Source organism: Mus musculus, chromosome 1, assembly GCF_000001635.26.
Source record: "Mus musculus strain C57BL/6J chromosome 1, GRCm38.p6 C57BL/6J".
NCBI classification, from domain to species: domain Eukaryota; kingdom Metazoa; phylum Chordata; class Mammalia; order Rodentia; family Muridae; genus Mus; species Mus musculus.
This window is the reverse complement of record NC_000067.6, coordinates 171,981,167-172,032,743: the sequence shown is the minus strand read 5'-3', so window position 1 is coordinate 172,032,743 and position 51,577 is coordinate 171,981,167. Positions and strand designations below refer to the sequence as shown.

Below are 51,577 nucleotides of genomic sequence, written 5' to 3'. Positions count from 1 at the left end.
TAGAGGATCTGGATTTGATTCTAGCATTCACACGGTGGTTGGCAACCATTTGTAACTCCAGTTCTCGGGTATTTGGTGGGTTCTTCTGACTTCTTCAAATACTGGCCACAAATGAGGTGTACAGACATATACACATGCAAAACACTCACATACATAAACATTTTTTAGGACAGCTCTCAGCCACTAAGACAACTAGTGTATATAGAAATAATCGATCCCTTCTCACCTTTGGAATTTTAATTAAGGGCTTTGCACACGTTATGCAAGTACTCTTCTACCACTGATCTATATCCCCAGCCCCCCTTTGTCATTGTGTGTGATGTCTGAACATGTGTGTCCTGCTCCTTCTTATTTTTTATTTTGAGGCAAGCTTTTACTAAGTTGCTCATCCTGGCTTTGAAAGCACTCTGTAGACTAGGCAGGTCTTGGACACACGATCCTTCTGTCCAACCTCCAGAATAGTTAAGATAATGAATGGGCTTGCACCAACTAGCCTGGCCAGATTTGGTTTTCTTTATTGTCTTCATAAAATGGGCTAGGAACTATTTCTCCCACTTTGTTTTATAGAGAGGGTCTAGAGAGCTGGCTCCTGGTTTAAGAGCACTTGCTGGGCTGGAGAGATGGCTCAGTGGTTAAGAACACGGACTGCGCTTCTAAAGGTCCCGAGTTCAAATCCCAGCAACCACATGGTGGCTCACAACCATCCATAATAAGATCTGACGCCCTCTTCTGGTGTATCTGAAGACAGCTCTAGTGTACTTAGATATACTAACAAATTAAAATAAAAATCTTAAAAAAAAAAAAGAGCACTTGCTGCTCTTCCAGAACACCACAGTTTGGTTCTCAGCATCCACATTGGGCAGCTTACAACTGCCCGTGTTTGAACACTTGGCCCATCATAAGGAGTAGCACTATTAAGAGGCGTGGCTTTGTTGGGATAGGTGTGGATTTGTTGAAGGAAGTGTGTCACGAAGAGGTGGGCTTTGAGGTCTCAAAAAACTCAAACTAGTTCTTTGCCTGCTGCCTTTGGATCCAGAAGTAGAACTCTCAGCTCCTTCTCCAACATCATGTCTGCCTACCAAGACGATAATGGACGATGCTTTTCCTGTATGAGAGCTGCCGTAGTCAAGCTGGCTCTTCACAGTAAAGAAAAGAAAAGAAGAGAAAAGAAAAGAAAAGAAAACAAAAAACCCGCAAAAAGGGGCTGGTGAGATAGCTCAGTGGGTAAGAGCACCCGACTGCTCTTCCGAAGTTCCAGAGTTCAAATCCCAGCAACCACATGGTGGCTCACAACCACCCGTAATGAGATCTGATGCCCTCTTCTGGTGCATCTGAAGACAGCTACAGTGTACTTACATATAATAAATAAATAAGTAAATAAATAAATAAATCTTAAAAAAAAAAAAAACCTAGACAAGAAACTACTCTCACTTCTAGAGCTTGTTAAGTCTTCTCTGATAGACACAGCCTGTGGGAAACCTCTGGGATGTGTGCCTGGCCATCCTTGCTGTCCAAGTCCATGAAGTGGTGAGGAGTTAAACAAGCCTTTACTGAAGGCCTTGATACTAGGAGTCTCCCTCCCCGAACAAGATTCCCGAAAAAACAAAACAAAACAAAACAAAACAAAACAAAACAAAACAAAACAAAACAAAACAAAACAAAACACCAAAAAAACCCCCAGAGGTGCTGAGGCATGGAACAGGGAGGGGCAGGAAGTTTGACTAGAAATTTACTGGGGCACTGTGTTTCTGTGGAGGGATTTCTGTTACCTCATTACTAACTTTTGCGTGAATAGAATTAAGGTTTGAAGAAATAAGTGTCTATGCATTCAACATCCAAGAATGGTAAGCCAGACACGGTGGTATTTGGGAAGCTAAGACAGGAGGCTTTTACTTTTTTTTTTTTTTTTTTAAAGATTTATTTACTTGATGCATGTGAGTACATTGTTGCTCTCCTCAGACACACCAGAAGAGGGCATCGGATCCCATTCCAGATGGATGTGAGTCACCATGTAGTTGTTGGGAATTGGAACTCAGGATCTTTGGAAGAACAGTCAGTGCTCTTAACTGCTGAGCCATCTCTCCAGCTTGGGGTTTTACTTTTAAAAAATTTTATTTTTTATTTTACCTATTCAATTTACATCCCGCTCACTGCCCCTCCCACAATCCTTCCCATACCTCACCCTCCCCTTTTCCTCTCAGCAGGTGAGGGTCCTCCTGGTATTCCCCTACCCTGGCACTTCAAGTCTCTGTGAGGCTAGGTGCATTCTTTCCCACTGAGTCCAGACAAGGCAGTCCAGCTGGAAAAACATATCCCAGGTACAGGCAACAGCTTTTGGGATAGCCCCATTCTGGTTGTTCAGGACTCACATGAAGACCAAGCTGCACATCTATTACATATGTGCAGGGAGGCCTAGGCTCAGCCTGTGTATGCTCTTATGTTGGTAGTTCAGTTTCTGAGAGCTCCAGTGGTCCAGCTTAGTTGACTGTTGGTCTTCCTGTGGAGTTCCTATCCTCTCTGGGGCCTGAAATCCTTCTTCCTGCTCTTCCATAAGAGTCCCTTAAGCTCCATCCACTGTTTGGCTGTGGTTGTCTGCATCTGTCTGAGTCAGCTGCTGGGTGGAGTCTCTCAGGGGACAACCATGGTAAACTCCTGTCTGCAAACATAACAGAGTCTCACTAATAGTATCAGGGATTGGTGCTTGGCCCTGGGATGGGTCTCTGGTTGGGCCGGTTATTGGTTGGCCGTTCCCTCAGTTTCTGCTCCATGCCCTGTCCCTGCATTTCTTGTAGACAGGATAAATTTTGGGTCAAAAGTTTTGTGTGTGTGTGGGGGGGGGGTTGGTGTCTGTATTGTTCCACTAGGGTTCCTGCCTGGCTACAGGAGGTGGCCTCTTCATGTTCCATATCCCCAGTGCTGTGACTCACAACTAAGGACACCCCCATTGAATCTTGGGTGCCTCCCTTATCCCAGATCTCTGTCTCCTCCTGGATATGCCCCCTACCTCCTCACCCCCATCAGTTGCAGATTTCCATTCATTCTCATGGCCATCTGGCCATCCCTGACAGGAGGGTTTTAAATTCTAAACTAGCCTTACTACCAGAAGAGATCTGGACTATGGAATGAAACAAATAAACCCCCAAAGTCCAATTTGTCCCCCTATGTATTCCTTCAGGTTCCTGGCCTCCCTAGTTTCCAACCTCCCTCTGACTCTGCAGGTTTTCCTCAAAGGGAAAATTGTGGTTAGATGCCACCTACCTGGGTGCTCTTCTTCTTCCTAAAGAATTAGGCTAAGTCCTTCAGATCCTGAATGCCTGACCCTTGTCTTTGGGTCTTGGCTTCACTACTCTCTGAGATTTGAAGATGTGTGAAATTCATTCTAAGGGCGAGAGTGGAGGCTTGTTCAGAGAGTTGTTGGATAGGAAGCACTAGAATGATTACATTTAATGTCAGACACCTGTTTAAGGCAGTACTCTCCTTGCAGATGTAACTTCTCAATTACATCTGGTTCTGGGAGGAGAGGAAGAACTGAGTGTATTCCCGTTTCACACTTAACAGACATCAATCCTGAAGTCTCCCGTACGTACGTTCGTGACATCTTGACTTACATCTCAAACTTCAGCTGGGGCCCGCTCTACAAAGTCATTTGTAATTCTGACGTCAGAAACTCATTTCCAATTCTTTGGGGCCTGTCTCCGGGTCTGGGAAACAAGCTGGCAGAATGTGAATATAATTTACACTAAACATAAAAGAGATCCTGCCCGCAACGTAATGTGGCAGTTCTAACACTGTCAAGTTATAGACTAGTGCTCAACACTGGAGGTGTGCTTTGGACAGGTAAGGGGACTCTGAGGTCTTTCTGTCTCCTTTTACTGTCTTCCACTGTTCTGCTCTTTCCTTGCATTCCTGGTGTGGTTACAGGACCCCCAGAGCAGTCCAGTGCCTGGCACATGACAGACGTAGGTGAAGGAAGGTCATTGTGTTTGCAGAGACTGTGGTACTTGAAACTATGACTGTATTTCATTCACGTCGTCTTAACGCTAAGTTCTTTGCTAATATGCGGGAACAGTGGCTGGAGAGAAACAAGGGTTTGGGCAGAGCTGAAGGGAAGCAGCGTTTGTTTAGCTTCTTCACCTTTGAACAGCCATATGCGGACAAAGACAATCTGTCCTCATTTGGGGACTGGTTCGAATGTATAACAGAGATGTGCCTGAGTTTTAGGGAAGACTCCATTAGAGAAAGGAACAGAGACTGGGAGTCGCCTTCTCTGGGATTTCTTAATCACAGGGTTGGGAGGGGCAGGTATCAGAATTGGAAGGTGGAGATGGTGGGGGTGTGGAAACGTGTTCGAAGATGCTTTTGAAGCGGCACTGTTCTAGGTAAGTGGCAGGTTACAAGGTAAATAGTACTAGCAGCAATGTAATAATGTAATAATACTTTTGCTTTCATTCACTCCGAGGGCAACCTGGCCTTCCCACAGCTACTTTATGGTGGGCTCGTCCCTGTTGGGTTCCTAGGCACTTTAGCAACTCTAACTGGTTTGTTTCTTAGTGTGCTCTGAACTGGAAATGCCCTAAATGTGCCAGATATTTTATTCTAGCCTACATTCCCTGGGTCCTACCTGCAAAGCTAAATTAGCCAAAAGTTTTGGAGTTCCGCATCCACCCGGGTTTTTTTTTTTTTTTCCTCTCTCTCTAGGCTTCCTGGGAGAAGGCCCCCCTCTCCTCTGGTGCCCCAAGTCGCGGGCCCTCGTCTTCTCCCCCTCCCCCTCTCCCCTAGGGCAGGATTCCCTTTGTAATTAATCCCAACACTCAAACCAGAGGGGAGGAAAACGTGTTAATGAGTGAGCGTCCCAGTCTGACTAGGCGGTCTTCGCTCACAGCTAGAACACCGAGTAATTAAATTATTTTTGGAAGAAGGAGGGGTATGGTGTCAGGGAAATACCGTATACATGGGAGAGGGGCCTGTCTCTTGTCACTAATTAATATCAGGGATGACCCTTTTCGCAGTTCTAGGCCGGAGGGGACCAATCTTCCCCACGTCTCAGATTCCACTGGAGTTTGTGAGACCAGGTTTGTGGTTCTAAAGAAGAGAATATGGCCAACATCAGGGCCTAGGGGAAAGGTTTTCAATCGGGGGTCGAAGAAGACAGCTCCAAGAGGGGCTGCGGGCTGGACCAAAGCCAAGAGCCGAGGCAGCTTCGAGCACACCTTCCTGGCCAGGTCTGGAAGCCAGGAGCGGATTCCCAGGATCCAGAGGGCGCAGGGCATGGCCAGGCGCAGGGCTGGGGGTGCCGCGACTCGGGGAAGAGCCGGGCCGCAGACAATGGACGCAGCAGCGGGAGGGGCGGCGGCTGCGGGAACAGCCGGGAGGCGGCACCTGGGAGCTCTCTCCCCGCCCCCTGCCCCCTTCTGGTCCCCTCCCCCTCTGGTCCCCTCCCCCTCCGCCGCCGGCTCCAGATCTGATTCCTGATCCCCGATTGCTTGGTTCTGGGTCCCGCCATGGGAGCCTGAGTGCCCTGCAGTCCCCTCCGGCCCCCTGCCCCCGGGGCCTCGAGGGGGAAACAGGCGAGTGGTCTGGGACGGAGCCGGGGTGAGCGACCTCAGGAGCCCCCCTCGTCAACCCCCATCGCCCGCGCTGCCGGTTCTGGAGCGCGGAGTTCGGAAAGACCGGGTGCGCTGCGGATACAAAGGCGCGGAGCGGAGTGGGGCGTGCGCCCAGTCCACCGGGCTGTTCGCAGTGGCGGGTGAGTGGCGGGCCGCGGGGGCGCGGGCAAAGTTTGCGGAAAAAAAAAAGGAAAGAAAGAAAGAAAGCAACAGAAAAAAGAAGGAAACCATGCAAAAGACCAGGGAGCGCCCGGCCCTGGAGAAAGCAGGATGGCTTCTGGGGGAAGGGGGGCTTGAGGCACCCCCTTCCGGTCTGTCCTCCACTGCACAGCGGAGTAACCCCAACTTTGGGGAGGGGAAGGGGCGTATGGGGAAGGGGCGGAGCCCAGGCCTTAAGAGCCGGGGACTTTCCTGGGCCGGGGGGCCCAGGGCGGGCGCCTGAACGATCCCAAGGGAACCCATTGAAGCCGGGGATTGGGTAGCGTGTGTTGGAGGTGGTGGGAGAGGCCGTGGAAGGATCGGAGGCTGGAGGTATTGGAAGCTGAAGGTATGTAGGGATGCATACACACCTTTGGAGTGTGGGGAGGAAGGGGCAGGTATGTGTTTAGGGGGTAGAGTGGATCCTTGAGAGATGGCCCCGCACAGCAGTGTGTGTGTGTAGCCCAAGGATGGGACTTGCGGCGATACTGGTGAATGTGTGTTGGGGTGTGTGTGGGGAACCAACGACATCATATTTGTCCCTTGTCCTATTTACTCATCGAAGGTCCTAAGCACTGCATTAGTGAGTTTTAAAGGGTTGGTTGGGGGATCAGTATGCATGATTCTTTGTTTTGTGTGTGTATGTGTGTGTGTGTGTGTGTGTGTGTGTGTGTGTGTGTGTGCATATACGCTTTGACGTACTGCGTGTTCCTGCAGGTGGGCCCTGGGTTTGGATGTGTAGATGTTTCTCTCTCTCTCTCTCTCTCTCTCTCTCTCTCTCTCTCTCTCTCTCTCTCTGTGTGTGTGTGAGAGAGAGAGAGAGAGAGAGAGAGCTGACCACACACATCTGCTGTGTATTTGGGTATGTATTTGTGTGTATACTCAAGGGAAGGGGTGTGTGTCTGTGTGTGTATGTGCTGAGAGAGGGGCTTATGGGAAAGAGATGGGCAGGTATTAGAGAAGGTGGGTTTATAAAAGCTGAATGGGTGGTAGGCATATATGGGGTAGGTGTGTATGCACCTGTGTGGTGGGAAGGGGTGTGAGTGTGTGTGTGTGAATCTGTGCTCTTGTGAGTAACCTGTACTGATGGATAGCTGTGGATATGTGCTCGTCTTTGCTAGTGTGTATTTTGAGTGTGTATTGGGGGTACCTCTTGTCTCTGCAGGCAGATTTTCCTGGCAGAAAGCCCACAGGGAAGGCTGTCTGCAGGATTTGAATGGCCCTGCCTAGATTCAAGGGTAGTGTCTTGAGTGTGTGAGACCCCTGTGAGGATTGTGCATTGGGGGGGGGGTAGTGAGTAGTGAGTTGTCTTAGGTGATGTTTATTTGGGGAGATGGACTTTTCTGGGAGCTGGTGTGTGTTGTGGGGGCTGGGGAGGTGGAGGAGCCCAGTCGTCTTAAAGGAATTTTGGGGTTCAGGAGTCAAGGACATAATAGTGGCCTTCCTCGCTGTCACAGGCTGGGCTTTAGTGCCCTTTGAGGCCATACGCTTGGCTTCTCTGACCCAGTTACTCTCTTTGAGGCCACGGCTCTCTTGGAAAGCCATCTTGAAGGTGGCTACTTCAGAGCCCTCCAACTCTGCCTTGCCTCTAGGATCCTGAGGGGTGTGGGCTGGAGGCTAGAAGCGGCATACACCAAGGCATGAGGCCTGGCAGGGAGCGGTAGGGTCGATAAAGTGACATGGGGTGCTTCTCTGGGAGTTTCTGCAAGTGGGTCCAAGTAGTTTATCCTGCAGTTTTTTTAAAAATTAGAAGCACACTCTGGATGGAGTGTTTGTGTGTGTGAATATGTGTGTGTATATGTGTGCATGCATGTATGTGTGTCTGAGAGTGTGTGTGTGCACACGCGTTCAAGTGTGTGCATATGAGTGTGTTTCTGTGTAAATGTGTGTCCGTTTATGTTTGTTGGAGTTGAGCTTTCAAGAGGGCAGACGTCCACTTGGTGGGAAAAGGGTCTGTATTCATCCTCGTGAGAGCGGGTGAAAGTCAGACTGGGGGATAGACATCTCTTCCTCCCTGAGAGGTAGCAGCTACCTCCTTTCCCTTTGCTCTTGTTCCTTCCTTTTTGGGGTGACGGGAAGACAGGGGTTCTCATTTCCTCTGGGACCCAAGCCTTCTTCCCAGCTGCACATTCTCAACTCTTCTTCTTGCTGCCAGAGGCTAGTTAGGCGGAGACACTGGTTTTAAGACGGGGGCTGGAGTTGCACATGCCCATTAGGGTCCTGGGTAATTGCCACTGGAATGTTGGTCTCTAATGGGCATGTGCAGTTGGAATGTTCCATCTTTAGCCCTCAGAGATCCCTACCCTCCATAAAGCCTGGGGAGAAGAGGGGGAGAGGGCTAGAAAACATTGGGGCAGGAAGAGGCAGCTATGAAAACTCTGTCCCCGCCCAGTGTCCCATCTCTTCAAGCCAGGCACCTATCAGATGGTTTTTCCCAGGGCCTGCAAGGTGCCCCTGTCCGAGGCAAGTGGCCTGGCTTTCTGCATACCTTGTTCGCCCAGTGTATGCTCCCTACCAGTAGGAGTTGTCCTCCAAGGAGGAGGAATTGTGGTCAGACAATGGGAAGTGCCATTTCAAAGAGTGTTTCCCGACTGGGAGCCAATGGCCACACTGGCCCCTCCTTCGCCATTGTCTTGGTCCTGTTTTGTACTTTCTCTAATTCCCCCCTGCAGAGCTGCCTTCTCTGGTGTCTGCTCCCTCACCTTCCTGGAGGTCTTGGAGGAGGAAGATCTTTCTTTTTCCCTGGTCCTTCATTCCCTTGAGGCTCAGGGACTCCGCTTTTCTCCTTTGCTGGTTCCTACATTATGAGGCCCAAAGGAAGAGGCAGCCAGTTTCACTTAGGGCTAAGAGCAGTGTGACCTGGTGCATGTAATTAAAGCTTCATGCCCTAGCCTCCTGGGAGGTTTAAGACACCATACTCCAAGGAATCCCAAGTCCCCACCCTGCACTGAGACCTCTCTCCTTTGATGACAGTTTGCTCTGAACTTCTAGCTTCGCTGCATCCCCATTCTGTGACCCGAGATAAAACAGCTAAGTTTTGGAAGCCTCACCTGTGACATGAGGTTGGTGATAGGTTCCTCCTGGTAGGTTTATGACGACCAAGTGAGCTAACCTGGGGAGAGTGTGTTCCTCAGCGTCTGACACAGCGGAATGACTTAGTAAGTCCTGGCTGCCATGGCTTGGATGGTGATCCATGGATGGAGTAGGTGAGGGAGTGAGGCTATGTGTTGTCTTTTCTCTCCTCTGGCAGACCATATTCAGCACAGTCCACTCTCTGCCAGGTGCTGTGTGAAACCCGGGGGATGGAGTGGGGAAGAGACACTGTTCACAGGGGAAACACGCTTGGACACGTCAATCCCCGGATCCCCCCCCCCCCCCGCCCCTTAGTGCCGTATGGAGGTGTATTCTGGAGGCCTTTGCAGCATAGAGTTTGGTTCTGTCTGAGGTGCAGTATTGGGCAAGGTTCCTGAGGGAGATGTGTTGGCCACTATTAAAAGTTAACATGAAATGCACTTCTTTCAAGAGAATGGAATTCAGTGCACAAACAGTATGATCCAACCATCTCTGTCCAGCTGTGGAACATGCTCACTAGCTCTGAAAGAACTGCGGACATACATACAGTTGATCCCGTGCCCTCTTGTTTAGTCTTTGACTACCCCCAAACTACCTTCTGTCTCTGTGGAGTTGCCTGTTCTGGCTTTTTTCTCTAAATTTCATCATTTTATGTCTGGCATCCTCTTCTCAGAATGTTTGCAAGGCTCACTCATATGTATGTATGTATGTATGTATGTATGTACATCATAGTATATGTAATGCTTTTTATGGCTTAGTAATATTCTACTACACAGGATATTCCTTAGCTTATCCCATTTATTTATTTACTTATTTATTTGTTTATTTATTTATTTATTTATTTTTGAGGCAAAGTCTTTTTTTTTTTTTCCATCTTTGGCTGACCTGGAACTCGCTATGTAGACTAAATTGGCCTGGAACTTGTAGAGACCTGCCTTCCTTTCTGGCTCCTGAGTGCAGGTATTAAAGCCCTGTTCCACGACGCCTGGCTGTTCTTAACCACTTTTTAAAGGCTAGGAAGATAGGGAGAGAACTGGTGGGCTTGTTGGTTGAGGCTGAGCTGTGAGCAAGGATGTCTGTGGGGTGTTTGGTACTGCTGGATCTTGACGTGCAAAGTGGCGATTTGGCCTCAGTTTCCCTAGCTATAAAACAAAACTAATGATCCCTTTCCTTTCGTCCCGTCCCGTCCTGTGGTGGTTGTCGGTGGAGGAGGAGGCATCAGGGAGAGGAGAGGCTGGGGCAGTATTGTCAGACTATTTTTTTCCTCCTCTTTCCTGGCAGCTCCCACCTGTGTGCTTCTGCTCTTCTCCCTGTGGGATTCAACTTCCAGCTTTGCCTCTGATCAACTTCCTCCCTCTCTGAGTTGACCTGAAAGCCCCCGCCCTCTGCAGGTGGGTGGCCCTGTGCTCCATGTGATTTTGATAGCGGACGGACTGACTCTCTCTACCCTGTTTGGCCTTTGACAGCCCTTTGTCACCTTCTCTGTTGAGATCTGGTGAGACCTGCAGTGTGCCAGGCAGGATCTTTGCATCTCTTCTCCCCACCCCCTACCCCTGCTCAGTACAGAGTGGGAGGCAGAGGCTTAAATGGTGGGGCTCTTTAGAAATGAGCTGTTGCGGTGCCAGTCTTATGCCCCTGGCAAGGTTGGTAATTACAGACAAGACAGCTGGGAATGGGTTTGGGAAAAGCAAACTTGGAATCAGCAATACTGGGGCTATCCTGGTAATCAGGGTGGGGCCCTGAGAGGGGAGAGTGGCAGTGTCTGGGGGCTGGGGTGGGGCAGGAGGTTTGGGGCCTCCTTCCCTGCCCATCGATGCATAGCTAGGATGAGGGTCTGGAAAAGAATGGGAAGCCAGTGGATCCTAGGCCTGACCTCTCTGAGGAAGAGGGAGGAGAAGAGTGAGGATCTGGGGGACCAGAGAGCTCCTGAGACATGGGATGGATCCGCACGCGATTAGTTCCTGGCCCACGTTCCTGTTGGGGAGGAGCCGTCTCTGCATCCAAAGTTGATTCTTCCTTATGAGTGGAATCTACTTCTCATAATGAGGCAATAAGGAAAAGAAGCAGAAGGCTTGGCTATGCAGTACCTAAAAGCTGGGGACCAACCTTTTACTATCAGTTATAAAAAATAATTTATTAATTTGTATTATTTATGTACATTGGCGTTTTGCCTGCATGTATGTCTGTGTGAGGGTGTTAGATTCCCTGGGACAAGAGTTACTAACAGTTATGAGCTGCCTTGTGGGTTCTGGGTATTGAAGTTGGGTCCTCTGGAAGAGCAGCCAGTGCTCTTAACTGCTGAGCCATCTCTCCAGCCCTGAGCATCAGTTTCTAATCTATCCATCTATTTATCTCTTTACCTACTTACTTTTTCTTTTCCTTCCTTCCTTCCTTCCTTCCTTCCTTCCTTCCTTCCTTCCTTCCTTCCTTCCTTCCTTCCTTCCTTCCTTCCTTCCTCCCTCCCTCCCTCCCTCCCTCCCTCCCTCCCTCCCTCCCTCCCTCCCTCCCTCCCTCCCTCCCTCCCTCCTTTCTTCCTTCTTTCCTTTTTACGGCAGGGTCTCACTGTGTAGCCCTGACTGGCCCGAAACTTCCTTTGTAGACCAGATTGGCCTCAAACTCAGAGATCAGCTTGTCTCTCTGCCTCTCAAGTGCTGGGATCGCAAAGGCATGTGGCCAACACACCTGGCCTTATTGAGCGCTTTGTGTTTTAGCTTCTGTGATTTACTGGGTACATTATTATATAGAAAACCATTGTCCCCATTTTACAGACAGGAACATGAGCTTGGAGAAAGCAGGAAAGTCTTCAGAGATGATGTAGCTCCTAACTGCTGTTCTTGGTCTCTGTGATTTCTTTGCTCTCTGGGCTTCCTTTTCTCAAAGTCTCTTTGTGTTCCCATGATGCCATCCCTGTTCTGATTGCTCAGTGTTGGCTTCAGTCTTGAACGTGACTAATCCCTCTTTCCCCTCGAAAAGCTAACACAAGTCCAGGTAGCCTGCCGAGTAGAGACCTCTAAGGATGATACCCTATGGGGTCTTAGGGAGGAGCCCAGCCTTTTCCTTGGAGGAACGCCTCACCGTCTAAGTCACTGCAGGTTCCTGTGGGAGCGGAAGCGCTTTCTACCTGTGTGGAGCTGTAGCCTGACTCTGCAAAGAGACTTAAGCTTCACCTCCATAGCTCAAGGAGTCTGTGGAAAGGGATATGGCTGTCATTGTTGTAGAGAGGGACATGGCTGTCACTGTCCTGTGGTTTTTCTCACAGTCGTAACCGTAGGACTTCAAGTTCTGCTCTCAGCAGTGCCCTGGCTCCCCCAGCCTGGACAGAAGGCAAGAGGGGGTTTGTGAATGGGGGAATCTGGTTTTATTAGGGTGAGGGAGGAGGTCGGACAGAAACAGGCGCTGAGCCTGAGGTCTGATGTGGTAACTCAAAAGCCAGCCAAGTGTGAACAGAAACACATATCTTGTCACCTGCTCTACCCCAGGAATGGAAGTGGCACATAGAAAGATGGGGGAGTTGCTAATCTTCAGGAAGAGTGAGAAGCTCGCTCTGTGAGGGAGGCGGGTGTTGTTAGGAGGGTGGAGGCTGGTTGCAACTCTTTTGGCCTTCTCAGTGTTCCTCGATATGAGTGGCCCTGGGCTGAGGTAGGTGGAGGTTTTATGGAGAAACCCAGGCCTGGCAATCCTCCCCCCCGCACCCCTGCCCCTCCCTCCATTGGGTCTCACACCTTGAGGCTCACTCTACTGCTTCCCCATACAATCCGACCGTCACCCATGGCATCCCATATGTCTTTCTTCCACACACTCCTTCCCCACGTCTCAGCTCTCCTGGTCCACATTGCCAGCCTGAGGTTGGCTGACTTCCTAACTAACTCTTCCTGCCTTGAGGCAGGGGCTGGGTGAGCAGGCTTTGAGGTCTCTTGGGGCCAGGGGCAGTTGAGGCCTATGTAGGACTGAAAGGCTGGGTGGCATTTTGTTTGACTGTGCGTGTGTAGGAAGTGGGCCTGTGGGTCAGCAGAGCTCGCTTACTTCCTATTGCCCTTTTTCCAGTTTCCGGAAAAAAAGTTACTCTTTCCACACCTCACCTGGTATGTGGGGAGGGGCCTCTTCTGCCACAGCCTGGGAGGCAGCAGCTCAAACCCCTGTGGGTGGGGGAAATTAAATAGAGCATCCTGGCATTTTAGTCCTGGTTGCCTCTGTCCTCTCTCTCCCTATAGCCTCAGCCTGGGAAAGTTGTCAAAGGGAATATTCATCCCTCAACATCCTGCCCAAGATTGACCAGGGATGGGAATCTAGGGGATGGGATGCTATGGGGGTGTGCTTGTGTTTGTGTGTGAGCGTATGTGTGAGTGCTGGGTTGGGCCAGGGACTCTGAGAGTTGCATGGGGGGTAGGGGTGCCAGGGAGAGCGGAACAGGTCTCTACAGAACCTGCCTGGCCAGGGTGGGTGGAGCTGGGTGGGGCAGGCAGGAACCATTCCAGGTTTCAGAAGGGGAACTAGAGTGTGTGTGCGCGCACACATGTGTGTGTGTGTTTGCATGTTTGCGTGTGTGTGTGTGTGTGTGTGTGTGTGTGTGTGTGTGAGTGTTTCAGTGTCTGGATTTGGAGGGTACCCTCCTCACTGCCTGCATAATTTACCTTGAGGGGAATTATAGAAGGTGGGAAGGGGTGGGGCTCTGCTCTTCAGCTCTGCTTTAGTCAGTCTCAGGTGCCCTGGCAGGAGCCTATCTGTGGGCTCTTCCCTGCTACTCTGCCCCTCCCCTGCTAGGAGAAGGATCCTGCCCCCACCCTGGGGCTGTGAGGATGGTGAGCTCATGTCTGGCCCTCCTAGGAGAGTGCTTGGTTAGCAGTATGGGGGTGGGGCACCTGGTCCTGCAGCCCTCCAACTGGGTGCTCTGAGATCCATCTGCCTTCTTTGGCCTCTTGGGTCTCAGGAGAGTCACTGGGTTTTTTTTTTTTTTTTTTTCTGAGGGTTTAACAGTGAATCTGGGAGCCCATTTTAACACTTAGGGTAGCTGTGGCCCCTGCCCACTCTGTACCTTGATACTTTCTGTGATAGGAAGGATCTAGCATGGGCTTCTTGGGATGGGTGGCTTGTCTGAGTCCAAGGCTGGATGGGGACGGATGGAGTGTTCAAGTTCTTTGGAGCGGTGACTGGTTGGGTACAGAAACTGTCTATTCTGGAGGTGGATACTTAGGCCTGACCTCTGACCCCGTGTCACTTGTGGGAAGGCGCTGGGCAGGAATCATCATAGTCTTTCCCTCTCCTCAGCTTCTTGTAGTGTTGTCTGTTGAAAGAACCAGAGCCAGAAGGAGGCTGGCGGGAGAATTTGCTGGCCCTGTAGGAGATCCCGTCAAACCCAAGTGTTGGCGACATTTTCCCACCACTAAGAGGCTAGAGTGGGCTGTGGTAGAAGTAGTTGGGCCTGACTTTATTATCTGTAAAACTTGGTTGGTTTTATGGCCGAGTCACCATTCAGCTAGTGCTTCTTGGGTCAGTCCACTGTCCCCCAGTGAGGGAGAGAGAGGGCAGACGCAGAGAGCTCCAAGTTAGGTGCCTGTACTTTTACTCAAATCAAAAGCCTTAAGTCTCTATTATTGCCTGGCAGGGCCACCTGGTTGGACTCATCTTTGAAGCTCCGGGAAATAGTATGGTGTAGGCAAAGCTTTGAACCTTTGTTCTGCTTTTTCATGATCAGTCTCATGACTAGGTGCTCTGCTCCTGGGCCAATGGCTAAGTTAAGTTACTCCCACCCCACCCCAAAGTAGGCACTCACGGCTTGGAAGTACAACTTAGGAGTTACTGCTTACCTACCCATGGGTCACGGTGAAGAAGGGTGGCCAAGCCAGATTCGGTAAGACCCTGATTCTTGGGTAGGAATCAGAGAGGGTGATAACAGGCAAGGGCCCACAGATGAATGCCTCTTCCGGAGAGCACCAAAGGAGTAACTGGCCAGGCAGGACTACCCTTCTTGATCCCTGGCTGAGAAGAGAAAATGGGGCCTACCAGAGACAGACCCTGATCCAAGCAGAACTTTTAGCTTCTTTCCCATTTTCCCAGCCTCATCGTTTTCTGGCCAAAGTCTTCTCACATGAAAGGCAGGTAGTTGCATCTCACAGGCCTGCTTCCAGCCCTCTCCCTGTCCGTGGAGAGGAGGAAGGGTTAGCCCCTTCTGAGGTGTGCGCCTGTGATCCATTCCTCCCTCCCTCTCCCCTCTGGCTGAGTCACCCTGGCTTCTGCTTTTTCCTAGATGCATCCTCATTGTGTTCTCCTTGGGTCCCCAGCCCAGGTCTGAGAACCTGAGCTGCATTGCAGGCCTGGGAGCAGTGGCAAAAGGACACAGTGACCACAGGCACACACACACACACACACACACACACACACAGAGACACAGAGAGAGACACACACACACAGACACACACACACACACCCCACTTGACTCTCCACTCAGCTGAGGTAGAGTCAGTTGGTCCTGGTCTGTGTTTACCCTGCACCCCTATCTACTCACACACCCTGTACCCCAGGGCCCTGCTCTCTCTGCCTCTTGCCAGGTTTTCAGTTTATATTTTCTTGAGGCCTCCAATTGTTTCCATGAAGAAACCCGATCCCAAGCTCAGACAAAAGCTGGGGCTGCCAGAGGAGAAACCCCATTCTCTCCCCCTCCATCCCATTCCCCCACCTCTATAACCTTTCTCGCTTTGGATGCTGGGTAAGGGTTCCAGGACCTGGCTGCCATCACCTAGGCAACAGGGGGCTTTGGTTGCTATGGTGATCAATGTGGGAGAAGCTGGGCAGCCGGGACAAAAGCCCCCACATTCCCCTCAGCCCTCCTCCCAATTCCCTTGGGATGTTACTGAGACACATTCCATTAATTTTATTTCTGAAAGGCTTTTGGAGGGGAGAAGGGTCTCCTTTTTGTGTCGGGCTCTCTCTGCTCCCCCCTCTCCTCTTTGGCCTCCTTTTAACCCCAGATAATCCATGACTGGTTTGAGCAGGGGACTCAGTGCTTGTGTCTGTGTCTTGAGGAGTGGGGTGCAAGTTGAGAAACAGTGAGGCATATTGGCTTTTTACAGCCTCTGCCCCTCAGCTGGGAGCAGCTCAGCCCTGTGCCAAGTCCAGACTTCTCTCCTGTCTCCTCACTGCTCTGACATTTCTACTTGTTGATCTCATCCGCTGGTCCCCTCCTCCACTTTGTTTCTTGGGAACACTGCCCGCTCGAGAGACCCTCCAAACCTGATTTTTGAGACTGATTAAATAAGGGGAATTTCTGCCCATCTCTTGGCCTACCTTTCATCCCTTCCCAGTGCTGGAATTAGCTCCCTTGGGTACCCAGTGGGACAGCAGGCAAAGGCTTCAGAAGTTGTGGTCCTTTGGGTCCCTGTGTTTGGTGGTTGAGGGAGGAGCGTGTCTTGCTGCATTTTGGGACAGCCTTCTGTGTGCCAGGGCTGTGGGGTCTGTCCTTGGCTGGGGAGGAAAGTAGGGGGCTCCAGGCTATGTAGCTCAGAGCAAAGAGTTGAGAGATGACTGGCACCCTGTGTGGCTAGAAAATTATCTGCAGGGGAAACAGTAGCTTTCACCTCACATCTGGGTGTGTTTGAAGTAGTAGGCTGGGGTGTGTGCGCTCCAGAGTTCTTTATTTAGTCCCACGATTTATTTATACCGCCGCCTTCCCTAGTTTCAGAGGAAGTGGTTGGGGACTGGAGTTTGAGAGCTTATTAATTGCTTAACTATTAGTAGCTACACAGTCTATGAAAGCGCTTCTTTCATCCCTGTGTTCCTTGCAGTTACCCCACGAAGGAGGTATCTTCACCTCTTGTTTTACCGAAAGACCCACCAGCCCGTAAGCGCAGTAGGGTTAGTAGCTTGCCCACGAGTCACCCAACTCAGTAACGGAGAGCCAGGTTTTAAACCTGAATCTTTGTGTAAATTCCAGGCTCTTTTGGCCACTGGCTCTGAGATGCGGTGCAGGTATATGGGGGTGAGGATGAGGAAGGAGAGGGTTCTAGTGTCTGTCTGGATCTAATCCGGAGCTCTGCTTTGTCCTTTGGCTTCATCATCCCCTCTGTAATCCGTTGGTCTCAGAGCCTCCTGGCAAAGCTCAGTCTTTAAGGGCAGAGCTAGAAGGACCAGGTGGGAACCACATCAAAAGTGTCGCAGCTGCACCGTCTAAACCGTACGGAGGAGTGAACCAGTAGAGTGGGTTCCTGGGGGTGGGGGGAGGGGAGGGGAGCCCAACATGTAATTTGCAGACAGAAGGGGTGAGCATGGGATGGACCTTGTGTGTTGCCCTGTTTTAGAGAGGTTCAGTTTTGTTGGAAGGATGTCTGTCCCTGAAGTATGTGTCTACCACATGTTGCTTTGATGTGGGGGATATTGAAATCACTGGCTCACGCATTGTCTCCACAGAACTCTGTCAGGAAGAGAGATGAGTAGATTTCACATTGATTCTTATCTCCCCACAATGGCATTCAGATAGGCAGGCGTATTCATTTACTCCCTGGGTATCAGTTACTGTATCCACAGGAGGGGAGATGGATGCAAATATGTATCCTCCTTCCTTCTGCTCCTCCTCCAAGTCCAGGCAAAGTCATTGGAGAAACAAAGCAAGTGTGTTTCAGTGCTTTAACATCCCAAACTGCTCAGCGGGATCAGGTTGTGGGTTGTGTTGATTCCTTCCTAGAACTCCACTTGTCTTTTTGGCTGTCTTGAGGCTTCACTCTGCTGGCCTCTTAGCCTCCTTCTCAGTCTCTTTTTTTGCTCTTCTTGTTCTCCTGGACACGTGCCGTTTGGAGATCTTGCATCCCATCTCCGGAGCTCAGTACAGCGTCTCTGCATGTTGACCATACCTTCTGCACAGACTCCAGCTCCTTGGACACCCAGCTGCCCATTCCTCACAGAGCTGCCGTGAGCTTTGTGTGTGCGGGACAGCGTACTCCCAGCCCTCTCCCACAAGCTTGCTCCTCCCCACAAGTGCTCCGGCATAAACTCTCCCAAGCTTGCTTCTTCTAGTTCTCTGCCCTACCAGAGTTCAGTGTCTGCTCCCTTGCTCAGGGTAGGTTTTTTTTTTTTTTAATTATTTAAATTACACTTTACTTACGTATTGTGTGTGCTTGACTGGGTGGTTTTGATGTGCCCGTGTCCCCCCTCCCCACTTCATCAGGTCTAGTTAGTTCTGCAACTCCATTTCTTATGTCTCACTTGGGTCTAGTGGCCGAGTCCTCCTGCTGAGGGACCTTCTCACCGATCGCTCCGTTTCTGCTTCTTCTTTCCAATCCAAGTCAGCACAGCTAAATAGGCTTCCCAGTAACCTGCAAATAAAACTGCAAGTCTTTGTGCGGCTCCTACAGCTTCTGCCAGCCTCTCCCTGAGCTGTGTGGTGTATTGTTTCTTAATTGCGCGGAGCCATTTCTTGACTTGGCCTTCCATGGTATGGTGTCATTCCCTCCCTTTCTTGGGCTTTTTCTTCTTTTCTTCGGCATGGTCAGATGTCATTTTCCCAAGTTTCTAGACATTCAGTTTAAAGTTTCTCCACAGGGCTGGGGATGGAGCAAGCCCAGTGGCAGAGTGCTTGCTCAGTATACAGGGTTCAATCCCTGATACATTTGTCTGTTGCTGGGTAACCTCGTGTTCTTTTCCTTCCCCCGCACTGACTAAAGTGGCTGCTTGTATTTATTGCCTACCTGTTAGTGTACATCTCCCCCCAGACCATATACCCAGTTATACCACAATATCCAGGTCATAGCAAAGTATATGGTTCACTGTAGGTGACTTAGAGAGCTTTGCTTATCAGGGAGTGGAGCCAGGAGGTGCTCAGGCATAGGAATGACTTAAGTTAGTGTTGCCAGCATCAGTGGAGAAGATGACCTTGGTTGCTAGAGTACCTGGGGCATCTGTGAGAGTTGGGGCTGGGCTCTGAAGGATGATTGACAGGTGACAGGTGGCTGTTGAAAAACCATTCAGTGTAGATGGAGGAGGCTGCTCGTGGGCCCTAAGTAGAAATAGGCTTCTGTCTTGCTTGCCCAGGGATGTTAGGCGTTTGGAAGATGCTTCTTTTTGTTTTTTATTCTACCATGCCAATCTCTATCTCCATTCACCCACGAGAGAGAGAGAGAGAGAGAGAGAGAGAGAGAGAGAGAGAGAGAGAGAGAGAGAGAGAGAGAGATATTTAGATTTTGTTCTCGAAAGCTTGTACATACAAACTTGTGTCTCTGAGTCTCTGTTTTCCTGACTGAGAACAAGAAAGCAGTGCTTTAATTCTTCCCCATCGGGCACCCCAGTTGGATGATTCTGGGTGTCCTTCTTGCCCTCGGAGCTTGTGCTAGCATCTTTCCCAGCCTGGAATACTATGGGTGGGGAGGGTCTTTCCAGCTGACAAAGCCGGAGGAGCTGAGACGGTTGGGCAGAACAGGACCCAGGAATGAGGTATTCTCATGGAGCGCCTGGGATCCCAGGGGAGATGTTTTTTCCTTTGTGTCCTGTCCTATGGAAAGCCTGAGCTACCCTCTAAGCAGTTGCTTTATCTTCTCAGGGAGCTGCCGCTTGAATTTCTCTGAGATAAGCCCACTTGTCCAGCAAAATAGAGTCCCTCAGGGTGACGGTTGACTTCCTAAAGGTGCCTCTTGGCCTGAAGAAGCCTGTGCTGAAGGAGGTGGCTGTGGGACCCCCCAAGAGGTCCCAGCCCGCGGCCCTGGAGCGCTACAAGGCACGGCGTTCGGACGCCATGGACACCGAGTCCCAGTACTCGGGCTATTCCTACAAGTCGGGCCACTCCCGCAGCTCCCGGAAGCACAGGTGGGTCTAGCTCCGAGCGGATCAGGCTGGTAGAGAGAGGTGGTGTATGCTAAGGTGGTGGGGTAAGGGGCTGCCGAAGGGACCTGGAATCCCCTCTTGACCTTTGTTTCTGTTTCTCTGGCTTCCTGCTGCAGGGACCGCCGGGACCGACACCGCTCTAAGAGCCGGGATGGGAGTCGTGGAGATAAATCAGTGACGATCCAGGCTCCGGGAGAACCCCTGCTGGACAATGAGTCCACGAGGGGGGATGAGCGGGTGAGCACTGGGGCTAAAGTGGTTTAGATCAGATATTTTGTGATCCTCTGGGGTAGGTGGAGTCTCCTAGGCAAGTCAAGGACTGATAGAGATCTAGGATACATCTCACCCAAGATCAAGAACGGTATCTTTTTTGTTTGTTTATTTATTTTTTTCGAGACCAGATCGACTTATGTAGCTTGTTTTTGTTGTGAGACAGTGTGGCCCTAGCAAGCATTGAACTCACAGAGATCTGCCTGGCCCTGCTTCCAGAGTGCTGGATTTAAAAGTGTGCACCACTATGCCTGGCCCCTGGACTGATTTTATAAACAGAATCCTCCTGTCCCTGAGTCCCAAATGAAGGGACTACTATGCCTGTCCTTTGTTTCGTGTTCCAAGGGGGGATCTTGTTGCAGGGAATTCAGGGAATTTAGATGTTAGTGGAAACTCTTTTGGAGGTACTAGTTTCAACCTGATCTCCAGGGGCAGAGGTGGTTTAGCTGAGTGAGGAGAAATTTCCCTGCTGTTCCGAAGCTCCTGGCAGCCAGTAAGGTTGGCGCAGGCTGGAGTAGGAGGGCAGCGGTGGTGGTGGGTAGGCCACAGGTTTCCCTCGAGCCTCAGATGTTCGCCCTCTGCTGTTAGCTTGTGGAACAGCATCATCTAGGTCCTAGGGAATAGGGGTTTGGAAAGAGTCAATGGAGCTGGTTGGGGCACTCAGAAGAGAGACTGGGCAGTTAGAGGGGGCACCTTGGAAAAGAGCAGTTGTTTCTGTCCTGACTTCTGGTCCATTGCACTCCCTGGATAGAGAGGACAGTAGGCAAGACACAGTCCAGGAATTTAGGAGGGACAGGATTTGTGGTGACACTGAGATTGCCCAAGTCTATTCTTATTCTTTCTTCTTGGGAGTATCTTAGGCAGTGGAGACTCTTAGCTTCTTGTTCCTGGGTGGGCAGGGGCCTGTCTGACATTGGGAACTGTTTTCTTTCTGTAATATAAGGCCTCATGGATTTTTGAAGTGACTTTGAGGTATGATTAAACTCACCTCCTGTTGGGTGGGGTTTCCTGCCTTGATCTTTGAGAGGGTAGGCAGTGTATCTGGGGGTCACTGGGTGAGGGTGGGGTGGCTCCAGTCCCACAGCTGACAGTGGGCAGCTCTTCTGCCCTGTATATTCAGATAAGATTCTTCTCCCATCCTTGGGAGAGGAGACTCCTCAGCTCTGTAGCCACTGGCCCATCCAGGTGGCCTCCTACTCTGCACTGCATATCTCAGTCCTGTAGTTTGTATCCCCTGGGGTTTAGGGTAGGATTCCATATGCCCAGGCTGGACGTGAACTGTGGGTCCTGAAAGTCCTGGTGGTCTTGGGAGATCTCTGTAGGATACTCTCTAGCCAATGCAGAGAAGCAGCTTTGAGCAGACCACACTCTGAAGGGCACCCGAGAGCCCATCTGTCTATGCTGACATCCACAGATCTTGTACCATGGGTATTCGGGTGGTCACCCCACAGAGCTAGCTTTATAGAGACCCACGGTGACCCTGAGTCTGCAGTGAGTTTCCCATCTTTTATTTAGGTCATTCACTGATCTTCCTTTCCCTTCTTCTCCTTGAATGAGAAACTGCAGTAGCTCCTCATGGCTGGAGGATAGACAAGGTCTCATGTAGCTCAAGCTAGCCTTGAACTTACTGATGTAACTGAGGATGGCTTTGAACCCCTGACCTTTCTTCCTCCACCTCCCAAGTGCTAGGATTGCAGGCATATACCACTGCCCCTGGATTTTTCTTTTTTTCTTTTTGAGATTGTCTTGATTTGTGGCCCAGGCTGATTTTGATCAGCCTCCTGTGCTCTGGGATCACAGACATGTATCACCTCACTTGGCTGGAATAGATGTCTGTTCCTGGCATCGCCACACGGCCTGCTCAAGTGGCTTTGACTTCCCCTTCCTAGCCACTGTGCTCTCTGCTCCTGCACGTGGAGACCCCTGCTTCTCTCTTTCCTCAGGGTGCCTTGGTTCATGAATCTCTGCCCTGGATATTCTAGCTCTGGCTTCTGCTGAAACCATGGACTAGTGCACAGGCTGGCAGAAACTTAGGAGAGCCCATCTAGAACATGAATGCTGGAACAGGTTCATCGGCATCTTGTTTAAGTGCAGATTGTGGCTTAGTAAATAGGGGATGGGCCTGCCGGTCTGCCTTTCTCCCATTCGCCCAGGCGATTTCCATACTGCTGGTCCGCAGAGTGCATTCTGACTAGCGGCCCCTAGAGATCGCTTAGCTCCGAGAGTTCCCAATCTTGGCTGAGCATTATAATCATCTTGGGAGCTTAAAAAAAAAAAAGTTGACAAGCAGATCTCACTTTGCATAATTGGTATGTTTTCCAAGCTCCCTCGGTGATTCTACTGTGTGCAGCTGGGGTTAGGAACCACTAATTCAGATGAGCTTCTTGTATGTCACCCGCTGCTGGAGGTCAGCTCGGGTCCTATCACTGTCTGGAAGCTGCCTGCTTTGCCTGGCAAGCCTGCCCTTGGGTCACTGTCACTGCTCGAGACGCTCCCTTGGCAGTTGTCCTGTGCTCCCCTTCGAGGGCCATCGATGCACATGTGGTATCTTTCCCCCTGACCTCAGTGCAGCGCCCCAGGGACTTGGGTTTTAGATGGCAGTTTCTGCAGCGACAAGACAGGCACACAGTGAAGCTCAGTGACTTCTGATGACTGTATATGTGTTGATTTCTCTTTCCTGTCCGCTTTCCCATGTGTACCTCTGCTCTGCCTGCCTTTTCCGCTCCACCCACCTTCCCGACTGTAGGATGACAACTGGGGAGAAACAACAACGGTGGTCACGGGCACTTCTGAGCACAGTATCTCCCATGATGACCTCACGCGCATCGCCAAGGACATGGAGGACAGTGTCCCGTTGGATTGTTCCCGCCACCTGGGCGTGGCGGCAGGGGCCATTCTGGCGCTGCTCTCGTTCCTCACCCCGCTGGCTTTCCTGCTGCTGCCTCCACTGCTGTGGCGGGAGGAGCTGGAGCCGTGTGGGACGGCCTGTGAGGGCCTCTTCATCTCCGTGGCCTTCAAGCTGCTCATCCTGCTGTTGGGCAGCTGGGCTCTGTTCTTCCGCCGGCCCAAGGCCTCACTGCCCCGAGTCTTCGTGTTACGAGCTCTGCTCATGGTGCTTGTCTTCCTGCTGGTTATTTCCTATTGGCTCTTCTACGGTGTGCGCATCTTGGACGCCCGGGAGCGGAGCTACCAGGGCGTGGTTCAGTTTGCCGTTTCTCTAGTGGATGCTTTACTCTTCGTGCACTATCTGGCCGTAGTTCTGCTGGAGCTCCGTCAGCTCCAGCCCCAGTTCACACTCAAGGTCGTGCGATCCACAGATGGGGCCAGCCGCTTCTACAATGTCGGCCATCTCAGGTATGGGTGCACGGCAGTAAAGTGGGACTTGGTGTAGGACAAAGATGAGACCCAGATGAGACCCGAAAAGGTTTAGGGGAAGGAGGGGGAGGGGGAGGGGGCGGGGCGAGGGTGGGATGGCGAGGACAATACGTGATGAACTAGTGGGGCTGGGCGGAAGGTGGTTTGCACATAGTAAGAGTTCAGTGGCATTTTCAGCCTAACGACAAAGTCGTGGGCAAGATGTCAGTGGGAGTTGTGAACTGGCAGTGACGTGCAATTCGAAATCAGGACCCTTAGAGGAGGATGGGCCAAGAGGAAGAGAGGTAAGGGGTATAAACCGAAGGTTTCTAGCCTTTTCTCGGAGGCATTATTATTATTATTATTATTATTATTATTATTATTATTATTATTTTGTGTGAGTAGTCAGTACATGTTACTGAGATGAGCCGGCCAGAGATGGACCGCCAGAGGGAGAGATAGAAAATTAGCTCCTACCAGGCTTGTGGTCAGAGGTCAGCGGCATCTCTTAGGTCCTATCAGAAACCTTGGGAGAATGTCGGAAGGGATGAGGAGCCCCTTGGTTGGGGCTTATTTACCCCCTGGCTTCAGCATAGAGGAAATGAGTAGCAGACCCAGCCTTGGGAAGGTGGCAGGGGCCTGGTAAGTATAGACCTCAGGCTTGAGCCAGGCTTCCTGGAAGCAGCTTGTCCCTGTCATGTGCCCTCTCCAGCCCTGCCGACCTGCCCTGATGTGTCCCTTCCCCTGCGCCCCTTGTCTGTCCCTTCTCCCTCTCCCTCCTGCCGTCTCCCCAACAGCATCCAGCGAGTGGCAGTGTGGATCCTGGAGAAGTATTACCATGACTTCCCTGTCTACAACCCCGCCCTCCTCAACCTGCCCAAGTCCGTCCTGGCCAAGAAAGTGTCTGGCTTCAAGGTGTATTCTCTCGGAGAGGGTGAGCGGCCCTGCTCCTCCACCCCTCCCGGCCTCTTCCTAAGCAGGACCCCAAGCTACCTCCCTTGCCTTTTCCTTTCTCTGGCCTGTGTCCCAGCCCCTCTGTTCTGTCATTCCCCTTGACTTCAGGTAGCTGGTCATAGCTGCTATCCTTTTTATGCTATGGTGTAACCCCTGGTTTAGCTCCTGTGTCTGCTCATAGCCCTGGTCTCTACACTCTTTGGCCCCGAGCTGCAAAACCTCCTGCATCAGGAGGAAAAGATATATATATGCAGAATTCCTCCCCTTTCAATGCCTTTCTGGTCGCTTTCTTGCAGTTTCTCCCAGAGGTGGCCAGGAGGGCCGGGACGGGGAGGCATTGCTGGGTGGTGGGGACATATCCTCTGGCTGTCAGGCCACGTTACCCCGAGTGCAGAGGCTGCACTTTTTCTGACCATCTCCTCTCTCCTGATCTCGTACAGAAAATAGCACCAATAACTCCACGGGCCAATCAAGGGCTGTGATCGCGGCTGCGGCACGGAGGCGCGACAACAGCCACAATGAGTACTACTACGAGGAAGCCGAGCATGAGCGCAGAGTGCGCAAGCGCAGGGCCAGGTGGGTGCTGGCTGTGTGAGTCCGGGGCGGGGCGGGCACCTGAGGGAGGGGAAAAGCCAACTGAGTGGTACCCGTGGGATGAACTGGGCTGAGAAAGCTCAGGAGACCCCTGTACCTGATGAGAACGGAACAGTGATGATACAGGGTTTGTATATTCATTTCCCAGTGCTTCCGTGACTGATCACCACGGACTCTCAGCAGCTGTAAATCTACACATTTATTATTGCTCTGTTCTGTGGGTCAGGTTCAGGCTTGCTCGACCGCCTGCTTGGACCCTGAAGGCTAAACTCTGTACACCTCCCATGTGAGCCTGGGCTTCTCTTCCAGGCTCCCTCTCATGTGAGCCTGGGCTTCTCTTCCAGGCTCCCTGGCTTTTGATGGACTCTCTTGCACGTCATTCTCCCCCATGGTTTTCTCCATGGTAGTTGGCTTTTTCTAACAGGAGCCAGTTCTTTCTGACTTTTGCCACCTATAGAGAAGCCTGGTTTTTAGGCCCAACAGGATAATAATTATTTGTGTGTGCATTTGTGTGGAGGCCAGAGGACAGCTTCAGATGTTGTCTCTCAGGTTGTCATCCATTTTGTTTTTTGAGATGATATCTTCATTGCTTTGGATCTTATCAAGTAGGCCAGACTAAGCTGGTTGGCCTCCAGGTCCCAGGGATATGCCTGCCTCTGCTTCCCCAGGGCTAGGATTAAAAGCATGGGCCATTACACTTGGAGTTTTTGCTTTTGTTTTTGTTTTGTTGTTGTTGGTTTGTTGCTTTTGTTTGTTTGTTTGTTTGTTTTTGAGACAGGGTCTTCCTATTTAGCCCTGGCTGGCCTAGAACTTACTATGTCGACCAGCCTGGTCTCAAACTGCTGCATATGTCCTTCCTCCTCAGTCGGCTCTCAGCACTGCCTGTGCTATTGTGGCTGAATAGAAATGCCGTGTCCAGGGCCAGGAGCCCTGCCAAGTCTGATGACCTCAGTCCACTCCCCAGAATCTATGTGGTGGAAAGAGAGAAAGGACTCCTTTAAGCCCCACAGAAGGCGTGTGCATGCCCCCACCCATGTAAATAACACACAGCTACTATTACTACCACCACTCCTGCTAGAGCCCTTACCCTTTAGCCGTATGTATTAAAATTTTTTTTTTTTTTGGTTTTTTTGAGACAGGGTTTCTCTGTATAGCCCTGGCTGTCCTGGAACTCACTTTGTAGACCAGGCTGGCCTCGAACTCAGAAATCCTCCTGCCTCTGCCTCCCGAGTGCTGGGATTAAAGTTTTACATCGTGTGGTGCGGAGTCTTTTCCTAGGTCTGCTGGGATACGTGGCCTTCTCTGCAGCTCAGTGCCTGAGTGTCATTCTGGATTTGATGCTAGGCTCGTTCACTTTAAGTCCCTAGTCTGGTACCGCTGAGTACGACTGTGTCTTGCTGCTTATGAGGAAAGAGCCCCCTGTGTCTCTTAGCGCTTGGCTCCTCACGGACTTCCGTTACTTCGGGCAGAGTACAGAGGCCTGACCTGACTCTGGCTGCAGCAGTCAGAGCCAGTGGGTAGAGGGTAGGATGAGCAGTGAGCACCTGCTCCAGAGACTACCTGTCCCCCAGGCTCGTGGTGGCTGTGGAGGAGGCCTTCACGCACATTAAGCGGCTGCAGGAAGAGGAGCAGAAGAACCCCAGGGAGGTGATGGACCCCCGGGAAGCAGCCCAAGCGATCTTTGCATCCATGGCTCGTGCCATGCAGAAGTACCTTCGCACCACCAAACAGCAGCCTTACCATACCATGGAGAGCATCCTTCAGCACCTGGAGTTCTGCATTACCCACGACATGACGCCCAAGGTAGGCCTGCTGCTTCCAGCCCTTCCTCTCTGTCCAGCTTCTTGTCTCTGTTGGTCACGGCTGTTTCTCCTTCCCATTCTTTGCCTCATTTTTTTTTAAAGATTTATTTGCTTTATGTATATGAGTTCACTGTAGCTGTTCAGGTGTTTGTGAGCCTTCGTGTGGTTGTTGGGAATTGGATTTTGTAGGACGTCTGCTTGCTCCATCCTTGCTTGCTCACTCTGTCCCTGCTCCCCCTGGCCCAAAGAATTATAAATAAGTACACTGCAGCTGTCTTCTGACGCACCAGAAGAGGGTGTCAGATCTCATTACAGATGGTTGTGAGCCACTGCGTGGTTGCTGGGAATTGAACTCTGGACCTTCGGAAGAGCAGTCAGTGCTCTCAACCGCTGAGCCATCTCGCCAGCCCTATCTTTACCTCTTCTTGAGAATTTCCTTTCCTGTCCCCATTCCATCTGTCTTGTCTGTGCAGAGTGGAAGAGGCATGGGGAGACTTTGGAACTATTCGGGGGATTTCAGAGGCCTCTTTCTCATTTTTATAAGGCCCTAGAATTTCTACCTTCCAAGTCTTACACCTTTACCTTGCTGACCCCTTCATCCCCAAAGGAAGATTTTGCCTCTGCTGACTTTTATCGATTGGCTTACCTCAACCTCGTTGCCAGCTTCCTATAATGGCGCTCTCGGAGCCTTCCTTGTTGAGTGGGTGATAAAGAGACTGGGAATGTAGCTCAGTGGTAGATCAGGCCTGAATTCTTGATTTCATTTACCAGCAAAACAGTGTGTGTGCACATGGATGTACACACACACACACACACACACACACACACACACACACACACACAGAGTGTTGCACTTGAAGCTTTTCTTGGCCCACTTCCCTCTTAGTGTAGGCCTACATGGTTCTAGTCATATCAACTGTATGAAAGGGAAGGAAGAAGGAAGAATGAGGTTCAAGTAGCTCTAGCCACAGCCTGGTGCAAGGAACAGGGTGAAGGATAGGGGTGAATTCCAGTCCTGACTGGAGCTGTATCACTTCTGTGCATGTCATTGTCCCCATCAATATATTAGGAGTCTCTGGCTGTCTTCTGCACTCACATTTGAAGATACCAGTTCATGGGTATAGAATGAGCTTAGAAACACCCTAGCTATCTTAGAAAGCTGTGTCACAGAGGATGAAGGGTGGGTGGGTGCACGAGATGCCCCAACAGTATCTTCTCCCTTCCTCAGGCCTTCCTGGAGCGATATTTGGCTGCTGGACCCACCATCCAGTACCACAAGGAACGTTGGCTGGCCAAACAGTGGACCTTGGTGAGCGAGGAGCCGGTGACCAATGGGCTTAAGGATGGCATCGTGTTCCTCTTGAAGCGCCAGGACTTCAGCTTGGTAGTGAGCACCAAGAAGGTGCCCTTCTTCAAACTCTCTGAGGAATTTGTGGATCCCAAGTCACATAAGTTCGTCATGCGGCTGCAGTCGGAGACCTCTGTGTGACTTTTGCAGCAGCCGCGGAGGAGGGATGTGGGGGGTTCCTGCGGAGTGGGAGGGGCTTGGTTCTCTGGCCCTGACACATTTCTGCCAGTCCTACTTCCTCTTGCTCTTGTTTGTTTTTGTTTTTTGTTTTTTGTTTTTTTTTTTACTTGAATTAACTTATCCTGTACCCAGTCTCCCCTCTTCCTCAGTTTTTCCCATCTGGAAATCTGGAGATAAATCTTGTTAACAATACCTGGGAACCACCCTGCCCTCCAATTTTGTATCACTCCAGGCCCTGCAGGAAACAGTGCCTCACAACTCTCCCATCCCCCCACCCCATTCTTCCCCCGCAAACCTTCCCTGGATGGAAGCATTCAGGGCCTTCCGGATTCTACCCTTGCCTCCTGAGCTCCAACTTAGAAATGTACATTCTTAGAGCCGCGCTCTCTAGTGGCCCCTGATAGAGTTTCTCTTGGGGGCACAGCTCTGACCCTAGAGGACCATGGTGCCAAACTCCTGTGGGACAACAGCTAATCCTATCCTCGGTCCCTACGCTTAGCCCTGAGTCCCTGGGCAAGGATGCACCTGTGACATAATCCCAGAATTAGGATTCTCTCTGCAGTCTTGCTCGCCAGTGTTACAGCTGTGCTTCCTGGTACACACACACACACACACACACACACACGGACACACACGGACACGGACACACACACACAGCACCTCACAGATACACACACTCACACACACACACACACACACACACACGGACACACACACGGACACGGACACGGACACGGACACACACACACACACACGGACACGGACACACACACGGACACACAGCACCTCACAGATACACACACACACATACACACACACACACACACACACACACAGAAACATAGAAGAAGGGGAAGTGCAGTCTTCTACTCAGGAGTCTTTACTGCTGTTTCTGACTTGTATGGTCATGTGATCATAGGCAAACAGAGGTGGAACCTCTCTGACCACTTTACCAGGGCTGTGGGGAAGGTGTAATGTGTCTTTCTTAGACAACTCCCGAGAGGAAGGGCAGGATAGACCCCTGAGGTTGGAGAGACCCTTGTCACTGACCTCACTTGTCCCTCTGAACCCACTGACCTGTTCTTCCCCACCCTTCCCCATGAAGGATACATGTTGACTTCTTAAGGACTCCATGACATGCAGACCCTGACCAACCTTGGGGTCGAAGACATTTTGTGTTTTGCGCCAGCTACCACAGTCCTGCTGAATTCGGGCTCCGAGACCTGTGGCCTCGTCTCTTATGGGGAGGGGCCAGGAACTCCTTCTCATCCCCTGCCTTAAATCCAGTTCTTTGCCTCAGGGGTCTCTTTACCATGGCCTTCCAGGGTCCCATCCTCTTTTCTCCCGCCTCGCTTTCTGGGCTCTTTATCAGGGTGAGGGACCAGGATTACTGCCTTTTGTGGGTATTAGCTCCTCGCCCCATTCTAACTAACACAGCCTTTGCAGCAAATCTGAACGAATCTCAGTAGTCACTTTGAGCAGGATTCCCTAACCCTCTAATGGATATTTTTCAGAGTAAACTTGAGCCTTTAAATTAGACACCTTTAAATTATTTTTTACCACAAGGACTAGAAATAGGGAACACCCACATCTTTCTTTCTGGGATCCATGCGGATGACTGTCCTGGTGGCTTCGATGGAGAAATGTCCCTGTGTCACTTCTTTAAATAACCCTCAAAGCCCCTGCACGGGCCCTTCACGTCCCTGGGTATTCTGCTGGTATTTGCTGTGCAAAGCACGCCCTAAGATGGGGTACCTTTGATCTCACCGTGCGGCTGCAGGATTCAAAGTGGAAGCCTACCTACCAGTTACTAAAGGGCTTGTCCATTAGGGCTTACTTTGTTCTCATGGGAATGGTCTTTGGAGCTGACTTACGCAGGGCCTCGAGGTTAGCTTAGGGCTGTGATAGAGGTGCCTGAATAAATTCCAGTGAAATTACGATGTCCTTGGGTAATGGGAAGGTATCTTTTCTTTAAAAAAAAAAAAAAAGAAAGAAAGAAAGAAGAAGAAGGAGAAGAAGAAGAAAGAAAATTCAGGTTTCAGAGGAGAACCTTTTGAGTCACGTAAATACCTCACTATCCTGGAAAGCAGGGCCCGGATGGTGATTGGGGTCATTGCCTTTGTGGGCAAGAGCGGGTTTTGCTGTTGCTTTGAGGAGTGGGTGGGTGGGGTGGGCCGAAGGAAAAGATTTGGGATCTTAGTTGATGCCCTAGGTTAGGGGCACAGGAGTGTTTATTTTAAGAACCTGCCATGTTTTTTAATCACTGTGATATTTCCATTCCTTTTATCCTAAAACAAAGAGAAGAAGTTTCCCTGACTCCCTGTCTAAGCACTAAGGGCTGTGACTTAAGAATGGTAGCGTTTTGGTCCTTCGTGTCAGAACTGTGGTATCTTCGTCTGCTTTGGTTGTTATTATTTTTTAAGATGTCAGGATGAATTGTCAAATGTATGGCTCTGTGTGTGCGAGGTGTGTGTGTGTGTGTGTGTGTGTGTGTGTGTGTGTGTGTGTGTGTCTTTTGCTTCTCCAGAATGGGAAGTTGTCTTCATGCTGTGAACTGCTATGGGTGGGCAGCTGACCCAGTCTCTCTGAGCAGTTTCCTCAACCAGCGCTGTCCCACCGGTGGCTCCGTGGTTTCTCATGCTTGCACTGCGGGCATGAGACTAGCCTGCTCAGCTCTCTCACCATAGGGGATGCTGGGCTGGGCTACTCCAGTGCACTCTGTGTGTGTGCTCCGGCTGGGTGGCATCCTGGCTCATCCCCACTACACAACTTGGCCTTTGTTTTCATGACCTCAGTGCGGGCTTACCGCTCTTCCCTCTACACCAGGACGCCGTGCCTCCACACCAGGACACCGTGCCTCCGTCCATCACCTACCTCGCCACTGTCACCCTCCCCATTGGTCCCTTTCCAGTTTCTCCTTAAATGTATGTCTTTGTTCTCTCTGTTGATCTCCCACTTCCTCTGATCCCTGCCATTACGCTCTGTGCTTTCGCTCCTAGCTGGCTGGCCACAGCATTCCCGTTGTGAATCCTGATTTAATAAAGACAAGGAGGCAGGATTCTCTTAGTCCCTGTTTGTCTGGGTCCCTGCTCTCCCTGTTGGTTGGGCCTAGCTCTGCCTTGTCCCTTCCTGGTGTCTGTCTGTCGGTCTTTTTTCTTTCCTCTCTTCTCCCCGTGGGGCAGCATCTGCTGATGGATTCTGTTCTGATTGTGTGATTGTTGTAATTTGTCCTTCTGTGCGCAAAAGGAAGGGCTTCTTGAATCTCTTCCAAGTGAGATTGTAAATGTAGAACTTTCCATTGTTGGATCTAGATTTTTTAAAATCCTTTTTCTTCTCTCTCTTTCTTTTCTTCTTTTTTATTTTCAAAATTTTTAAAACAAATTTTTGGGGCTATTTTTTTTTTGTTTGTTCCAGAGCTGAGACCTTGTGCATGCATGTAGAAAATTGTAAAATGTAAATTTTTTTTAATATATAAAAAGCTTGTTTTTACATTTGCAGTGGATTAAACATTATGGCAATTTTAGGGACTTTTTTTTCTTAAACATAGGAACTAAAACTGTACAAAAATTTTTTTTATATATAAAATAAAGACATTTGACTTTAGTGGGGGTTTTCTGTTGCTTTTCTTTTTTTCAAAGTGGGAGCTAAAGGTGGTCAGGGAGGAGTCCGGGCGGTAGGGGGCAGTGTGGGCCTTGTCATGCCACTGCCTCCAGCCAGTGTGGAGAATGAAGGGAAATGAGAAACTGCTTGCTGTTAACTGGATTCTGAGGTGAGAGAGCTGTGATGGTTAATCATCTGGGGGTGGGGCTCAGGGTGAGTGTCAGCCTGCATCTTCCTTTGTAAGCCTGTGTTTGCATGGCCTCCAGGTGAAAGTCAGACAGTGCTGACATGACGGCTCCTTATGTTTCATTTATAAAAATCCCCCGACATTACATCTGGTTTTATTTACTTTTTAAAAGATGGGGTCCTGGGGCTGGAAGGATGGCTCAGTGTTAAGAGGACTTGTGGCTCTCACAGAGGACCCCAGTTCAGTTCCCAGCACCTACATTGGCGGTGGCTCCTAACTACCTGTAACTCTGGCTCCAGGGGATCTGGTGTGGGGCCCGCTTCTGGCCTCTCGCACTTTCTCTCTCTTTATATATACATATATATGTATACGTACATATATAATATACATATCTAATGCATAATTACATACATTATATGAAAATCCTTTTTTCTTTATTCTTCTCTCCTACAGTAGATCCTGACTGCATTTTCCCTTCCTCCACTCCTCCAGTCCCCTCTCCCTGCCTCCCTTCTCTCCCAGTTTCACTGTTCCTCTGTTTTTCTTCAGAAAAGAGCAGGCCTCCCAGGGACATCAACTGAGTGCAGTACATGGATGAGTGCTCGCCTTGCTTCACATCCTCAGCAGCATGAGCCGTCACTTGTGTTATTGACCTTAACCATTCTGACAGGTCTAAGATGAGATCTCAAAGTACTTTTGATTTGCATTTCCTAAAGTGGACATAATGATGAATGGAATCGAATCGCAGGCCTATTGAAGATCCACACACCTGTGGACACCTTAGTTTTGTTAAAGAAGCCAGAAACACATAATGGAAAAAAAAAAGCATCTTCAATAAATGGTGCTGGTCTAACTGCACGTAGAAGAATGCAAATAGATCCATATTTATCACCCTGCACAAAACTCAAGTCCATGTGGATCAAAGACCTCAACCTAAAACCAGATGCACTGAACCTGATAGGCGAGAAAGTAGGAATAACCTTGAACTCATTGGCATAGGAGACAACTTTCTGAACAGAACACTAATGGCACAGGCATGGATTCTCATGAAACTGAAAAGCTACTCTAAGGCAAAGAACACAGTCATCAGGACAAAACATCAGCCCACAGAATGGGAAAAGATTTTCACCAACTCTACATCTGATACAGGGCTACTACTATTCAAAATATATAAAGAACTCCGGACACTAGGCCTCAATAAACCAAATAATCCAATTGAAAAATGGGGTGCAGATTTAAACAGAATTCTCAATAGAGGAACCTCGAATGGCTGAGAAACAAAGAGATGCTCAAAAGATAATCTTAGGAGAGGGAGGAGGTCTTACTGTGGAGCCCAAGCTGGCCTTGCATCCCTGGGTTCCAGAGATTCTTCTCCCTCAACTGCCAGAGTGGTTAACACAGTGGAAGTCTGCGGGGGGGTCGTGGTGGCGCACGCCTTTAATCCCAGCACTCGGGAGGCAGAGGCAGGTACATCTCTAAGCTTGAGGCCAGTCAACCTGGTCTATAGAGTGAGTTCCAGAGCAGCCAGAACCACACAGAAACCCTGTTCAGGTTCTGGAAACAAACAAACAAACCAAAAAAAAAAAAAAAAAAAAAAAAAGGTACCTCCATAGCAGGCTCTCTGAATTCATGTGCTCTTGGCCTCTTCTCTCCCCACCCTACCCTCCCTACTCTGTAACTAGGCTGCCCTCGCACTCACACTTTCCAGTCTTCCTGTCATTGGCTCGGATTTCTGATTGGTATTACAGGTGTGCTCCAGGCTGGACTCCTAGTCTTCGAAGGTTAAACCTAAGCTCTCCTCTGTGGAGATGGCACGCTTATTAGATAATGCCCTCCTTTCCTCTCGCTCGTGGCTTTTTCAGGTGTTGTGGGTGTGGATATAAGATCCAATCTATTGGAGATGCCAGATCAGAGAATCTAATCTAAATTGGGGTGGGGGGCCCAATCAGTGTTCAGCAATGATCGTAAGGGGGTGTGTGGTAGGGGAGGGGTTTTAGGATTCGAGAGGGTACCCCCTTGAGATTAGGTTTTATTTCTATAAGCATTACTGGTCTCTCTCCCCACATAATGCTGGTGGGCAACAAAAATATTGTTCATGAGGCAGATGAGATGGCTCAGAAGTTAAGAGTGCTGTATGTTTTTCTAGAAGACCTAGCAAACACAGGGCAGCTCACAATCATCTGTAATTCCAGCAACGTAAGGGGATATGATACCCTTTCCCATCCTCTGAGGACACCAGACATTCATGTGGTATACAGACATCCACACATGCAAAAACCCCATATGTATTTTTAAGCCCTTCTTTAAAAAACAACAGTGGTTAAGAATATTGCTATGAATAATTGGGTAGATTAACATACTAAGGACTGGAAAGATGGCTCAGTCAGTAAAGCGTCTGCCACACAAGCATGAAGACCTGAGTTCAAATTCCTAGTACTCATATAAAAAGCCAAGGAGCTAAAGGGGTCTGCAACCCTATAGGTGGAACAACAATATGAACTAACCAGTACCCCCGGAGCTCGTGTCTCTAGCTGCATATGTAGCAGAAGATGGCCTAGTTGGCCATCATTGGGAAGAGAGGCCCCTTGGTCTTGCAAACTTTATATGCCTCAGTATGGGGGAACGCCAGGGCCAAGAAGTGGGAGGGGGTGGGACTTTTGGGATAGCATTTGAAATGTAAATGAAGAAAATACCTAATTAAAAAAATAAATTAAAAAAAAAACTGGGTAGCAACTGGTTTTGCTGAGGAGGAAGGGAGACAGACAGATCTCTGGAACTCATTGGCCAGTCAGCTTAGCTTCACCCTGTCTCGAAAAATAGGACAGAGAGCAATCAAGGAAGACACTACCTTCACATGCATGGATATGTGCACATACCCACACAAGTTCAACACACACACACACACACACACACACACACACACCAATATGGACACATAGGACCTTTAGCCATTGTTGTTTTGTTTTTTTTGTTTTTTTTTAAAAGATTTATTTATTTATTATATGTAAGTACACTGTAGCTGTCTTCAGACACACCAGAAGAGGGAGTCAGATCTTGTTACGGATGGTTGTGAGCCACCATGTGGTTGCTGGGATTTGAACTCTGGACCTTTGGAAGAGCAGTCAGGTGCTCTTACCCACTGAGCCATCTCACCAGCCCCCTGTTGTTTTGTTTTGAGATAGATAGGGTCTCATATATCCCAGACTCTCTTGGAGATGACCTTTAACCTCCTGAGTTCTGGGTTTTTAGGCCTACATCACCACGTTCAATTTAGGTCGTGCTAGGGCTTTCTGGATGCTAGACAAGCATCTATCAGTTGAGCTATACTCCAGTCCCTTGTTTCTTTATTAAAGATTCTTTCTTACATGGGCACAAGAATACTTCTCTTGAGACAACACCCCTGTCCTCTTTGTAGTTAAGCCTGTGGAAGATCACTTCTATTTGTTGTTCTCAGTTCACCTCGCGGTCAGATTTCGACTTACTATGGCTGAATCTCTACGTCAAACCTTTGAATGATTGAAATATAGAACAAATGCCTCTTAGTATACTAAGTTTTGGTTCAGTGCCTTGATATTCCCAGCCTGGTACTAAAAGTACTTTACTTTGGCTGGTAAAGATAGTGGCTATGATGCTGCTCTCACTGAATTGACCCTTGTGGACTGTGGAGCAGTCTATTTAACATCTTGAACCTCTTCCTCTAAAAGGTGGTCCAGGCTGGGCATGGTGGGGGACGCCTTTAATTCCAGCACCCTGAAGGCCGAGGAGGCAGATGAATCTGTGAGATTGAAGCCAGCTTTGTCTATAGAGTGAGGACAGCCAGGGCTACGCAGAGAAACCCTGTCTTGAAAAAAAATCCCAAACCCAAACCAAAAGCCAGTCTAGGAACAAATCGCCCTTTGACTGGATCTCAATGCTTGTCAACAAGACCATATTTTCTTTTGGGGTTTGCTAGAAGGGACAGTCGTGTTCTCAGTCATGTGTCAGGTAACAAAGGGTGTTTGTAACCGTTAGCTACAGAAGCTACAGTCTGGAAGCACTTCAGCTATCACCGAAGAAGGCAGGGACTCAGCTTAGTGCATTGTCAAGGTCATGACATAGCTGCTCCAATGGGATTGTCTAGCCTTTGGCTTTGTAATGTTGCTGAAAAAAAAATAGCAGGCTGTGGTTCTTGGTGAGGTGACACGATGTTACACTCAGTGATTTGTTATTAGCTTATTTTTTTTTTTGTGGGGTGGGGAGAGGAACAATTCAATCTACAGAACTGAAAGTCAACTACATAAGATAGCTCCTGATTTTCTTTATTAGTCTAAGCAAGTGATGGGAAGGCTCTTCCAGTTGCTGGGAAAGTTGCATGGGAGAAAGTCAGCTTTTGGAAAACTATTGCGTCAGTGCATGGTAAAGTAGTAGGAAGGAGAGAGGGAGGGAGGGAGGGAGGGAGGGAGGGAGGGAGGGAGGGAGGGAGAGAAAGGCAGGGAAGAGGGGGAGAGGGAGGGAAGGGAAAGAGAAGGAGGGAGGGAGGGAAGGAGGGAGGGAGGGAGAGAAAGAGAGAGAGAGAGAGAGAGAGAGAGAGAGAGAGAGAGAGAGAGAGAGATATGCAGCTTGGAACAGCAAATGTCACACATGGAATCGGTGGAATAGTGGGAAAAGGTACTGGCTTAGATGGTTTAGGAAACATGGGCAAGGCATAGGTTTCTCTTACCTCAGTAAGTTTCAGGAAGATGTTTCTTTATGCTAGACATTGGGATGCAGAGATATATAAACCATGGCTTCTATTCCCTAGGAGCTCCCAGGGCTTTTGCTAGCACAAATGAGAAATACTATTGTGGCTATTTTGTCTCCTACTGTTGACACCTAAGTTATTATAATGTCCCCCAGAGGAGGTCCAGGGGACAGACTGAAGCAAGCAGTGAGAATGTGAACCATTTTGAAGCCACCGCTCAAAAGGCTACCTGTACACCGGTATCCTGTAAGAGAATCTGTGGTTGAGAAAACAAATTGAATCTAGTTAATAGTTTATTTGTTCTCACTTTAGGACACAACTAGCCTGTGCTATTTGTGGCTTAGCCAGGACAAATATGTGCTTTAAACTGGAAAGGTAGGCTTTTAGGGCAGCACGTCTATGTACGTTACTATAGTGGTGGATATTATCGTAATTTGTTCAACTCCGCAATGTAGCTTACCAAGACTGAACTGCAATGCCAGCTATGGACTCTGACGCTGTGAGTCATTGTAGGTTTGCCAGTTGTGACCAATGTTCCACTCCATGCAGGATGCTGATCATGGGGGAGGCTGCGTAGGTGGGGGGACGGGGAACGTGAGGAAAATCTCTGGGCATTAGACTCCACTTTCCTGAGAAACCACAACACTTAGAAAAATGAAGTCTGTATATGTAAAACAAACAAAACCCTAAGTAAAACACCATGTACAGCCATATGTAGTTTTAAACATAGATCGAACAATAAAAGCACTAGTATAGTTGTTAAGATTTCAGTTTAAAAAAAAAAGTGGAAATGTGATGCAAAACATCTGAGAGGAAGGGGAGGGCCTCCTGTGCTACCACAGATGCCAAACATTTGCATGACCTTCACTGTGGGGGAGACCGGTTAGGGTGGGTTTGTTCCTTACACGTTCCTCTTAATGTTGGTTCCCACTGATACCCTAGCATGTAATTTTAGGTTAGAGTTTTTACAGTCTAGATTAACTCCATTTGAGGGGTTGTTATCTTCTGGCTCTGTGCTTATCTCCTAACACAGTCCCTTCCCCCATAACAATGGGGTGGAACTGGAGAGAAAGCAGATACAACTTACCCTGCAGATTTTGTTTGCCAGGGCTGCTATGAGATCTGAGGCCTCTTGATTTGGGGCATATTAAACAACTGGACACCAGGGGTCTTTCTTTCTTAGATTGAAAAGTTCAGGTGGTTTATTCTATCTTGAAACAGCTCCCCGCAAGTAGAGCTGGCTCAGCTGTCACTGTGCCTATGACAAGTGTGCAGATCATTCAAGCACCTGCTAGAAATGCAGAGTCTCATCCAGCAGGTCTGGCACAGGCCCTGGGTTTCTCTGTGTAGCCTTAGCTGTCTTGGAACTTGCTCTGTAGACCAGGCTGGCCTCGAACTCAGTGATCCACTTGTCTCTGCCTCTGGGATTAAAGGAGTATGTCACCACTGTCAGACTAAGAGTGTACATCTTGAGGGTCTGGTGCCTTAGTAGCTTGGGCTGCCATGACAAAGTACCACAGATTGGATGACTTAACAGAATTTCATTATTTTATGGTTCTAGGAGCTAAAATCTGAGGTTTATGTGGCTGGGATCTGGAGAAAAATCTTGGGTTGGGGGTAGCATTCCTCTTATGATGGCATCACGTTGGGGGTGGAGAGGGAGAGAGATACCAGGTTTCTGATCTCTAACCAGGTAAATGATTTCACAGTGAGACTTCTCTCTCACACCCCTTTATTACCCTAATTTCTTCTCAAATAATTAGGTGGAATTAGGTGAGACTTCAGCATCTAAATTCTGAGAACATAATTCAGTTCACAGCGCTAGAAGATGTAGCTGATGGTCTCAGGCTACCTGGAGTAGCAAGGCCCTAAGAGAAAGCTTGTGTACCCATGAAGTTTAAGGGGTCAAAACATGCCTTAATAAGAAAAAAATACTTAAATTGGACAGTGACGGTGCATGCTTTTAAACCCAGCACTTGGAAGGCAAAGGCAGAGGCAGTTGGAGCTCTGTGAGTTCAAGGCCAGCCTTGTCTACAGAGTGAGTTCCAGGGCAGCCAGGGCCACAGAATGAAACTTTGTCTTGAAAAACAAAAACAAAAACAAAAGAAGGTTCCTCTTGGGGAATTCCTTGTGTCTGACTTGTTGTGGGTGCTCTTTGCACGTTCAGTACTCAGCATTACCCTATTTTAAAAAGAAAGAACGAAAAAAAAAGAATACTTGATGCAAAAGATCAAAATTGTTTGCTGAGTGTGGTGGTGCACACCTGTAATCTCAGTGCTGTAGAGGTTGAGGCAGGAGGATCACTCCTGTCTTCCAGGCCAGCCTGGTCTATTTAGTAAGACCCTGCCTCAACAAATAAACAAAACTGATTCTAAGTAAGCTTCATGGTTATAATATTTCTGTAAAGTCACTGTTGCTCATGTTCTACAATTGCATATATACATCAAATTATGATTTCTGTGATACTTAAATAATATATTCTGGGATGGTCTTACATGTGGAACTTATGGAAGAGCAGTGGACTTCTTGGTATAATGATTCAAACAAGAGCCATGAGGCTGATACTTCATCAAGAAAACTCCCTGCTCCTACAGAGGATCTGAGCTACGTGTAGTAGCTCACAACCACCTGTAACTCCGATACAGGGGAATCTGACATTTTCCTCTAGCTTCCATAGGCACTGTTCTCACTCACACGCACATATCCAAGCACACACACACACACACACACACACACACACACACTTTTAAGTTAAAAATAAATCTTAAGAAAATGGCAAGAAATTAAAGCAGCAGCTTGCATACTGTATGAGTTATCTTCTGCCAGAAACTTCTTGTCAACACTTCCGATAGAACAAAGGATATTTAAGGCTTCTACTATGTTTAGAGAATTCCAGATAAGATGCTTTGACACACTCTGATATCTGTATTTATAGAGGAAGGGAGGATCTCCAAGAGCTCCAGGACCAGCTAGCCTGTTTATAGATACACAGTGGGAAAACAGGAAGAGAGCCTGCTGCAGGGTCATAGTGGTGCACACCTTTAATCCCACAACCTGGGAGGCAGAGGCAGGTGGATCTCTGTGAGTGTAAGGTCAGCCTTGTCTACAAAGCAAGTTCCAGGACAGCCAGGCCTACACAGAGAAACCCTGTCTCAACAACAACAACAACAACAACAAAACCCCCAAAACCAAACCAAAACAACCCTGTTCCCCAAACAAAAACAAAAACAAAAACAAAAACAAGAGACTGCCTTAACCAAGGTAAGCAAGATGGCAGATCAAGCTAGCAGGTGAAGATGGATGCTTGGAACTGTTCTCTGACCACGTGTGTGTCATGGCATTTGTGCTCTCTGGTATGGGCACACTTACACTCACACACACACACACGAATGTGCACAGGTGTTAAAGAACAAAACAAACAAAGAAACCCCACCCTTTTTGGTCAAAGAGACCTTCTCCCTTTCCGTTCCTTGATAAAACTGTGCAAGAGTTGCTAAGAAGTGATCATGAAGTCACTGGACTGAAAAAGTGGCTCAAAGATTTCTCAGAGTTAGAACTTTAGAGTGAGGTGTTCTTGCCACCAGGATAGTGTAGTTTTGGTCCTGTGCTGATGCCCGGGTGTAAGGAATCAGATGTTAAGGAGAAATGCTTGCAACCTTTGCCTTGGCTATCAGGCCACAGTCCTTTTGTTCACTTATGAAGTTAGTGTTTTCAACAGGAATGCAGGAGTCTGGAGCCTGAAACTAAGTTCCAGTGAAGAGATGCAAAAGGCTTCCCATTCTGCACAGGGCTCAGACTTCCTTCAGGAAAGACTTTGTTCTTGTAACAAAGGGCAGGGTTTTCCCTGGGAACCTCAGCAAGTTCACCATATAAGAATTTAACATCATAAGCCCATGAGGGAGTGATGCATTACAGACAGGGGGGCTGGGCAGGGTGGTGTTTTATTTAATAATTACGTGTTAAAACCTTAACTACCACTGTGGCCCTCATCCATTGCAGGGTAATTATTAGACCAAAATAATAGCGCAGACAGCCCTGGGATTCCCTGAAGTGGACCAAGCAAAGTGTTCATTAATGTTTTCCAGGTTTCTCATCAGTGACAACTTGTTACTCTGAGTTCATCATTTAGATCCCCTCAAGTAACTAATGGGATGGTGTCTTTCAAATTTATTTTCATTATCACATCCAAGAATGAATTTAGGATTTAACAGATAAATAATGTGCTTGCCTAGTATCTTAGTAAGGGTTTCTATTGCTGTGATGAAACACCATGACCAAAAAGCAAGTTGGGGATGGAAGAGTTTATTCAGTTTACATTTCCACATTGCTGTTCATCACCAAGGGAAGTCAGGACAGGAACTCACACAGGACAGGAATCTGGAGGCGGGAGCTGATGCAGAAGCCATTGGAGGGGTGCTGCTTATTGGCTTGTTTCCCCTGGCTTGCTCAGCCTGCTTTCTCCACAATGGGCTGGGCTTTCCCCCATTGATCACTAATTTAGGAAATGCCTAACAGCTGGATCTCATGAAGTCATTTTCTCACCTGAGGCTCCACTCTCTCTGATAATTCTAGCTGTGTCAAGTTGACACACAAACTCAGCTAGTACACTTAGACTCTGGGTTTGATGCCTAGCACTGTAAAAACCAGGCTCGGTGGCACACACTTGTAATCTGGCATTCAAGAGGTGGAGGTAGGAGAATCAGAAATTCAAGGTTATCCTTGGAAGACGCAATGATTCCAAGTCAGCCTAGGCTACACGAGACCCTGTGAGTCCATGTCTCAAAAAAGTGCTTCTTGTGGTACTGAGGTTGGGTCTGTGGCTGGGTCATAATTGTTAGTCAACAGTAGATAAACCTCTAAGAGGTTTTTTTCTTGCTAGATCACACTTTCTAGGGCTTATCCGAATCATCACATAAAGCACTAATTATTCATGCTAAGTCAAACCACTGTATACAGAGTCAGGTGGATTTCCACAAATGTTTTGAAGGAAGATCCACTACATAAATGAAAACAGAATTAAGTGAGAGTAGAGTAAGCAGACGCTCAGCCTTTTAAATTAATTAATTAATTAATCAATCAATTAATTAATATTTTCAGTCTCTCTGTGCAACAGTCCTGGCTGTCCTAGAACTTACTATGTAGGTTAGCCAGGCTGGCCTTGAACTCAGAGAGGCGTTCTCCCTGCCTCTGGGTTGAAATAATATATTAAATAAATCTCAGTGGCAGGCAGTTTTATGCTACCTGCCCCACTGGTCGAGGTTCCTGAATGAAAGACACACACACACACAACCTTTATATTTTAATATACTTTAGTCAGCACAACAGCTGGGCCACTGTCTAATTGTCTAACCTCCATGTGATTAATCTACGTTCCACTGATAATCCTGAGTTATTAATTACTAAATCCTATATTCTATCTTGGCTGCCCTGGACCCAGTTGGGCAGCCCTCTGGGCCTCGCTCTCCTGGCTCCTTCACGTGGTGGCCATGCCTTTCTCTCCTGCACTCTTCTCATGCATGGCATCTCTCTGCTCCTCTATACTCTTTGGGCATCTCAGATCTCCCTCCTACTTTTTCCTTCCAGTTCCAAGCACAGGAATCCTAAGGTCCTGCCTCTGTCTGCTCTGCTCAGCCATCAGATGCCAGCATCTTTATTTACCAATTAGAATTAACTGGGGGTAGGATTCCCTCAGTGTCTGACATGTGAACTCTCTTGTGCAAACGATTTTGGGGACCCAAACTAACATTAGAATACAAAGAGCATCAGGCCAAACCTACTATGCCTCTGTCTCTTCAGTGCTGGGATTAAAGACATGCATTACCATTCCTGACCTTTAGTATTTATTTATTTATTTATTAATATTTCTTATTAGGTATTTTCCTCATTTACATTTCCAATGCTATCCCAAAAGTCCCCCATACCCTCCCCCCCACTCCCCTACCCACCCACTCCCACTTTTTGGCCCTGGCGTTCCCCTGTACTGGGGCATATAAAGTTTGCGTGTCCAATGGGCCTCTCTTTGCATTGATGGCCGACTAGGCCATCTTTTGATATATATGCAGCTAGAGTCAAGAGCTCCGGGGTACTGGTTAGTTCATAATGTTGTTCCACCTATAGGGTTGCAGTTCCCTTTAGCTCCTTGGGTACTTTCTCTAGCTCCTCCATTGGGGGCCCTGTGATCCATCCAATAGCTGACTGTGAGCATCCACTTCTGTGTTTGCTAGACCCTGGCATAGTCTCACAATAGTATTTATTTTTATCTTGTTCTGAGTTTATTAATTTTGAGTTTTGTGATGGTTTGTATATGCTTGATCCAGGGAGTGACACTATTAGGAGGTGTGGTCTTGTTGGGGGAGGTGTGGCCTTGTTGGAGTAGGTATGTCACTGTGGGTGTGGGCTTTAAGACCTTCATCTTAGCTGCCTGGAAGCCAGTCTTCTCCTATCAGTCTTCAGATGAAGATGCAGAACTCTCAGCTCTTTTTGCACCATGCCTGACTGGATGCTACCATGCTCCTGCCTTGATGATAGTGGACTAAACCTCTGAACCTGTAAGCTAGCCCAGATTAAATGTCCTAATATGAGATGCCTTGGTCATGGTGTCTGTTCACAGCAGTAAAACCCTAACTAAGGCAAGTTTCAAGAAAGAAAAATCATATGTAATCATAATTTATGACAGGAGCTTCTATGGGTAATATTCAATCAATAAAGGGTTAACCCCACAAAATAGTGACTTAAGAAATTAAACTTAAATATCTGTGGCATTATAGCTTAGGCCCTAAGTGGAGTGGTTTTCTCTCTTTTTCTTTCTTTCTCTCTTTCTCTGTCTCTGTCTATCTCTGTCTGTCTCTGTCTCTCTGTCTCTCTCCCTTCCTCCCTCCCTCCCTCCCTTCCTTCCTTTTCTTTTTCCGGAGTCAACAGGTAACTCAATCGCTGGGCGCAACAATTAGCATCTTAATTTTGTAAGCTATACTAGATATAGCTCCTCCGGTGGTGAATCCTGGCGGATCCACCATCTAAACTGGTGGCCTCTTGTTAGCTACATTTTTCCTCTAAGCTCTCCCCATCCAAAAGCAAAAGTCCTTCTCCTGCCTCCCCTCTTCCTTTCTCTGACCCAGAAGTCCCGCCTACTCCTCACCCAGTGATTGGTCCCCGAAAATCTTTATTCATAAGGGGAAGGTTCTGCCACATCTCACCTTTTCTGTCCAATAAAAAGGAAGCTTTTCTCTCAAATATAAGCTGAGTATAACTATTACCATTCTGTAATTTACAAAGTACAAGATAGACTTAACACCCAGTCCATCATTTTTGTCAATTAAATAGAACACTCTGTTATTGATCCTAACTTTAAAAAAAGGCTTATAAATCTATATGTTATGACCTGGTTTAGCTTGCACACTATCTGAAAACTATCTTCTCAAATATGTTCTCTCAAGGCTAAATAGCCTGGGTTGGATATGAGACTATAAGTAGTGTTTCAACCCCGTCAGAAATCTGAGAACAAACAACATTATCTGGAAATATAGGAAGCCTAACACAGCTTCCAGAATTGAGTCAATTAGTAGAGACAGCTCTCCACCTACACAGCCCCAGTATGTCAGGAAGCTGGAGCATCAGTCTTCAGCCTTCTGCCCCAGGAATCCTCTGACAGACTTTAGTGAAACAGGAATTATTAAGGACTAGCTTATTTTGTCTCAACAGAACTAAGCTGTCCTAACCTGTAACTTGTGTCCTCTCAAGAACAATACACAACCCCACCTGGAGGTAAGATGCTCAGCTGCTTCTGTGAATCCATGAAGCTGTTAGGAGCAGATATGTCCCAACAACGAGTGAATAAATAACATTAAATGTCACATCCTGTAGATTTCTGATGTTTTTGAAAACTACCTATGTAAAGTAATCTGAATTGTTGTCTGTTAACTACCCTCAGCTATTTCTAAATAAAATATCTTGAAAACACCCTAACAATTAACTCAGAGCCATGAATTTGCTATCTGGTCTTTAACTCACAGACTTCATCATCTCAGATCAGCTTGTAATGACATTTATAGAAGGTCTGGGACCAAACCTTGTATTTTTTTTTAAAGATTTATTTATTTATTTAATGTATGTGAGTACACTGTCACTATCTTCAGACACACCAGAAGAGGGTATTGGATCTCCATTACAAATGGTTGTGAGCCACCATATCTTTGGTGGGAATTGAACTCAGGACTTCTGGAAGAGCAGTCAGTGCACTTAACTGCTGAGCCATCTCTCCAGCCCAAGCCTTGTACTTTTAAAAATGTATCAATAGAAGAAATTTATACCAATTTGATTCTTTATCAAAATAAATTCTGTACCAAAATGAGAAATTATGATTTCAACTTAGAAACTATTGTAAAGATTTCTACCAAATGAGATTATGGCTACACAATCAACTTTAGCTATTTTTCCCCCCTGTTCAAATTATGACCATTTCAAAATTCCCCAGAAAGACAACTTAGAATAACCACCTCCAGACCTCCAAGTTCAGGGAACTAGGGCAACAACTCTTCATAACTACTTCCAGCTGAATATGGGCACTGAGATATCTTTGAAGGATGGGGGAAGGGAAAATGGGGGAGTTGGTTGGCCTTAAGAAGACCACACCAATGATTGTTGTAGCCTCTGATATCTGTGTCCTGACTGGATCCGGCTGAAAGTCCAAGAGTTCTAGCAGGTCAGTTCAGCGTGTCTGACAATAAGACTCACCAAGGCTGTATAGTCTGTAGTATATACATCTCAAAACAAAATTTTAGTATCATCAAGATATCTGTATGGATTGTATTCATCTGTGTAGGGTGTTCAGACTAGTTAGGATGAAATTTTGCTCCAATCATAAGTCTTCATTCATGCCAATGAAGGATGGCACAAAGAATCTTTGTTTGTTTGTTTGTTTGATTCACCTGAATATATTTTCAGGTAGTCTTCCTCTGCCATATCTGATCCATATAACTCTGGAAGGGGTGCAGAGCCTAATATTTTCTGTGAACACAAAAGTAGAACCTCTCTTCCAAAATAGCATGTCCTTGAGCAAGTAACCAGAAAAACCTTTATCTTGACCTTTCTCCCAGAGAAATAATATAACCACAAAACTCAAAATCACACCCACTTTGAAAATTAAAAGAATCTAAAACAAATGCAGTAAAAAAAAACTATATGAGCCTAGGCTTTTTCTATTCTGTTATGCCAGGAAATTAACTCAAAATTCCTATGGAGCCCATGAACAAAGAATAAGAGTTTCCTGCAGACTTTAATATAATAATCTATCTGTTATGCTCTCTACCTGGAGCCACAGACTTCTATTTATGAATACCTGTTCATAGCAGACAGTTATCACTGCTCTCTACTTGGAGTCAGTGGTTAATTTTCCTTATCTTAGTTCTGTCCACAAAATTCCCCACATGACTCAGACAAAATCTCTCTATAAATCTATCCTAAAAACAAATAATCCCAATTTTATAAATTCACAGTTCTATCAATGTCTACCCCAAGAAGTAGGCAGCTTCCATTCTCTGGCTCTCTGTCTCAGAGCAGGGGACCTCAGAGCCCTCTTTCTTTGTTTCAAGGTTCCAGCGCTTGAGTCATGTGACTTGACTGTGCTCTGCTCACCAAATCTCCAACTTTCTAACTCATAGGCTAGAATCTTAAATTTCTAGTGAGTTCTAGCCTGCCACGTTAGACATCATCTAGACATCATCTGTAGTGTGAAATATTAAAAACCAATTCATGTTACGTTGGCAATGCACCAGTGGGCAGGCCAGCCTCTTCTGATCTTTGTAGACTCTCTGATCTGGAGCTCCGAAATGTCTATACCTGACTTGCTAAGTTCCCAAGGTGGTCATTTCCATGCCAGCCCCACACTTCCAAATTCACATGGCTAGTTGGGGTGCACTTCTTGCAAACCCATGCTTTGCTTCTGTACTTCTCTCTGGAACCCAGCTGAGTCGCGCATGAAGGAAAGCACCACACAAACTTAGTTCAGAATCAACAGGTAACTCAATCGCTGGGTGCAGCAACTCTCATTCTAATTTTGTAAGCTATACTAGATATAACTCCTCCAGTGGCGAATTCTGGCGGATCTGCCATCCAAATCGGGTGCCTCTTGTTAGCTACATTTTTTTCTCTAAGCTCTCCCCATCCAAAAGCAAGAATCTTTCTCCTGCCTCCCCTCTTCCTCTCTCTCCCTAAGTGGTTTTCAATCTTTCCGATGCTGTGACCCTTTAATACAGTTCCTCATGTGGTGATCTCCAACCATAAAGCTATGTTCATTGCTACTTCATAGCTGTAATTTTACCACCATTGTAATTTCTAATGCAAATATCTGATATACAGATGGTCTTAGGTAACCCCTGTTAAAGAGTCATTCATTCCCTAAAGGAGCTCTCAACCTACAGGCTGAGAACTACTGCCTTGGGGGCTTCTTCCTATTATTATTATTATTATTATTATTATTATTATTATTATTATTATTATTATTTATTATTATTATTATTATGACAAAAACCATCTGGCTGATCTGGAGCGATCTAGATGTCCCTTAACTGAGGGATGGATAAGGAAAATGTGCTACATCTACACAATGGAATACTATTGAGCTGTTAAAAACAAAGACTTCATGAATTTTGCTGGCAAATGAATGGGTCTGGAAAAATATCATCCTGAGTGAAGCACCCTAGTCCCAAAAGGACATGCATGGTATGTACTCCCTTATAAGTGGATATTAGTCATAAAATACAGGATACCCATGATATACTCTACAGACCCAAAGAAGCTAAACAAGAAGGAAGGCACAAGAGAGAATGTTTGACTCTCATTTAGAAAAGAGAATAAAATAGTCATAGGAGGCAGATGGAGGGAGGGAACAGGGTGGGGGAGGGGATAGGGAGAGGAATGGGGGAGGAGTTCAGGATCAGGTGTGGGGAGGGGCAAGAGGGATGGTCAGATTGCTATGAGAATGAATAGACATCTACAACTAATGGGGCGGGGAGGTAGGGGCATCTCCAGGAAGAGACAGAGAACTGGAATAAGGGAGGCGTCCAAGAATCAACAGAGTGACCTTAGCTGTGACTCACTACATTGGGGATATGGAACCTGAAGGGGCCACCTTCTGTAGCCAGGCAGGGACCCCAGTAGAGCAATAGAGACACCAATCTACCCACAAGACTTTTGATGCAAAATTTATCCTGTCTACAAGAAATGCAGGGACAGGGGATAGAGCAGAGATTGAGGGAACAGCCAACCAATAACCCATTCAACTAGAGACCCATCCCATGGGCAAGCACCAGTCCCTGACACTATTCATGAGACTGTTATGCTTGCAGCCAGGAGTCTAGCATGACTGTCCCCTGAGATGCTCCACCTAGCAGCTGACTCAGACAGATGTGGACACCCACAGCCAAACAGTGGATGGAGCTTGGGAACACTTATGGAAGAATTGGAGGAATGATTGTGACCCCAAAGGTGATAGGCACTCCATAGGAAGACCAGCTAACCTGGACCCTTGAGGCTCCCAGGGACTGAACCACCAATGAATGTATGAGCATACATGGGCTGGACCTAGGCCTCCCTGCACATATGTGCAGCTTGGTCTTCATGTGGGTCCTGAACAGCTGGAATAAGAGGCTATCTCAAAAGCTGTTGCCTGTATGTGCGATATGTTCTTCTAGCTGGGCTGCCTTGTCTGGCCTCAGTGGGAGCTGATTCCCCTTGCCTGGCAGAGACTTGATGTGCCAGGGTGGGGGAATACTCAGAGGGACCCCCACCCATTTGGAGGATAAGGGGAGGGGAGATGGGAGAAAGAGGAGGGGGGATGGGAGAAGGATTATGGGAGGGAGTGGCTGGGAGGGGGGCAGTGAGAAGGATGTAAAATGAATAAGTAAGAAAAAAAATAAAGCAAAACAAAAACAAAGAACATCTGGCTGATCTGGAGCTAACAGAGCTCTACCTGGCTCTGCCTCCCCCAGTACTAGAACTAAAGACATGAACCACTATGACCAGAAACATGCCTCTTTTATTATTATTATTTTTTTAAAGCTAGCATACAAGGTAATGGGTTTAATGTGACATCTTCAAACATACTTTATATTTTGTTCCTTTTGTTTTAAGCATGAGCTTGTTTAGACTAGGGCTTGTAAATTTTCTTATTCTTCTGGATATAGACTGAACTTCCAGCCTGTCATGCCTCTTGCTTACATAGTGGGGTGAAGTAGTTTGTGGGTGCCGTGGGGACTGCTGTCACAGCCCTTCCTGTTTATGGCAGGAACCTCCTACTCCCTACATGTTAAGAAAATAGTTTGAAAACTGTTGAGTTGGTTTTTTGTTGTTGTTGTTTGCTTCTTTGGTTGCTTCAGAGTAGAACCACCAAGTTGTTTGCTGGCTCTGGTGAGGCAGAATCATCTGAAGCAGAAAGCAGCCTGCAGTGTCAGGAAAGGGACCTTGCAGATGCCTAGCTGCTGCTCCCAGCCCTGGGAGTCTTGTCTGACCACAGCCTTTATCTGTGAATGTATGGGGTTGCACTGGCTGATTTTAACGAGACATCTTTTCTCTCTTCTCTTCGTTTTCCTTCTTTCCTTTTTTCTTTTCTTTCCCTCCAACCCTTTCCCATCTTACTCTCTTTCTTTCCCACTCATCTCCCTTCTCTTCCTCTCCCATCCCCTTTTGGGCAGGATTCTGGGCCATGTCCAAAACTGGTTGTGTACTCCCCATCTTCCCAGCTGACTAAAGAGCTAGGATTACAGGCATGCACCACTATGCTCACCTTTCAGTCGGCTTTTTAGAAAAGAAATGATGTGTGCATGCCACAACCATTGTGTGGAGAACAGATGACAACCCTGGATGCCAGTCTCTCCTTCCTCCTTGTCTGGGACAGGAGCTCTTTGTTGTTGGCTGCTGTGTAAACCTGGCTTGCTAGCTCATACACTTTTTGGCGATCTCTTGCCTCCTCCCTCCGTCTTGCTGCAGAAGTACTGGGGCTTCATGTTCTCTTATATTTGATATTATCTCTATACCGAGGGCAGTGCTTTTGTTATTTGAGAGGTATTTGGTGGTATCTCAGTAGTTTTGATTTGCATTTCTAGATTGTTAGAGAAGTTGAGAAATTTCCACGTCTTGATAGATTGTCTGGATTTCCCCTTTGTGCTTTGGGAAATGCCTGTTCACCTCTGTTTCATTCTCAATTCATTATATGTTTCTGGATGTTAGTCCTTCATTGGTCATTTATGCTGTCAACATTGCCTCCCAGTTTGTAGCTTGGCTTTCCACTTTCTTTTTGTTTTTGTTAGGTGAACAGGTTTGGAAAAATTGAATGAATGAATGAATGAATAGCGTTTCTTCTTAAAATACCTTGCAAAGAAATCTCTTCTTAAGCTAAAGTCACGAAGATATTCTGTGGCTCCTTTAAGATCATACAGTGTCTTTCCAGACCCTTCTTCTGTCAGCATTCCTGGAATTCAGGGTTATGTGTGGTGGCAAGAAGCATAGAGAGATCCCATTCTTTTAATGTAATTTATTAAACAAAACAAAGCAGAAATGCAGTCCCTTCCCTGCTACCACTGCAACCTCTGTTACTTACCAGTTTCCTATTGATTTTTCCAGTCTGACTCATCAGGGGTCCCCCCTGCAAAAGTGAGAGTAAAGGAATGATTAAGTCAGAGTGTCTGTTTTTTCTCCTTCCCCATTCATTGTTTCCACGTGGTCATTTTACAGTTCTGGCTTGGTGAAGACACTTCAACACACTTCGCGCTGAGTGATTCTCAAATCCCTTTAGGTAGCTGGAGGTAAATCATCATGACCACGAGGCCTCAAGTTCCCCCTTCATACGGTCTGCTAAACTGACACCAAGTCAAACAAATGACTTTGTGCTTTGTGGTAGTGTAAGGAGTATAAGGGATAATGGGAGTCACCAAGCAGAGGGTTGTGACAGCAAGCCAAAGTGAGTAGTGCTTGCTGAAGTTGAGTATTGGTCATAGAGGCATGAAAAGCTAGGGCTTTCTTTTTCAACTGGTGTGTGTGTGTGTGTGTGTGTGTGTGTGTGTGTGTGTGTGTGTGTGTGTGTGTGTGTGACTCAGTTTTGTTTATGTGTTGGACTATATGGACTCCAATGTCTCTCTGAATTCTAAAATGCAACAAGGCTCTACTGCCATCTTCCTGGGTGCATATAGGAGTCTAAGCATCCTTTGCTTTTTCCCCCACTGCTCCAGATTCTCTCGTAGCACCTGTTCAGACTGAGTGCGCAAAACACATTTACTTTCTTTCTGCTTTGGGGAGAATTGTCCAGATACACCTACAGATACACAGGAAAGGAAGTCTCTTACTTTGGGTAAATGAAGGGTTGAGAAGTAAGGATGAAGGTCCGTGTGGTCTGCTCTGGGAGTCATTGAAGCACGAGGCCAAGACAAGGACTTCCGCAAACGTGTTTCTTTCACTTGCAAATAAGGACAGAAAAATATCAATTTTGTTTATTGTATGAGCTTGTTGGGAAGTGCAAATGAGGTAATAGATATCCAAATGGTTAAGTAATGTCTTGGAGTAGCTCAGTGGTAGAGTAGCTGTGCTGGAGTAGCTCAGTAGTAGAATACTTGCCCAGCAGTATGAGGCCCTGGGTTTAATATACAGTACAATTACTCCCCGCTTCTCATCCTTCCTCCCCCAAGAATATTTAAAGAATAGAAGAAATTTTATGGACATTCATTCTGGTCATGCTATACCATATAGCCTGTGACATCGCCTCAAGCAGCTCATGGTTGCTTCTTAACTTCCCTTGAAACACGAGTAGAAGCAAGAAGGCTGTTTCCTTGGTTTCTTCAAACAGGAGCTTGCATGTTGGTAAAATGAAGCGTGGTGAGTTGGTTAGTTTTTGTCAGCTTGACA

General features: G+C 47.8%; 1 protein-coding gene across 7 annotated transcripts, besides 1 other annotated feature; it reads left to right on the top strand.

The window, feature by feature from the left end:
- Positions 1-5,425: 5,425 nt before the first annotated feature.
- Positions 5,426-31,784, top strand: Vangl2 (VANGL planar cell polarity 2). Of its 7 annotated transcripts, none has more exons than XM_006497051.4 (9): positions 5,426-5,746; positions 10,158-10,267; positions 19,399-19,661; positions 19,796-19,916; positions 22,696-23,303; positions 24,101-24,237; positions 24,698-24,833; positions 26,423-26,654; positions 27,882-31,784. In XM_006497051.4, the coding sequence occupies exons 3-9, from the start codon at positions 19,591-19,593 to the stop codon at positions 28,140-28,142; spliced, it is 1,566 nt and encodes a 521-aa protein (XP_006497114.1). In that variant the 5' UTR covers positions 5,426-5,746; positions 10,158-10,267; positions 19,399-19,590; the 3' UTR covers positions 28,143-31,784. The 7 variants fall into 7 exon arrangements, 6 of the variants coding, with proteins under 6 accessions (XP_006497114.1, NP_277044.1, XP_006497116.1 ...); XM_006497052.4 differs by lacking the exon at positions 5,426-5,746 and adding an exon at positions 5,972-6,153; NM_033509.4 differs by lacking the exon at positions 10,158-10,267 and having other exon boundaries at positions 5,449-5,746.
- Positions 13,962-16,975: an enhancer, noted in NCBI's record as "VISTA enhancer mm1677". NCBI's record gives its function as "enhancer in: neural tube[9/9] | hindbrain (rhombencephalon)[6/9] | midbrain (mesencephalon)[7/9] | forebrain[8/9] | limb[5/9] | cranial nerve[6/9]" and the evidence as "EXISTENCE:transgenic organism evidence [ECO:0001131][PMID:17130149]".
- Positions 31,785-51,577: the final 19,793 nt, after the last annotated feature.

Bases quoted from the DNA above. Each gene is read 5' to 3' on its own strand.
- Vangl2 (XM_006497051.4), top strand. From the start codon at position 19,591: ATGGACACCGAGTCCCAGTACTCGGGCTATTCCTACAAGTCGGGCCAC. The intron at 23,304-24,100 runs GTATGGGTGCAC...TCTCCCCAACAG, and splicing joins TACAATGTCGGCCATCTCAG to CATCCAGCGAGTGGCAGTGT. The intron at 24,834-26,422 runs GTGGGTGCTGGC...CCTGTCCCCCAG, and splicing joins GTGCGCAAGCGCAGGGCCAG to GCTCGTGGTGGCTGTGGAGG.